This window comes from Podarcis vaucheri (assembly GCF_965113315.1).
Source record: "Podarcis vaucheri genome assembly, chromosome: 9".
In the NCBI taxonomy this organism is placed as follows: domain Eukaryota; kingdom Metazoa; phylum Chordata; class Lepidosauria; order Squamata; family Lacertidae; genus Podarcis; species Podarcis vaucheri.
Genome location: NC_138767.1, coordinates 42582762 through 42654850, shown reverse-complemented (window position 1 = coordinate 42654850; position 72089 = coordinate 42582762). Strand labels below are relative to the sequence as shown.

Here is a 72089-nt window from a genome sequence, read left to right as displayed (position 1 = left end):
GGGTAGTAAATGCTTCTGTGCTAAGGGAATCTAAGCTGGATAAGATGCAGGACTGCATTGCTTGTTAAGAGATATTGCTTATAAACCCCAAAGTAAAAGAAAAATCATCACGAACAACAGTTTTTCTTAAGCACCACCAGTCCCAAAGGGTGCGCCATTTAAAAAAACCTGAGTAAAACTGACAGGACTGTCATAAAAGTAGCTACTGCATGTATGACACTGGTGATTTGTTTTTACAAACGAGGCTCTCCCTACCAGAAGGATTTGTTCTCATGTTTTATGAGGTTATGATCATTTAAAGGAGATAAGCATCCATTATGATATTGACAAAAGTTATTTGGTAAACAGAATCTTGGCAATGGCAAGCAAATGCTGTAATCTGCAAATATATTTCCCAGCAGGGCCTGCCAGCAAATACAGCCTTTCAGGCATTTCTGGATAGCTGTATGAAAATCAGCTTTCCTGAAATCCAAACTGCACATTTCTCTGTGCCCATCTTTAGCTTTCCATAAGAGCATGAATTCTAGCATTATACCATGATTGCCCCCAAAAGTTCTAATACTCTAACTCTAACCTAATTTAATCTTCTTCTTATTTATTTATTATTATTACTTGTTTTTGTAATAAGGAATGGAAAACAGAAAACTGCTGATTTCAATAAGTTCTTTGTCAAACATAAGAACAAGCTAAGCTTTAAATGTGTTTTAAGAACTTGGCAAAAAATGTTCATGTGCTGGTAAATAATTTGTGATTAGAATATATGGCTTCAAATATTTTTCCTGTAAACCCAGGCCACTTTAGGACACACCTATATAAACCCTGTGCACAGAAGCTGGTGTGCAAGTAAGAGAGGTAGCTCCCAGTCTATATTTTCTTTGCACAGGGGAAAAAGCTGAGTTCAGAATTCAGCTTTCAAATAATTCCAGATTTCATTTTGTGTTTGTCTCTTAAGGCAAGCTCCCAGCCCTCACTACCGCAGATGTAAAATTGAAAATGTGTGGGTAATATCAGCCGGAATTCTGAAACCCAGAGATTTGCTTTTGGGAAAGGGGAAAGGTTTGCATAGCCAAGCGCTTGACCCTCCCCATGTGTCACAAAGCCAGATTCAATCATGGAAATTTTTTATTTTTTAAAAAAGTGAGCTAGTTTCTATAAAAATGGGGAAAATTAAGCAAACCTGAATGATTTGTACATAATTCAGCTTTCCTTGGTTCAGAATTAAGACAAATGTATTGTAAGGCACATCTTTTTTTACTTAGCATATCGTTTTAACACCACTTGCTAAAAAACTGTGAATATGGAAACAATCCAGCCAAAGGAAAGTGTTTTTAAAGATTATTTATTTCATTTTAAAGGACTTAAGCACATAGTTGTCTCTCAGTTTAATATCAAAGTAGTTTGCTTTGGCAGGATTGTGTCCATAAAAATTTAGCAGGTAAAACAAAAGAGAAGGGCATTGTGCTATATTTATGTTTAAAAACCAAAAACATAGATTACCAAGCATATTATGTACCACAGATACTTCATGGATGATCATATTCACTGTTCAGTTGAACACAGAATAAGATATAATACGATCACTTCAATCATGGTACACGCAGCAGCAAGAGTTAGACAAACTGCAATAACACTGATTAGCTGTCTCAGGAATCAGAGGAAGTGAGAGGAAGTATGAATTTCAGCTTTGTACTTCTCTTCTGAAGAGCTGGCTTTCTGATTTAGCTTTGCTAACACATCTCGCTGCCATGTCAGACTACGAACCATGCATCTTCAGCACCCATTTGCACACACAATTTTTCACCCAGTGGAGTAAGGGATATGACGTAGCTGTCAACATCTCCCTTTTTTAAAGGGAAATTCCTGTATTCCGAATAGGATTCCTCGCAAGAAAAGGGAAAAGTTGACAGCTATGGGATATGGGTTTTGAAGCCAACTTCAGCTCAAATATGCTCTCCCGTCTGTATTTGGTTGTATATATTTATTGCTTGAATTGTCAAAAAAGAGAGGAAGATATTCTTTCTCAGAATTAGTTTCATTACAATTACCACTAATCAAACATAAAGGAAAATCAAAGGCAGATTTGGGGATTCCTTGTCAAGCAAAACACTTGGGAGTTTTTTGCTGGAAGCTAAAACAAGAAACAAGAGATTTGACATACAAGTCTATGCTCTGGATGTATAAAGTCAAAGAGAAAGAGCAATGCTTGATAAATGAAAAATAGGGCAAGTATCAGAGACTTCCACACACCGTGCATCTGTTTCCCAATCTGGAAAATCCAATTAAAGAATCCAACTAAGTGCTAGTACAAATATAAGTATGTACCACCTGTATGCATGTAGCAGAAATTTGTAAATTTTAATGTGCCTCTACATCATTTACACTTACTGAAACAATACACTATCCCAAAACAAAGTTATCATTTGAAATCTGCACTTCTCTGAATTTTGCAGTGCAGTTCTTCAACCAAACAGTGTTATAAAAATGTGTATATTTCTTGAATGTATGCATAAGGACACGTGTATTCATGAAACTAGCATACAAAAATGATTAGGGGAAATTGCATATCAAAATATGGATGCTGGAGAAAATGCATTACTAAAAAGAAACTGAAATTGATGACTGGCAACTGAAAGTGTGAATTGACTCCATTGCGAAGAACTGAGTTTGAGCTGATGTGAAATGATAGGAAAGGTTTTTCTGGAGTGCTGGATCTGCAATCGTCCATTCATGCAGGTGAGAAATTAGTGGTTGTTGTTATAGGGGTAGAACATGCATGTATGAAAAGACTACTAGTTGTGATCTAGTTCTGCAAAATAGTCTGTCCTGATCTATCTTACAGGACTGTTGCTACAATAAATTACTGAGATAATAACCTCATTGGCTCCACAGAGCAGAAGCCTATCAGCATCTGCCAGCAGGTCTGTCAAAATCCCTTTTGCTCCACTCTTAAAAGGGAACCGGGGTGGAGAGCCTTGCAAAAGCCTTTGCAAACCTCCTGTCTTAAACATCAGAGCAAGATGGGGACTAAAAAGGGAAGGGGGTGCCTCCTCCCCCTTTGCCCTGAAGATTCTGAGACTGGAAAATTAGAAGGGAAAGGGAGGGTACTTGCAAGTGTCCCCCCCTTCCCTCTTAATGCCCCAATATTGTGCCAGTCTTGTGTTGAACTTAATGACTCACAAAAGCTTGCAAATGCTTTTCTATTACTACCATCATCAAGGAAACAAATCCAAGGATCTTTGACTTCTTCCAGCATATGACAAGTTAACCCAAACACTACTGACACATATTTTTAAATTAATAATTAATTACTTAAATTTGTTAGTCATTTTATCTTGCCCAATGCAACCCAAAGCAACTTACACCCAAACCAAAATAACCTAATCTATCAAGTATGAAAATCTATACCACAGATGTTGATCCTGGAATATATGAATAAACAAGTTCATAATAATCTAATATACAAGTAGCCAAGAGTCCGGTAAGTCGTTTTGGTGAACGTGGGGTTATATCAAGTAACTTCATTAAATTGAAAGCTGTAAGGTAGCACATCTTCCCAATTTGTGAGCATTATAACACAAGTTGAGGAGATCTATGACCTTGTTTATGTAAATTTAAGTATTGTCAGCATTCCTTGACAAATCTAAATGACAAGTATGAAAGTCAAATGTTTAGCAAGTATATGCTAACTACCTTAAGCAAAGTACAACACAAAATATTATTCATCCTTTCAGTAGAAAAGCAACTTGATTGGTATTTGCTTACCCACAGAAAGCTATTGCATTTCAAATTTAATTTTAGATACAGTATGATAGAATGAAAAATAGTACTAGAAGAGTATCTTGACTAAAGCTTAATTTTTACAGTAGAATGAAAGGGACATTTTTATGTAAATGAAGAGGCAGAGCACTGGGTTTAACTTGAACTGCCATTATTTTTACAATTTTACAGTCCACTCTGTAGTCCAAACACAAGGTGGTTAACATCTCCCTATCAAATTCATACTCAACTCTGTGGAACAGGTGAACTCTTCTTCCCATTTTGTTGCACCACATGAATTACCCAAGGTCTTGTATCCTATCCTAGGCATCTTGATCACTGCTGTATCCAGTTTTATTCCTCCCAGGACCTTGAGAGAATCATAGAAGAAGCAATGAGCCTTCTTCAGGTAGAATGCCATATTCCCTTCAGAGCAACACCCTGGTAGGCACATGCCAGTGGGTGGGTGGCGCTAGAGTCAAAACTGAGTTATGAAGGTGAATCTTCTTTATGTATAGGACACTACATTCCAGCCACACGCAACAAAGGCTTCTACACACACACACACACACACACACACACACACACACGGCAAGCAAGAGGCATTAAAGGACACATTCCAAATCATTCACAGAGGAGAATGGGGTTATGGCTTAGGACAGGCATAGGCCAACTCGGCCCTCCAGATGTTTTGGGACTACAATTCCCATCACCCATCACCCCTGACCACTGGTCCTGTTAGCTAGGGATCATGGGAGTTGTAGTCCCAAAACATCTGGAGGGTCGAGTTTGCCTATGCCTGGCTTAGGAAGAGTACAAGGGCCAGGTGACGAGACCACAAGAGCCACATTCAGCCACTGGGCATGAGACTTCCTACCTCCAGACTACAGGAAACAGGTAATGGGGCAAGATTTAACCACACACTCAGCAAGCATCCCTAAGGAGTGCAAGCTGTAGCTGGAGAATGGCATAGTTTTAGTTACATCCAATGAAATCATTTTGTGGCTGGAACAATGCCCACATACAGAACAGACATTCCTGTCCCTCTCCTCCCCCTACTCTCAAAAAAATCTGGTTTACGGTTTCTCCCGTAAGTTTGTAGGGCAGCAGTTGAAGAAGGAGCAAAAAGGGTTTTCTTGTGTGTGTGTTTCTTTCTGGCTGATTAGCTGTTTTCCCTGTGTAAAGGTCAGAGGGGGCAGGGTTTCTGTTGAGGCAGGGGATTAGCTGTGGGAGGAGCTTATCAGAGTTTGTAGGGCAGCAGTTGAAGAAGGAGCAAAAAGGGTTTTCTTGTGTGTGTGTGTTTCTTTCTGGCTGATTAGCTGTTTTCCCTGTGTAAAGGTCAGAGGGGGCAGGGTTTCTGTTGAGGCAGGGGATTAGCTGTGGGAGGAGCTTATCAGAGTTTGTAGGGCAGCAGTTGAAGAAGGACCTAGGTTTTTTTTGTGGGGGAAGTTATTTGTCCTGTCTTCAAGCTTTTTATGATGGAGGACCTCTGTAGCCACCCCCAACAACACGATCTCATGATGGAAGGGGAGGGAACAGCTGCAGTCGCCTGCGATTCCTGCGCAATGTTTGCCATCTTGCCAAAGGTTGCAGGCAGCTTTACCTGCAGCAATTGCATGTTGATTGCCCTTTTAAAAGACAAAGTCCAGCAACTGGAGGAACGTGTAGCTACGCTCCAAAGAATTAGAGAGCTGGAGCTCTTCTTGGAAGCAACAGAGCACACCGTCCCCACCAAGGAGGAGACAGGGGACTCCCCTGAGAAGGAGGCTTGTTCACCAACACAGGAGCCAGATATATGGAGAAACGTGACTCAAAGAAGTAGGAGGCCCAGGGTTCACTCTGATTGTTTAGAAATACACAATCGCTTTGAGGTCCTCTCCCCTAGCATGGAAGACGAAGAGCAGACTCCATTTGAGGATCTCTCCCTCATTACAGTCGATCAGGTATATGAAGATGAGCAGCAAAGTCAGTCCTCAGGGAATGTGCAGGTGACCTTGGAACGGACAGCTCACGGAAGAACCCCGACCAAACCCAAGAGGAGGCGTGTAGTGGTGATAGGGGATTCCCTACTGAGTGGAACAGAAGCAGTGATCTGTGGGCCTGACAAGATGTCTCGGGAAGTGTGCTGTCTCCCCGGGGCTAAGATCCAAGATGTAACTGAACGACTGCAAGGAATCATAAAACCCACTGACGAATACCCCTTCCTCTTGGTTCATGTGGGAACCAATGACACTGCAAGCAATAGCCTCCAGAAGATCAAAAGAGACTACGAGGCTCTCGGCAGGAAATTGAAGCAACTAAATGCACAAATTGTCATCTCGTCTGTCCTCCCAGTTGAACGACGTGGCCCAGGGAGAGAGGGGAAAATAGTGGAAGTGAACAGCTGGCTTCGCAAATGGTGTAAACAGGAACGGTTTGGATTCTTAGATCATGGACTGCAGTTTCTTGAAGATGGACTTCTGGCAAGTGATGGGCTGCACCTCACAACGGTTGGGAGAAATGTTTTTGCCAAAAATCTCAGAAACCTCATCAGGAGGGCTTTAAACTGACTAATGTGGGGGAGGGAGACAGTGCTCCTGAAGGTAGGAGTCTATCAATTAATGAAGATGATCATCCAAATGTCATAGACCAAATGGAGCAAACAGCACGCGGACCTAGTGGTGGGAGGAAAAAATCCTTAAATAAGAGACACGGGGGAATGATTAATGGACTTCAATGTCTCTACACTAATGCGCAAAGCATGGGAAATAAACAAGATGAGCTTGAGCTCTTGGTACAGCAAACTAAATATGACATAATAGGCATCACTGAAACCTGGTGGGATAAGTCCCACGATTGGAATGTAATAATGGGGGGATACAATCTATTTCAGAGAAACAGACCAGACAAGAAAGGAGGAGGAGTGGCGTTATATGTCAGGGATGTGTATACCTGTGAAGAGATCCAAGATTTAGAACCTCAAAGCCAAAGTGAGAGCATTTGGGTCAAAATTAAGGGAGAGAAGAATAACAGAGACCTCATTGTGGGAGTTTACTATAGATCCCCAAGCCAAACGGAGGACATAGATGATGCCTTCCTGGAACAGATGGCCAAGCATGCAAAAGGAAGGGAGATAGTAGTAATGGGGGACTTCAATTACCCGGATATTTGTTGGACGTCAAACTCAGCCAAGAGCATAAGGTCAAACAGATTCCTCACTGGCCTTGCAGACAACTTCATTGTCCAGAAAGTGGGAGAAGCAACAAGAGGAACAGCCATTTTAGATCTGGTCCTAACCAATGTTGATGACCTGGTTAGTGGGGTAGATGTGGAAGGATCATTAGGCGCGAGTGATCATGCTCTTCTGAAGTTTACTATACAGCGGAAAGGAGCAGCCAAGCATACTAGGACTCAATTTCTTGACTTTAAGAAAGCCGACTTCATAAAACTTAGGGAAGTGCTGGGTGAGATCCCATGGACAGCAATACTAAAAGGAAAGGGAGTTCATGATGGCTGGGAGTTTGTTAAGAGGGAGATAGTAAAAGCACAACGACAGGCAATACCAATGAGACGGAAACGTGGAAGGTGCCTAAAGAAGCCAGGGTGGCTATCTAAAGAACTTTTAACTGAATTAAGATTAAAAAAGGATGTGTACAAAAAATGGAAAAGGGGGGAAACCACCAAAGAGGAATTCAAACAAATAGCCAGCACGTGTAGACACAAAGTCAGAAAAGCTAAAGCACAGAATGAACTCAGGCTTGCTAGAGAGGTTAAAAGCAACAAAAAAGGCTTTTATGGGTATGTTCGTAGCAAAAGGAAGAACAAAGAAACAGTGGGGTCACTCAGAGGAGAAGATGGTGAAATGCAAACAGGGGACACAGAAAGGGCTGAACTCCTCAATGCCTTCTTTGCCTCAGTCTTCTCCGATAAAGAAAACAATGCCCGACCTGAAGAATTTGGAGCAAATGATTCAGCAAAGGAAACACAGCCCAGAATAACTAAGGAGATAGTACAAGAATATTTGGCTAGTTTAGATGTATTCAAGTCTCCAGGGCCAGATGAACTGCATCCAAGAGTATTAAAAGAACTGGCAGATGTGATCTCAGAACCACTGGCAGTCATCTTTGAGAATTCCTGGAGAACAGGCGAAGTCCCGGCAGACTGGAGGAGGGCAAATGTTGTCCCTATTTTCAAAAAGGGGAAAAGAGAGGACCCAAATAATTACCGCCCAGTCAGTCTGACATCAATACCAGGGAAGATTCTGGAACAGATCATTAAGCAAACAGTCTGTGAGCACCTAGAAAGGAATGCTGTGATCACCAATAGTCAGCATGGATTTCTGAAAAATAAGTCATGTCAGACTAACCTGATCTCGTTTTTTGACAGAATTACAAGCCTGGTAGATGAAGGGAACGCAGTGGATGTAGCCTACCTTGATTTCAGCAAGGCATTTGACAAGGTGCCCCATGATATTCTTGTAAAGAAGCTGGTAAAATGCGGTCTTGACTATGCTACCACTCAGTGGATTTGTAACTGGCTGACTGCCCGAACCCAAAGGGTGCTCATCAATGGTTCCTCTTCATCCTGGAGAAGAGTGACTAGTGGGGTGCCACAGGGTTCTGTCTTGGGCCCGGTCTTATTCAACATCTTTATCAACGACTTGGATGATGGACTCAAGGGCATCCTGATCAAATTTGCAGATGACACCAAACTGGGAGGGGTGGCTAACACCCCAGAGGACAGGATCACACTTCAAAACGACCTTGACAGATTAGAGAACTGGGCCAAAACAAACAAGATGAATTTTAACAGGGAGAAATGTAAAGTATTGCACTTGGGCAAAAAAAATGAGAGGCACAAATACAAGATGGGGGACACCTGGCTTGAGAGCAGTACATGTGAAAAGGATCTAGGAGTCTTGGTCGACCACAAACTGGACATGAGCCAACAGTGTGACGCGGCAGCTAAAAAAGCCAATGCAATTCTGGGCTGCATCAATAGGAGTATAGCATCTAGATCAAGGGAAGTAATAGTGCCACTGTATTCTGCTCTGGTCAGACCTCACCTGGAGTACTGTGTCCAGTTCTGGGCACCACAATTCAAGAAGGACACTGACAAACTGGAACGTGTCCAGAGGAGGGCAACCAAAATGGTCAAAGGCCTGGAAACGATGCCTTATGAGGAACGGCTAAGGGAGCTGGGCATGTTTAGCCTGGAGAAGAGGAGGTTAAGGGGTGATATGATAGCCATGTTCAAATATATAAAAGGATGTCACATAGAGGAGGGAGAAAGGTTGTTTTCTGCTGCTCCAGAGAAGCGGACACGGAGCAATGGATCCAAACTACAAGAAAGAAGATTCCACCTAAACATTCGGAAGAACTTCCTGACAGTAAGAGCTGTTCGACAGTGGAATTTGCTGCCAAGGAGTGTGGTGGAGTCTCCTACTTTGGAGGTCTTTAAGCAGAGGCTTGACAACCATATGTCAGGAGTGCTCTGATGGTGTTTCCTGCTTGGCAGGGGGTTGGACTCGATGGCCCTTGTGGTCTCTTCCAACTCTATGATTCTATGATTCTATGATTCTCCCAAGCCTCTGGGACAGATCTGAACCGAGGTGCACCGGGAGAGAAGAGGCAGATAGCAGAATGATTGCACTGGATTCAACTGGGGATGAACAAATTTTGATTCACTACATTTCTCCTTTTTTCAGTGTTAACGTCAGTTCTCCACAGTTCCATATCAATTTCTGATTATTATTAATTTTTTATAACAAATCCTCATGAAAATTTGTCAGCATCTTAATGCAGCTTTGTACATCGTTTTCAACTAATATATACATTTTTTGCAAACAGTACTCTCAGATATAATGCACGGTTTGTATGCAATTTCACTTGTTTATGCCTTTCTAGGCACATTTCCCACAAAATTATGCATTTTTGTACCTATTGTTTGGCTGGCTGGAGAACTGCAACACAAAATTTGGATGATGGTGAATTTTGAAGAATACCTGTACTTCAGTTCTCGTATTGGTTTGAGAAGTGTGAATTAATTCGTTTCTCATTAGAATACAAACAAAATTGAATTTCTTCCCCATCCCTTGTTTAACCTCATATTACTATGAAGTTGGCAGGGACCCTAGTGGCCACATCTCCAGCACACACCATAAGATGGCCATCTAGTCCCTGCTTAAATACCTCAACTTGATACTGCTTTCATTGTGCAGCAAATTTACACCTGTGAACTCTCCTTCATTGCGCTTGAGGAGGCTCATACAGTTACTTCTTGCCTAGGAATGCTCCTTATTCTAAAATTCGACAAACTCAGATGAATACATCTTGAAGAAGCAGCTTCGCTTTGATACAGATCCCTTAAATAACTTCCTTTGAAGTGGGAAGCTCGACATATATTATTTCCTATTAGGCTATAATTACAACCAAGTTAAAAGGAAACCTCTTTCAAAGGTGAATCATACAATTATTATTATTATTATTATTATTTTAAAAAGGTGTCATCTTTCCTCAAAGTTGTCAGTAACTAGGATGTCTGGCTCCTCTGGGAATTTAAATTAGCCAAGTGAATGACAGCAGGTGGGAGATTTGTTCTTTTCCCAATACAGACATTCTTTTTCCAGCAGGTCTGTCACTCACTGGGGGCCAACACACAAACACCTCAAGGGCTACAGCCTTTTATTTCATTTGCTAACAATAAATGGCTTCCATCTACTGCCTGAGAAGAACACTTAGCCAGTGTAAAGAGATAATGTCACCTATTTTGTATTGCTAGGTAACTAGCTTTTGGCCTCCTGTATTTACTGTAAAAATTCAGATTGTAAGCTTTAATCAGCTTGCTTAGGAGAGTAATCAATTAAGAGCACAATGCCTATTTATTCAGAAGTTAATTTTCACCATGCACAATGGATTGCAATCCTCAGCATGTTTACTTGGGAGTAAGTCTCATCAAGCTAAATACAACTTATTTCTGAGTAAACTTGCACTAGAGCATAGCTATAGCCGGCCCATCTGACGGGGCCAGCTGTATGGGTTATGATCACACTTGTTAATTTTTAAGCCACTTGGTTTGTCTTGTTTCTCTGAAACAGAAAATATAGAAGATAATGTGGGTTATTGCTTTGCTTGTTACTATGTTATATGTTTTCATATTTTTATATTGTAAACCACCCTGTGATCCTCAGATGAAGGGCAGTATAGAAATCAAATTAGATAAATACATAGATAATAGAAATAGAAATAGAAATATTTGGAGCCAGTGTGGTGTAGTGGTTAAGAGCGGTAGTCACGTAATCTGGGAAACCGGGTTCGCGTCTCCGCTCCTCCACATGCAGCTGCTGGGTGACCTTGGGCCAGTCACACTTCTGTGAAGTCTCTCAGCCCCACTCACCTCACAGAGTGTTTGTTGTGGGGGAGGAAGGGAAAGGAGAATGTTAGCCGCTTTGAGACTCCTGAAGGGGAGTGAAAGGCGGGATATCAAATCCAAACTCTTCTTCTTCTTCTTCAAATAAAAAAAATAGCCTTGACATGAAACGATGAAACAGTTAAAAGGTGTTACAGTTAACATGTCTACTCAGAACTCTATCCCATTTTGAGTGAAGTTTTCTATATGTCAGTATAGAAATGCACCCTAAAATCAGTCAACTTCTTATTGTTATTCTGCTGGCAGTTTTTGCTTAACATCAGTTCAGCTTATCTCACTTTTTATACATTTGCCATATGATCCGTTTAAATAATTTTTGACAGTCCTATTCAAATTTATGTATATTTATAAATAAATAAATGCAGGTGCCTTCTAAAAACACCAATTATTCTTCCTCTACATTGACACCCTACTCATAATGAGCCTGTGCCAGCCATGGATAAGCACTTTTAAATTACATGGATTTCAGTGGAAGAGATGAAATCATCCATGAATATCTCCCCCACTGTACTCAGAACTGAACTCAAAAGTGCTTAGCATTAGCTGGATCATGCCCAACATGCTTTATTATCATTTTGTGTGGGCCAAGCCAGCTGTTCTTATTAATCTTCATCCTCTTTCATATATGCTACCTGCAAGCACAATTACAGCTGCTGTTGCCTGCCCTGGAGAAAGAGGAAACCACCTTACGCATTTCATAAGGCACAGAAGGCACAGGAGGGCAATGCCTTGGTCACTCGGTCAAGGGCAAAAGGGAATTGCAATTATACTCCGCAGAGAGTAATAGCAAGAGACTGCTGAAGGGCAATGTGTAATCAGCAGAACGGCCAAAGGGATAAACTTATATAAACTCTCAGCAATTTGATTTTGCCCAGCGCTACATGCCACAATGAATCCTCCATAGTTTTTTTGCTTATCAAAAAGTACGCTGTGCATTTTGAAGCATCAAACAATATTTTGTCAGTTCCTATTGAATGACAGGCAGATGGTAGGAGTGGTGGGAATGAAGTCAGGGGAGCTTGAAGGGCGAGGTCCAGTTTAAATAGCTTCAGTCAAGTTGCACCCTGGCCTTTTGTGCATGGACTCAATTTACCTCATATTAAGGGTTCACGCTCTCCACCCTCACCTCTGTCAGCCTACTAGCTAGTGCTGCCTCCTTTCCTTCTTGTAAACTTACCAGAGAGCAACAAGGTCACTGAATGCCTGCCTCCCTCACGACGCTCAAAACCACAAGAAGCTCTGGTAAATGCAGTTCTCTGACATCCTTGAGCTCATACTATGGAGTTGGCACCCCTCGAGATCTCAGTTTCCAAATGCTGCTTACTCCCGGGTTCTGCTTAAGTTTTAAGTGCTTGGAAGAGGGAGGCAGAGGCTGTCACTCCATCAAAATGACAGGTTATTTACAAAAGAAAAAGAAAAAGGGAGTGGTGATGTGGGCAAGGGAAGTCATCATGGTAGGACAGTGCCACAGAGCCACTCTCTTGACAATGGTGTGGCTACTTACCTGTAAGGTGTGTGGCTGGGGATGCACAGGCACAATAGCAGAGCCAATTGGGCACTCCTGCCAATGTGACATCACAGTCCAATCTTGTTGCTGACTCAATCCACACCATCTAAGGAAGCTACAACAATGCCGCTCTTAGGAGAGTGGCTCCATGGCTCTACCCTACTACAGGCGCTACTCCTGAGAGCAGGGTCTGGATTTTTATCTGGATAGGCAAAAACTGAGGCCAGTCACTTCATCCATTCTTTTCTTTTTTGCAAGCCCACAAGGTTTTATTTTAAGGAATCACAACAATCACAAAAATGAGTGGAAACTGAGGGCAAGCTGGGTTCACATGCCATTAATATTTGGGGGCCAGGTTTCTGAAATGAACCCATCTCTAAGTAAATCTGGCAACTCTGGGCCTCATGCATTTTAACTTGATGGATGTACAATATCTAAATGCAGGGTTTTATTTTCTTCTGGTTGGGATCTCTAAGAAAACATTCAACATAGTACTGCTTTGTTTGACAGGGACATGGTGTCTCATTCATCAATGAGATTCTTGTGTCGATCTTGTGTCCCAAAATCAAATTCCACACAAACTTTGAAGGGAGATAAAGATATTTTAAGCTTTGATATATATTTCCCAGGGTTAAACCTGCCATTTCTGATGTCACAGGGCTGCTGCCCAATGTATGCACATGTCTAGTTTGCTGCCTCTTCTCCATAATGTCTACTGAAACATGTGACATGATGTCATTACACTCATGAGTTTCTTCATCATTGTCAATGACAACCAATGATGTAGATTGGGGTGTTCACAGCATAATGTCACAGCACTCATGGAGTTTCATTAGACATGATGGGGGAACTGAACAGAATTATACACGAGGACTTCATTTTTCAGATCATCTGTTATATCTTATTCCACTCTTGTGTCATAATTCTGTACATGTCTATGCATGAGTCCAATGGAACTTACTCCCAAGCATATGGTTACAGCCGTAGCATCTTCTGGAGACTAGCATGATGCCAAATTCAGTACCTCATCTTGAAAACAATATGGATATAAGCCAGGATACAGAGTGGCAATAAGGAATGCTAGCGCTTAGAGGCACCAGCTTCTCAGGATGATTGAGGGGGTCCGATACGACGTACTGACGTTGCACGACATCCTGACATTGCAAGTAGCCAGTAGGCAGAGCAGAATATCTTCTGAACATTGAGGGGGCCCAGGCCCCTAGAAAAAATAATCAAGGGTCAAAAGTGCTTTGGCCCTAAAGAGCCAGCGCCTATGCTATTGCTGAAATTTAATCTCCTGTTATCAATGCATGGAGAATGAACATTCATGGAGATACCTTGGATTTCTCCTTAAATTCTCATTGCTGATTAGGAAAAATGGACAAAATTAAAGTGAAATAATTTTAACCAGCAATAATCATTTGAGGGCCTGCTTCATGTGCCACTTCCATGGGATGTCTGGCAGTATGAGAACAGGCCATTTCAGTGATTGTGCACCACTTACGGAATGTTCTCCCAAGGGAGGCACACATGAAGGTGACGCATGGCCCTAATCAAAGTACAGTATATTGCCCAGCTGTGCATTTTAAAGGATCTCAGGGTTAATGTTTTCTCTCCCACACACTGTAATAAAAAATAATAATCCCAGGTTTTTGTTTGACCTTCCTTTGCGATGTATAACATCAGTTCCTCTTTCACAACACACAGTGAAAGAACGTTCATATTGATCTACACTCTTTCCCAGTTCAGTTAGACAGATCCTAGTGCCCTTCTTGGCTGGCATGCAAGGAATTCTCCTTAGGATAGTTGTTGGATATCTATGCTGATGTTGTCTAATGGGGCCAAATGCAAAGTATCACATTTACCCAGCTGAGGCAAAAAACAGCTGGTCCTTGTGCCAAAATGCAAATTGTTTTTCAAATAGCTTTCAGCTTTGAAACAACACTATATGTGCACTCGGGCTGCTTAACAAAAACAAGTGTAAAACAAATCCCCCTAGAAGCTCATTTCACAAGTTTCTAGATTCTGCCAAACTGAGAAAGATTTAACCCTCTGCAGCACACCAGCTGATAAGATGGGGTGTTAAATCCTGCTCCTTTGGGTTGGATACCTAATGGGTATGGATATGGCTTGTGGAAAATGGCCTCAGAGGCCAACTTGGATCCCCTGGACAGTGGATCCCCTGGCCAGGGGTTCTCCACACCCGAAACAGATAAATGAATGAAATGTCCACACAGTTTAAGACAGCCTACCCAATATTCTGTTGATAGGGACAAAAACATTGAATGTATTCTTAGCAATCAAATACTATTGTACAGTGACATGGGTGTCTTGGATGCAATCTAAATGGAAGCTTCAGTTTTCAGAACAGGGGGAAGCCCAGGGCTCGTGGTTTTAAAAGAACAAAGCTATCAGAAGGGCTACAAGCACCGTACACTTCAGGAAGTGATTTGACACAACCACAGCAAATTGAAGTACTGTTTGAAGGATATTACTCATACCACTCATGAGCTAGTTAAATCTGCAGTAACTCTACTGGCAATGAATTGTCTGATAGAAATCAATCTATACAAATCTCTAAGCTCTCGGGCATCAGATTCTTGCTTGACAGCAAAGAAGCCATTTTCTTGATTACACTAACCATTGTTCTGAAAGAAACCTGCTCTCATATGAGCCGTTTCTGTAGAGGTCAGGAGAAATAAATGCAAATGCTAATTGAGTGGCAATAAAATAACTTGGAACCACAGATTGCTGTAAGAGAATTAGCATAGTCAAAAATAATTTCTTTCAAGCATCTCTCATGGAGATGGACATCTCTGCGTCTGGCAAAGGCTCACACTTGTGGGGAGGAAAAGTTAAGGGATAGAAATCTGCAAAGCAAAGATAAGAATAACCCTGGAAACACTTAAATTAGGAGTATTTAGGAGCTAATTTTGAAGAGGGGATAAAACCCCTGACTTTATATTCCTCCCCATCTCTCTTATCACATAGATTGGAAATTTCAGTCTATTATTTCCTTTAAAAATACTAGCCGAGCTGTGCAAAAGTTTCCTGACACCAGCCTTTCTGAATACTGCATGATTTAAATAAACCACAGCCGTACTAATCCAAATCAAGAAATGTTAAGAAGCACATTTGCAACTAAGATATCAGAACTGCAAATAGTTTAAGCGTTACAGAAAATGCACTAATAGTGTGGAATCAACAGCATTTCATAGAATCATAGAATTGAAGACTTGGACACCAACGGTCATCTAGTACAACTCTCTGCAATTCAGGAATCTCAACTAAAGCATCCATGACAAATGGCCGTCAAACCTCTGCTTAAAAACTTCCAAGGAAGGAGAATATACAACCTCCTAAGGGAGTCCATTCCACTGTTGAATAGCTCTTACCATCAGAAAATTATTCCTGATATTTAGTTGGAATCATCTTTCTTTCAACTTGAAACCATTGGTTCAGGTCCTACCCTCTGGAGCAGGAGAAAACAAGCTTCCTTCATCTTCCATGTGATAGCCCTTTAGATATTTGAGGATGGCTATCATATCTCCTCTCAGCCTCCTCTTTTCCAGGCTAAACATACCCAACTCCTTCAACCATTCCTCATAAGGCTTGGTTTCTAGACCCTTGATTATCTTGTTTGTTCTCCTCTGCAAATGTACCAACTTGTCAATATCATCTAATGGTCCCGCAGGTCATTTTTCACTAGAGCCATGATTATAAGAATGAGACACGGCTACATGTAAGATCACTAGGACTGATTTCACGTAAATAAACGAAACTTACATTGGAATAAATAACTGATTTATTCCAGTGTTTCCTAATGGAATAACAAAGTTTCTTCAAATGCAATGTTTAATTGAGACAATCAATAGAGGGGAAAGGCAGTTCAAAGCTATAAGAGAAAATTTTCATCTGAAATGGATGTAGACCTTTATAAGACCATTCAGCAAACTGCAGAGCATCAGTAGAAAATAACACCATACTGACATAATCGGGTTTTACAATGTTGCAGTAAAATATTTTCACATGTCATAAACTTGAGTAATTAATGTATTTGGGGGTAGGATCCTTCCCCCCTACCATTAAAAAAATTATTCAGTAAGCACCTGGGTACAGTATGGAACATCTATAAATAGAAATGTGGGCTAGCATTGCTGACCAAGCATCCTTGACTTACAATAGTAGGGGAAACGCAATGTCCTATTAAACCAAATGTAGCATTATGTAATTGAAATTGGATCAGGTATGAAAGGTTGTAATGTAATAAAAACTGGCCATCACCATATCACTTCCATGAAATTTAAAGATGCAGCAACCGTGGGACCTTTAAGGAATAAGGCATCACAGTATATCAGCAGTTATGATGGGGCAAAATATGAACAGACCCTTAGAGGCAGGTGCTAAGCAATGAGGACAGCAAAGTCTATACCAAAATATGTCTTAATAGCAGGTGAACGGCTGAGAAAGCAGGGAGTTCTATGGATTCTGTGCCAGTTACCAGATTCGGGAGAAGGTTCTACTGTAGATTCCTGCATTGAGCAGGTTGAGGTAACCTCAAAATTTTCTTCCAGCTAGCTCTAAAATTCTAAGATTCCAGATCCATTTCAGAGGACCCCAGGCATGTCACTCTAAACAATGTCCATTCTAAATGCTTGGTACAGATTTCCATCTCATGACCAAGTGGAATTCCAAGAAAAATATGAAGGGCTCGGCAGCTCTCCTGCACAACACACAGCCAGCTAGTGCAGTTCTGGGTTCTGTTGCATATGAACCTTGTCATCTGTTCATCAGGGTGCATCCTGGGACCACACAATTGGGTTATATAGGCAAGACACACCCACAAATTTGATTACTGTGATTTAAATGAAAGTACATGAAATAAAGTTGGACTAAATCAAATCACAGAGCCTAGGGCTTGTGGATCAGAAGGTTGGCGGTTCGAATCCCTGTGATGGGGTGAGCTCCTGTTGTTTGGTCCCTGCTCCTGCCAACCTAGCAGTTCAAAAGCACATCAAAGTGCAAGTAGATAAATAGTTACTGCTCTGGTAAGGTAAACGGTGTTTCCGTGTGCTGCTCTGGTTCACCAGAAGCAGCTTAGTCATGCTGGCCACATGACCCGGAAGCTGTCTGCAGACAAACGCCGGCTCCCTCAGCCAAGTTGGAATAAATCAAATCACTGACATCAATTTCCTGAAAATGCAGAATTTATCCCTGAACATTTGAAATCTCAACTTTAATCTTAAAAAAGCACCAAATAAACTTGGAACCCAACATTCTATTACCCTCCAGGATCACACCAAGAATAGGATGCAGGAAAGGAGGGGAAGGACAATGCAGCTCAGAGTGACTTAGTTCACAATGAATCCTATTTAGTTCTATGGCACTAAATCAATACATTTAGCCCAGAAAGACTAAAACTTGAGCTCTTCTTCAGTCACTAGAAGAGGCAGAAGTAGCCCCACCCAGATATTCCACCCCCAGGTGCATCTCTTTGTCCATAGATGTGAATGGCTGCTGTTGAAACATTGCTTTTTTGAAGACAACATTACAGTGCTGTTCTGGCCACTGCAGCAGATGGAAAAGCTGATCCAGAACTCGGGCCCCTACCTCCCCCATCAACTCTGCTGGCATATCTGCCAATCATCCGGCATTGAGTGAGACATCCCAGATTGACAAAAGCCACCCTGGCTTCTGATGTCCATCCTGGATGTCCCACTTCATCTGCTGCTGCTCCCACTGCCACTGTGAGGCCTCCACTGAGGCACGCTGGGGCCCACTGTGGGCCCTGATGTACTTCAGGAAGCTGGGCTGCACTTCTGGAAATGCACTTCCAGAAGCATGGCACTGGCTTATGGAAGTATGGCAGAAGCCATGGTGGGCCTGGCAGAGGAGATCCTGGCTTCATGGTGACAGCAGCAATAAGCCAGCGAAGGTTAGGCAGAGGACAAGGGGAGGCACAGCAGGCTGAAGTGGCCTGGGTAGACAGAGCATGGTAGGGGTGTCTACAATTTGGTATGTGATGGGTATGGCAAATCTTTAATGGATTTAAACCAACACATCTTTATAAGTAATATAAGCAATCAGCATTATTTCATGCAGCACAGAATTTATCTTTTAATTACATCTGACTTGCAAGGTTAATGTAACATCAGAATTTACCCAGTAATTAAATATGTTTCCACGGTCCCAGTTTTAAACTAAATCAAAGGTGTGCAATTGATGGTGCTTTTAAATAGGGGTTGGGAAACACCCACAACTTTTCTTCCTGGAAGATAAGTCACTTGTATCTAATTAACTGTCTTTTAATACCACACAAAATGTCAAAGAGGTATTAGAGACAGCTGGAAAAAAGAGGCTAAAAATGCACAGTGCCTAGCTATTCACCAAGTACATTTGAGCATTGGAAGCAAATGGTGTTTGCCCATGCGGGTCATGATTTGGTGCCAGATACTGCCCTGATCACAGACAACAATAATAAAGCACCCCTAGCGCTCCCCATGTGCATCAAAGCTATTGGCTCATGGCCAGTGATGATAATACTGTTCTTGCCAGTATATGGTCTCTTGTCTCAATTATGACCGGCTTTCAGTCTTGCATGAAGACCCTCTTTATCCAGTACTCAAACCCTCGGGGAGTTAATCACAGCAAGCAAATTGCTATTCAAAACCAGGATCTCATCTTCAGTATGTGGCCAGATCACTGCAGCATCCCCATCCTCCATTACTCAAATACTCACCATCACATGTGAGCTTGACAAACCAACAGGTTGCATAGGGAAAGGGTTTTGAAGGCTAAAAGGTGGCAATAGGCTGGAGAAAGGCAATATGTTGCATAGAGAAAAAATCTGAAGGCTCACAATCTGGGGGCAATGCCCAGTGAATTTTAGTAGCTAAAGGGGTAGCTGAATAAGGGCTAGGCTAGACCTGATGTTGCTCACATGTTTAATGCTTATTAAATAAAAAATAAATAGCCAGTGTGGAATGGCAAGCTGGATTGGGATCATAGCTGGGAAGGAGAACTTTAATCCCTTAACCCTTCCATGATCCTGATATGAATTGGGGCACTCAACATCTGCTATTTACAGTAGAAGAAATGCTTCCATTGGCATATTGCCAATGCTCTTATGCAGAACTACTTGCATAACTGTCTTTTTATTTATCATCATAGGCCACTTTGGGAGCCTTTTGGGCTGGAGAGTGGAGTGAAATATGCCCAGCTGGAAAAGCAGCACAAAAGGAAACAGAGATTGCTTAAATAAATGATGCTGTAATGTGCTTTAGGTAAGCAGTCTTGAGCTTTGGAAAGGTGGGATTCAAGGGTTTTAAATAAATCCCTTTTCTAAATAAATCAGTCTGCATACATCAGTCATTAATTCCCCTCCATGGCTTCATATATATTTTTATTGAAAAAGTAAAGAAACGTTCAGTATTTACTGCTGCCAATAAACATTTACTTTTGAGCCATTTTTCAAAGAAGCCATTCATATTTTGTCTGAAAATATGTAAACTGCTACTATTGAACCTTAACAATACAGTCTGTTGCCTTGTATTCTAGAATAAAAATGATTTCCTTTCTCCTTGACCTTACCCAGCTATTGGGTTGGAGCCAGACCTGTACTCTTAAGCCTATATATGTTTTCTCTGTCCAGCTGTGTTCAATGGAGCCTACTCCCAGGAAACTGTGCACAGGATTAGCACCGAATTTAGCTGTGCTTAACAGTGCAGTCCTATACTTCTAACTCTTCTGAGTTTAAAAAGATGAAGTGTGTATTGGTTTGCAGCTTTAATCTCACTGAAATCAGCAGGAGAAATTGGTCACAACTCACTTTAAGCGCATTGCTTCCAATTGGAACTTAAAGGATTACTAACCCAACCTGGATTCAACTCACAGACTTTGAATGAATATAAAGGATGCAATCCATGGTGAACTCTCCTGCCCACCTCTCTTGATAACATAGGTGCTTCTGAGCATCTCCCATAAATGTGAATGGGATTCCTGCTGGAATGTACCCAATGGCTCTGGAATGAATGAATCAGTGTTCCCTTAGTCAGAATGTCACAGTGCAAAGATCCCTTCAGAGCTGTAAGCTTTGATTTAAAATTGTAATGCTCAACCTTTTCTCACACTAACACATTCTGACTTGTAGGATCTCACATATATCACTTCCACACTGAAACTACCATAGGAAAAATAACCATTTACTTTTATAACACTGTTATTGCACAATGTAGGGAAATCCTCCACAGGGACAGGAATGATATGCCCACACTGGAAAAAATATCTATCCCCATGCAATAACTGATATGCCATTTGGGATTTTATGGAATACCAGGAAAATACAATGCACATTCAATGGACATTCGGTTCCTGGTAGAATATAAGAAATTGTGGACAATAGCCTACTTGTGATAGAAAAGATTTTCGAATTTAAGTCACTTACGTCCATGGATTTCAGTGGGTGTGCTATGAAACGTTGGATATCACCCTATGCTTCAGAAATTATTAATTATAATAAGGGCTGTAACTCAGCTAAAGAAATGTTAACAGCACAATCCTTATCAGGTCTACTCAGAAGTGACCCCCATTGAATAAAATGGGACTCACCCCCTTATAAATGGGATTAGTATTGCAGCCATGGGCTGCATTCACACAGCAAATTATTACACTTTTGTGTTAATTTCTGCATCATATTTGAGCCTTCACAGAATGTAAAAGCCACTTCCAGAAATACAGTGGAATACAGTGCAAGTATTGTGCTCATTTCTATTTAATACAAGTTTAAGGCTCATTATTTGCAAGCGGGTTTTTTTCTGGAAGCAAATAACAAAGAAATGCATGCTAAACTTCTGCTGTATTCCAATACAGTTCCACAAGTGGCTTTTATGTCCTGTGAAAGCTCAAATTATAATGTGGAAATTATAACAGTCAGGGAAACATCGGGGGGAATAAAATAACCTGCCGTGCGAATGCAGCCATAGTTTGTTAGTCATGATTAAGTCGATTAATTCATCAATCAAATCTGCATTACTTTGCCTAGAGAAAAAAAAATCTAAAGAGGGGGAGACATATTTTATTTCTCATTTATATGATTGCAGGGGTCCAGAAGTGATACACTGCAAGATGGCAGGTGGGCGTGGGAGAGAGTGATAGCAGCAGCAAAAATGCGCAGAGAGGAAGACAGGGAGGAAAGAGTGTCTGGCAAGCTCACAGCAGTAAATGAGAGATAAGGAGCAGAGAGGGAGAGTAACCTCTGTCCCAGCAAAAACACGGAGCCGAATACTAATTGAAAGTGGGAGAAAAGGAAAACTGTGGAGGGAGAGGAGCAGAGTGAGACAGCTGTGAGGGGAACAGCTGTGAAAGAGTTACAAAAGTGATAGCCTGAGGTTGCAAGCTTAGTGGTGAGGCGAAACGTAGTAGTGAACCACTACAGGTCTATGCCACACAAGGAATCATAGAAATGTAGTGTTGTAGAGTTGATAGGGACCACGGGGTCATCTAGTCCAACCCTCTGCAATGCAGGAATCTTTTGGCCCAATGTGGAGTGCACAGGAGGTGGTTTGTGGGTTCACATTTGAGAAGCAAGGATGAAAAGCCTCATTTTATTGAAGTGAACAATCCCGTTCAAGAAAACTGTGTAGCTATTGGTTTATGCCGTGAATCAGTGTGCAAATTCTCCCATCAATCCTTGCCCATTTCATCAGTGGTAAGCTAAACCCTGACTTTTTAATAATGAAAAGTTTCTGCTCACATGTATATCTTTTAAAAGTGTGGTTTAATGCTTAATTGTTTAGGCAGGGACGCGGGTGGCACTGTGAGTTAAACCACAGAGCCTAGGGCTTGCCGATCAGAAGGTCGGCAGTTCGAATCTCCGTGTCTGAGTGAGCTCCCGTTGCTTGGTCCCTGCTCCTGCCAACCTAGCAGTTTGAAAGATCATCAAAGTGCAAGTAGATAAATAGATACCGCTCTGGCGGGAAGCTAAACAGCATTTCCGTGCGCTGCTCTGGTTCGCCAGAAGCGACTTAGTCATGCTGGTCACATGACCTGGAAGCTGTCTGAGGACAAACGGCGGTTCCCTCAAATATAAAGCGAGAGGAGCACCACAACCCCAGAGTCGTCCGCAACTGGACTTAACAGTCAGGGGTCCCTTTACCTTTACCTAATTGTTTAGGCAGTCATAAAAGACCAACTCAATATAGTCAATGCTGCATATAGTAAATACCTCAATCACTTTGCATCAGGGGTGCAAACTTGAATAAAGTATTATGGGGGCCCAGGTAAGCCCCCCCCTGCATAATCGATCATATGACGCAGTGCACACAGACCACTTGAATGGGAATGGCCATCAACTTTGTGGCGGCCTGGCTCCCTCAAATATTTTTTTGTGGGGGCCGAAGCCCCCATGGCCCTAAGCAGTTTGCTCCTATGCTTTGCATGTTAACTACCAAAAATAGTTAGGCAGCTGAGCCAACCAGAAATGGTATGTGCACATTTCATGAGTCAGTTCTCCCCACTGCAAAACTTAACTCTTCTGCGCGATTTTCCCCTATCGCTTTGTGAACAGATGCAAAATGTTCATAAAGGGCAGATATCAGGGCAAAGAGAACATGGAGAGCACAAGGTCTATGGCTTATTATTTACTGACCCCTACATACGTTGATTCTCATTATTGTTCTTTCATTTTTCATGTCGTTTTAGGCCGATTCCTTAATCCCACTTTAAAGCACATTGCAAATACATAATCTCTCGACACATGCCTGAGCATGTGTATTCCACGCATACAATGTACAGTAAGCAAACATTTTTGCCTACAGGTTTGTACTGTCACGTCGTAGGTCTCACTTGCTGATAGAGAAGAGACCGAGTGACTAAATTAGAGCTACCTTCCTATCACTAGGAGCACTCTGCCATCTGCTGGACGCCTCCTTTGCCTGCAGTCTTGTGAATGGGCTCTTCCGATGGAAGCAAGTCCGAAGTCCATCTGAACTCAATGGGAATTGTTGTCAGGACAGTATGTATAGAACTGATGTGTCTAAAATACACAGATGGGTTGTAAAAAGGTAGCACTGTCTTAATATGAAGCCTTTGCCAAGTACATCATTTCTCCCCCTTAATATGACAATTACATTACCACTTTCATCTTAGATAATTTTAGACAGTATGTTTCCTAGCACAATTCAGAGTGTTGGTGCTAACCTTTAAAGCCCTAAACGGCCTCGGCCCAGTATACCTGAAGGAGCGTCTCCACCCCCATCGTTCAGCCCTGAGGTCCACGCTGAGGCCCTTCTGACCGTAAAAAGTGAGGTTACGGGGAGCCAGGCAGAGGGCCTTCTTGGTAGTGGCGCCTGCCCTGTGGAACGCCCTCCCATCAGGTGTCAAGGAAATAAACAACTATCTGACTTTTAGAAGACATCTGAAGGCAGCCCTGTTTAGGGAGGTTTTTAATGTCTGGTGTTTTATTGTATTTCTAATATTTTGTTGGAAGCCGCCCAGAGTGGCTGGGGAAACCCAGCCAGATGGGCGGGGTATAAATAATAAATTACTATTATTATTATTTTATTATTATCTTTGGGGGGGGGCAAGTTTTAGTAATGACACTTGTAAGCATGGATGTTTCCATATGACAGGGAGATAATTGGGAAGACATAAACATTAAATACGAACTCAAGCCAGCTTGTAGGTGTCACATACAGTGAAATGCCTAAGTATCACTGCATGTCAGTTACCAAACACTGTCATGTACTAACTCTAAGCAGCCTCTCTAAGGCTTTCCAGCTGCCCAAGTTCCATAATATCTTCATGGTGCCAAATCTACTTTCCTCAGAGTCTATCTTTTCATGAGATCTTTGACTTCTCCTTTTTAAACTTCGTTCTTAATCATAACCAAAATTCGGAAGCATTTTAAGTAGTTTTAGCTACTTCTATATATTCTGTTTTGTTGACGGGCAACACACACACACAATTTCCTGCAGGCTCTTTTATAAAAGCCTGCTGAGGCAACCACCTGCTAATAAAGCTCTGTCCTCAAACATGAGGAAAAGATTTCAAAGGATGAGAAAATGACCAGGAAAAGTCCCAAGATCCTATTACAAGCCTTGTAGTCCAACCCTAAATGTGCTTATTGAAAAGTAAGTCCCACTTAGTTCAGTGGAACCTGCTTCCTAGTAAGCATGCTTAGAAGTGCAGTCTTAACTGAAGTCTGGCTTTGAAGAAATATCATTAGCACAACCTATTCATTCAAAGCTATCTTAGAATCCTTTTCACCAGAGACTCAAGGGTGGTTTCCATGTACATGTTTATGAGGACTGTGCCATCAAGTAATGACTTAGAATCATAGAATCATAGAATCATAGAATCATAGAGTTGGAAGAGACCACAAGGGCCATCGAGTCCAACCCCCTGCCAAGCAGGAAACACCATCAGAGCACTCCTGACATATGGTTGTCAAGCCTCTGCTTAAAGACCTCCAAAGTAGGAGACTCCACCACACTCCTTGGCAGCAAATTCCACTGTCGAACAGCTCTTACTGTCAGGAAGTTCTTCCTAATGTTTAGGTGGAATCTTCTTTCTTGTAGTTTGGATCCATTGCTCCGTGTCCGCATGCGTACATGCCACCAGGTGTCATCGCAGATGCCTTGCTTTTCAGTAGCATCAGTTCATACGATTAGAAGGGTGCATAATCAAGTCTAGAGACATCAAGCGGCATACATTTGCGAACTAGACCTAAGAGAATGCCTTTTTAGGAGGGAGTCAGTTTTAGAAAAGCTTTGACTATAATTTTAGACTGGTTCCTATTTACATATTTGTTTGTTTGTTAATGATAGTACTAACCAAGACATAATCTGAAACCATTTTAAGTAAGCGCACTTAATTATCTACTATAGGCATGGGGAACATTTGACGCTCCAGATATTGCTGAACTGCAACTCCCATCATCCCTTGCCATTGGCCACACCTCCAGGGGCTGGTGGGAATTTTAATTCAGCAACATTTGCAGGGCTCCCTGCACCTGATCTACAGCAGAACATGGTTAGAATTCTGTCCTCTGATCTGCTTTTACTCCAGTCAAAAAGTAACACTAGTTCTAAAGCGTCTGTTAGTCATTGTTACCTGGAGGCCCCTCCTAGTCCTAGGGTGCTACTGTAAAAGCTCTGGTTAAGATATTGAGATAAAAATCAGAGCCAATGATTTCACCTGTTTCTGGGAAGCATACACCAGCAAAATTTTTTGCATCTCTTCAGCTATGTAATTCTACTTGAATTCTAGTTGGACAAATACTCGATTACTCATTCCAACAAAATTTATAATGTGTGTGTTTGTAGCAGGGATAGCTAGTATCTGAGGGTTAACATGACAGGAAATAAAAGTTCCATAAATGGTGAACAGGTCTTCAGTTAGGTATCACCACTAGACATACTAAATATGATATTAACATCAGGTTATTAATATTAAAATGTAATAAATTTCAACCCAAGTTTTCCTGCTCTAAATATAACATAGCACTGACATATATTATATTATATTATATTATATTATTATATTATATTATTATATTATATTATATTATATTATATTATATTATATTATATTATATTATATTATATTATATTATATTATATTATATTATATTAATATTATATGTGATTTAGAATATCCAGATTAGTTATCAGTCAATTGCCACCGAAATGTTCCAGGAGCAGGTGAGGAAACCACTTGTAGGCCAAGGAGCAAATCAGGAACCTGCTGCTCCAGAACCGACCCAGGCTAGTGTAATCAGTTTGTCGATTGCAGGCCAAGCAGCATTAGGTTGGTGAACATATAAATACAAAAACAGTATTCTGAAAATTCAGAATCTAAACCAAGAATGCCAAGATGAAATATAACAGGGAAAGCTTTCCCATTAATAAATGATCTCACAATCTAATTAACAGTGCTGAGGGATTTTTTGAAATTCAGTTTCTTGAAAAATATAGTGTACAGCACTGCAAGTCAGTGTACCTCCTTCCTTTTGTGTGTGAGGGTGGTTCCTCCATTGAAGTAAAGAAGGAATGTCTTGAAGGCTCTGTATTTGCATCATGACTGCTGCACCACATCTCAGATTCCGACACTGAATTCCAGTCCCTTCCCAATGCCATCACAAATGCCTAACCTTTAAAGGGCTCCATAACCTTTTCCCAAACTGTCTCCGCATCCATCTTTCCCAATACGTCTCTTCCTATGACCTCAAACATTACCACTGTCGGCCACTTCTTCCCTTGTTGTCTCGTATCCCAGAATACCTAAATGGCTGCCAAACATTTTTACTTCCTTCCTCGAAACCATCTTTCGTTTGAGGTTCTTTCCTAAACTGAACATCCAGTGGCAACTGCAATGAAGCCTAAGTATTTGTAACTCCATTGACCACACTGATTTAATTATTGGTCTAATATTTCCCCACCTCCCTTTCCTCTTTGCCCTCTGTTTTCCTCATTGTCAAACTTCAGACTGGGAGCCCATTGGGGATGGGACCTGGCTTTTTCTTATGTGCTAAAGCATCATGTACATTGATGGTGCTGCAAAAAATAAATAAAAGAGATTACTGAATTAGGCCAATGGGTCATTTTATAAAACATGCTTGACTATATTTACAAGTGCGTTTTCTCTAAACTGTCCACCAAATTCAGATTTTAAAACAAAGGTGGGGCTTCCAGGTGTTGTTGCTGGCAGCTGGGATAGCTCAGTCGGTAGAGCATGAGACTCTTAATCTCAAGGTCATGAGTTTGAGCCCCGCATTGGGCAAAAGATTCCTGAATTGCAGGGGGTTGGACTAGATAACCTTCATGGTACTTCCAACACTACAGTTCTACCATAATCATTGTTGATGTTGGGTGGACCTGTTGGGAGCTGGAGTCCAACCACTTCTGGAGAATCACTGGTTCCCCACCCCTTTTAAAAACACCCACCATCACATGAAGTGACAGCTGTGCTTCCCCCCCATAACATATCCTGTCTCTGTTTTCGTAAAGATTTCTTTTTTTTAAAAAAAGTGGTTTGTACTAGCTTTCTATTTCCTAATATTGCAGACCAATGTCCCCTTATTATCTGAGTGACATGGATTATTCAGATTCTCAATTTGCTCTATTTCTAGGAAAAAGACAGCAGTGGTAATTCCTTCCTGGAAATCCCTTTGTCTGCCTTGAAAGGCCTCATCCTTAACAAGAGAAGTATGGGAGTGAGGAACATGCACTCTGCATGCATTCCAAAGTCTTCTCTCCTTTGAATCATGTCCACATGCTCAAGCGTTATGCTTCAGAACACAGGTTCTGAAACCAGCCTTGCATGCTACAGTTAACAACAGTTAGCAGAATCAATAGGATTCTCCCCAGATCAATTAGACATTTTAAACAGCCTTTCTATGTAACCGTTGTTGACCAGGCAAAATGAAGCAAAATGTCAGTTGCCAAACCTGTTCCCTGTTCCATCTGTGCAGCTGTCCTCTTGAAGTCTCTTTCTACACGATCAACCAAGAGCCCTTAAAAACTACCCATTTGACTCTTCCATATGCTTTCCAAGGCAGCAGCCTGCTTCATCAGGTGAAAGTTAATGAATAGGGTGAAAAGGGATGTTGCTTGCAAAAGCTTATGCCACAACAGAATAGTTCGTTTCTACGATGCCACAGGAGCAATGGTTGACCCTGCTATAACACAGCTCTCCTTTAGGAATGCTCATTTTCATTGCAGGAAGCTGCATTTGGCAATCAACTCTCTAATCTTTTGAATGTGTGGGGTGTGCTTTGGGGCCATGTGGGCACACCCCTGTTCTTGTTCTCACCCTTCTTCAAGTTCTTGGCTTTAAAACCCTTGGCATCGCCCTCTTAGAAAATGCCTGTATCAACTGGGGACAGAATGGAACACATTCCTTTAAAGACAGTATGACAAATTGCAATTCTAATCATCTTAGCTGGCAGCGATTTTTCTGCTCAGGCTATCACTTCATTCAGTCTCCTCCTCCCCTGCTCAGCTTTCAATTTTTAGGATATTGTACCTTTATTCTTACATTCGTGTGTTGTGAGGTATCTGTTTGTTCTTAATTTAATACGAGCGCAAACTGACAGAATTACATTTCTCTTGCAGTTACATTGCATTGCATGGGAGCAACGATTCAGACCTTAATGTTAACTAAGCCCCATTCAGTTACTGTTTTTACCACCAGTATAGCAAAGGGGCAGCATCATAGGAGACTCTACTGAACCGAACAAAAATCTAATCAAGGAACCCTCCCATTACCTGGATGATTTAAACAAAAAATGAAATAATTTCATAGCTGTCGTTTTGGTAGTGCCAGGGACAACTGTTCTTTGTTCCATCAAATATATCCCCTAAGGAGATGTACATTCCAGCTGAGGAACTTCATGAAAAACAGAGCATTTTCAGATTTGATTTTATCGTGGTATTATTTTTGCTACTTGACCCTTGCAATAGCTACATTGTGCCTATTACTGAAGCCTTCTAGAAAACCCTCTGAGCCTTACAAAAGAGAAATATCAAGATGATGCCAAGTGAGAGACGGAAGGATGGTCACATGTGCATACTGTATATACTAAAAATTCATCTGAATCTATGTCATAGGAGACTGCTGTTCCAGAAAAGCAATGTTCCCTGTAGCAGGCTTATCACACAGGCAAGAGCCATTTCTACCCCCAAATACAGGACTCATTCTGTGCTCACTTTTCAGTTGCTTTACTCCCCCCAAATCAAGGAAATGTTCCTGAGAGTGCTGTGATTTATTGAGAAAGGGATGGGGCAGAGTAATTCTAATATGGAGAATTGCAAAAAGGAAAATGGCTGATCGGTAGCTCTTGCAGCTATTGCTGCTCAGAATCAAAAATCCACTTGCAGCTTTTTTGCTGCTTCCCCAATCATCCTCTTGCTATGCACCCTTTCCTACACCAAGAGAGGCCTTGGGGGTTGAAACATCCCTCAAGAATCTATCTCTTTTTTTTAAGCATAAGGCATATGCCAGAATATGGACTTCTGAATTACTGAGGCAGCCTTTACAAGGCAGTGAACAGGCTTGGGATATATGGTCCCGTGCCATGTGCAACCACGCACAAGGATGCTATCTTGCCACCCCTCCCAGTTTGCCCACTCCTTCTCCTCCTGCATATGTGTAGCAACTCTGCCCAGTGAGACAACAGGCTGCTTCTGGACACTGCTTTTAGAAGAGTAGGCAGAGGAACCTGGTGACAAATGTCTTTCCCCCTATTATGGAAAGATGGTGTGCTGAATATTCATCTTCCCAGTATACTCTGCTGTGGGAAGGTGAAAATATACACTATGTCTAGCAGTGGACAGGATTAAACAGCTGGTGCCCCTGAACCTGCAGAAAAAGGCAGGAAGAAAGCCCCAAATGCCGCTGTCCTGCAAGCTCTTGTCCCCACATTCTCTCCCTGCATCTCTAAAGCATTTCTTCAGGGAAGAAAGACCCGCCTTCAACAAAGCAAATACCCATGCAGAAAAGGTTGACATGACATTCAGTCACAATGCATGCAGAGGTAAATAAGAGCACACCCCACATAGGCAGGGCCCATGGGGGCTTCCATTATGGAGCAGGGTGGGGTTCTGCCTACACCACAATCAGTCATGACTGCAGCCAACCTTATGTAATACATTGAAAGCACAAGAGAGAGATCCTTGGAAGTCTCTAGCCAAAATGCAAAGCAGATGGTACGATCTGGTCTGAAGGGGGTCAAGTGGCAGGACAGGAGTAGAGCAGGACTACCCTGAGCAGGCAATGGTGCACCATGTTCCAGCGGGAAATTTAGCTGGATGGATGGGTGCATTCTCCATAGTTTAATCGCCTCACGCCCTGCCCCACGAGCCCTCCCAGGCTCTCTGGAGCAGCTGAATGCCAAAGTCATGATTCCCACCCCACTCTCACACACACTTGCTTAATGCACAAGAGCACCTGCTGCCCTAACTCCACCAACACAGGAGCAAAGGGTTTCTGGGGAGGGGAGGGGAGGATTTGAATGAACTGAACATTCATGACTCACAAGCGTTGGTGACAGCGAAGCTGTTGGCCACCTCCAGATTGTCGATGTGGGGCGACAGTCGGAACTCTGAAGTGGAAAATTGAACCATCCCTACCCGAAATGCACTGTATTCCTGATCAGCTCCCCTGGGGAAGAGCCCCCCTGTAGGATGACAAACACACATAAAGACAGAACAAGAGAGACACACAGAGAGGACATCAGTGCTGCAGGCTCGGCAGTAGCGCTGCCAGACTCACAAAGAGAAAGAGACCTTCCTTTATTTGCCATGGGACTTGCCTCAGATTGCCAGTTTCACTGACCTTAGGGATGATCTATATCCTAAAATCTCAGCCATCTCTCTCCCCTTCAGGGTCCGGATACCCAAACTGAGCTGGCAGGGGAAGGGGGGCAATATCTGGAAAGCACATGGTGTGCTGCCTTCCTCACATGAAGGGTGCAATCCAGATCCATTCAGAGCAATGAAAGGTAGGAGGTTTTGGCTTCCCCATCCTGATTTCAGTGGGATGTGGATTGCACCTTCCCAAATGTCACCAGTGAAGTGTTTAGTTTTAAGCCATGAACTGGCTTGGGGTAAGGAGTTGCTTCTAGTGGGATGGGATTCGAGAAGATGGGTAACCTTTGGATTTAAGAATTGGGGGGGGGCACAGGAGTTGATCTAAAATGAAGGCACTTTTTCTTTTTTTGGCAAGCATCCACTCCAGCAAGAAAAAGCTGGATTTAAGGGTGCATGCCATGAATACGGCAATTGGACCTGAGTGGTGACCGTGTGCCAGTATCTCATCTAACACTCTCTCTCTCTCTCTCTATATATATATATATATATGGGATCCTCTCTGACGGGGCCACTCACCTATTTGTATGCCGTTGGAGTAGACCCCCCAGATGAGTCCCCAAACCAAAGGAGCCAGGAAGAGAGCAATCTGCCGGATCTTTTGCATTGCCATGAAAAGTAGAGCATCCACAAAGCCACAGAATATTCCTTTGCTGCAGCCGCCGCTGCCTTCTCCTCCCTTGCCCGTTTGTCGCTCAGCAAATTAGATCCTCTGCATCTTGGGCGAGCAGATGAACGACCCGAGCTGGAAATGAGCCCTCAGCGGGAGAAGAAGAAGAGGAGGAGGAAGAGGAAGAGGAGGAAGGGGGTGGATAGAGAAGCAGCCTTGGCCCGCTGCTGCAGTGCTCCCGAGGCCAGCCCGGGGAAGGAAAGAGGCGCCTGGGATGCCGTTTTCAACGCTGCTCTTGCGCTGCCGTCGCCTCGGTACATCCAGCTCCTTCGCCGGCGAGCACACGCATTCGCCCAGCTCTGCCTCTCTCGCCCTCACACACACGCACTCACACACTCACACGCGCGCACACACCGCACACTCGCGCACAGCCAGGCAAAGCGAGCGAAGGGAAGAGGCGGCGTGCGCGTGCGCCGCCGGAGAGAGAGCCTCCTTATACCCCCCCTCTCCGTACGCCCCCTCCCCGCGTAGGCCTGGACGCGCGCGCGAGCTCGGCTGCTGCTGCTGCTTTTGGGGGCGGCTGGGCTCGCCAAGGGGCTGGTCCTTTTCAGCACCACGGACAGCGCTGCGGAAGACAGCCGGGGACAGCCAGGCTTCGGTCCAAAGCAGCCCCTTCCGCGCCCCCTACGGCTGCAGCGAAGAGCTCTCTCTCTCGTTCTCTCTCGTTTCACCGGACATTCGCGGTTTCTGTCACCCCCGCCCTCCCCACCTATTGCGAGCGATCAGGCTTCCGATCCAGAGAAGCAGAATGGTGTGGGTTGTGCCAAAGCGTAACTTAGAAACGGCCTGCTTTCCAGAGCTGCTTGCTTTCCCCTCCCCCGCTTCCCCAAATCGGACGGTTCAAGGAGCATCTTGGTCGGAGGAGGAGCTGCTCGCTCGCTTTCTGCATGCTAATCGCTTAAAAAAAAATCAGACGCGTTGGCGGGCAGGAGAATGCCGTCTTAAAAAGAAGCGAAAGGAGATCAGCGCCCACCAGCTAGAGCTGGTCTGCCTGAATTTTTCACTCTTCCACTGAGGCCAAGTTCTTGCTCTGAAAGGTGGGGAAACCGAGTCAAAAAGTAGGAATAGGGTTCAGCTACATTCTCTTTCCCAGAAACAGCTGTCTGGAGTTCCATGAGCTTCAAAGGAAAGCCAGTGCAAATATTGATCTCTTCAGCACACATTCTTACGCATTTGATTACATGTGCCCATTGCATACACGCCCACGTTTAGCTGTGACATTTTGTACATTCAGGAAAGGTGCCACAATGGTCATATGAATACAGACCCACAGGCGCACGCCACTATTTGTTCATCTTGCTGTGGGCCACCAGACTAGTAGTAGATTAATATACATTAGGTTTAACCTGCAGGCAATTGGAAAGAGGCCCCCATCTGTCTATAATGGAAGTTTATTGTATTTTTGTCTGTTTTATTATTTGGTTACTGTAGTTTAATATCATATAGTGTACTGGGGAATTGTAATAGTGATATATCACCTTTAAGTATAAATGAATAAATATTGTGAGCTTGTAGCTTCAGATTGAGGTGAGAGACATCCATAGCCAAACACATAACTTAAAATTAGTAGCAGAACATAATTACTGAGCTTCTGCCTACTTGTGAAAAACTTTACTGAAGAGAAGGAAGGTGCAAAATTGGAAACTGGGTTCCAGAGTATATTACAACCCACTATCAGTCTCCTAAAGTGTTGTCATGTTGTTCAGGGCTGCAGTGAAATTGCATACATTGGATGTTTCATTCCATTCATTTTAAAGCACAAATTCTCTCTTGCCTTGCTAAAGCTTACCAGAGGCTTTGCCTTCTTCTCAGATGAAAAAAATATTGGCCAGGTGTGGGGTTGTCTACTGAATCAGGCACCTGGCAAAGGCCAGAGGAGGGATCCTCCCTCCTACTGGTTAGAGATACCCACTAGGGAAAAATAAAGCAGCAAGTGCCACTGTGTTTTCTTCCCAGAAAATCAGGTAGGGAACTGTGGCCAGAGAAGTGTAAGGGGAACCACAGTTATAATATTGTCCACTGGCTTGCCCCTAAGTCTGTGTCCTTCCCAATGGAAGGATGCATCTCATAAAGCAAAAACAACAAAACCCACTTCTACTTTAGTGTGATGGAGGAATGGTACAGCTCTTATCTTGCTGGAGCACACAACCCACCACCTGTGTTGTTGTTGTTTAGTCGTTTAGTCGTGTCCGACTCTTCGTGACTCCATGGACTAGAGCATGCCAGGCACTCCTGTCTTCCACTGCCTCCCGCAGTTTGGTCAGACTCATGTTTGTAGCTTCGAGAACAGTGTCCAACCATCTCGTCCTCTGTTGTCCCCTTCTCCTTGTGCCTTCAATCTTTCCCAACATCAGGGTCTTTTCCAGGGAGTCTTCTCTTCTCATGAGGTGGCCAAAGTATTGGAGCCTCAGCTTCACGATCTGTCCTTCCAGTGAGCACTGGCTGATTTCCTTAAGAATGGATACGTTTGATCTTCTTGCAGTCCATGGGACTCTCAAGAGTCTCCTCCAGCACCATAATTCAAAAGCATCAATTATTCTGCAATCAACCTTCTTTATGGTCCAGCTCTCACTTCCATACATCACTACTGGGAAAACCATGGCTTTAACTATACGGACCTTTGTTGGCAAGGTGATGTCTCTGCTTTTTAAGATGTTGTATAGGTTTGCCATCGCCTTTCTCCCAAGGAGCAGGCATCTTTTAATTTCGTGACGGCTGTCACCATCTGCAGTGATCATGGAGCCCAAGAAAGTAAAATCTCTCACTGCCTCCATTTCTTCCCCTTCTATTTGCCAGGAGGTGATGGGCCCAGTGGCCATGATCTTCATTTTTTTGATGTTGAGCTTCAGACCATATTTTGTGCTCTCCTCTTTCACCCTCATTAAAAGGTTCTTTAATTCCTCCTACTTTCTGCCATCAAGGTTGTGTCATCTGCATATCTGAGGTTGTTGATATTTCTTCCGGCGATCTTAATTCCGGCTTGGGATTCATCCAGCCTTTCGCATGATGAATTCTGCATATAAGCAGGGAGACAATATACAGCTTTGCCGTACTCCTTTCCCAATTTTGAACCAATCAGTTGTTCCATATCCAGTTCTAACTGTAGCTTCTTGTCCCACATAGAGATTTCTCAGGAGACCTGTGTTACAGATGGGCAAATTGTGGCCTAAGCTGGTGAAGCCCTTGCTCTAATTTCATGTGCCAAGGAGGGGAAAATGGGCAGAGGAGAGAGAAGTGGCAGCAGTAGAGGACGAGAAAAAGGGAATGTCAGAAAGAGAAAGCAATAAGTGGTGATATAAAGAGGGTGGCCTCATCCATCTTTGGCTTCAGCCCCACCCACATTTGGCCCTACCCAGGGCTTTTTTCAGCTGGAACTCACTGGAACTCAGTTTTTTTTTAATTAAAGATTTTCTTGTTTTACAAAAGTGTTTGCAATGTCTCTCTTGTATTTTTTCCCCCATGTAACATTTTTACAAATCAGTTTCATTTGTTGAGACATTGGGAAGAAAAGGGGGAAAGAGGTGGGGGGGAGGAGATGGGTGGGGCCGAGCGACGATATTACCATTTTACTTACTATATGGAGGGTTTGGTGTCAGCATTGTTTGTGTAGGTTCTTTGTTGTTCGCTTGTGTCCCTTTGGTGGTGAGAGAGGTTGGGGTTGGTCTAGGGTGTGGTTGTTCATTTGTGGTTGGCAGTGGTGATCTTGGTTTTCATGTGTGAGTGGGGTGGGTGGCTGTTTTGGATCAGGTTAGCCATATTGATTTATATGTTGTTGGTGGGTTTTTGTCGTTGTCTTGTTGGGCTGTGTATGTGATAAAGGGGAGCCATACCGGGGTGAAGGTGTCTTCTTCTGTTTGTCCCTGTGTCAGTTTCAGTTTATTGGTTAATTTTTCTAGTAAGGCTGTTTCCCATACTATTTGGTACCATTGGTCCATGCTTACTCCTGACAGGTTTCTCCAGTGTCTGGCTATGATGCTTCTGGCTCCTGAAAGTAGGTGGGTTATGAGTTCTTTGTGGTGTAAGTGGGCATTATTGTCTTGGAAGATGTTTAGTAAGGTCAATTCTGGGGTGATTTCTAATACTTGCTTGGTTATTTTGTTTATTTCTTGTATGGTTGTTGTCCAGAATAGTTGGATTTTGGCACTGGAACTCAGTTCTGGCACCTCTCAGGTGAGCACCATTGCCATTATCAGAGAAAAAAGAGAGGTGTTTAAAGCAACAGCTCATTCTGAGTTCCAGCACCTCTTTTCCTAGAAAAATAAAACTGGCCCTACCAACATTGCCAGTATGTGGCCCCTGACAGATTATTTCTGAGAAAATGTAGTCTTTGGGAGAATGTAGACTTGGAGAAAAATAAGATTTGCCCAGTCCTAAGCTAAAATATGCCCATAGATTTGCAGAGCAAACATTGGTGGAGTTGAGTTTACTTCCAGGGTAAGCATGCAAGGAAAAAGGTTGATCCTACAGGAGAAGCTCCTCCATTATTGGTTGAACCACTGAGCCCCCCCCTCCATGACAACAATAAAATGCAATTGAAGAGATTTATTTTAACAAACAAAGGTATTTCCCCCACCATTGCTGGGCCATCTCTCTTTGAAAGAGGTAGGAGATTTAAAGTGTACCATCATCCCACTAACCAATCACTAACCTTCTCATAGCTGTCCTCTTAGGGACAAGGGAAGCTTAGAGATCCCAGAGAAAATCACATAACAAGATGTCTTGCTTCCTTATATTCTCATATTCTGTCTTTGGAATCAGGGCTGGGTTGAGAGACAAGAGTCTGTGGTGGTGGAATCAGGGCAACAATGCAGAGGAAGGAAAGATGCAACACCACCCCTCAACTGCTCATCCTTTTTGTTCTGGAAACCCATCCTCAACCCCCCACTTTATACAGAAATGGAGAAGGCACATGAACTGCAACCATTGCTGCTCCTGCCATTTCTAGTGGGGCCCTGAATTAAGAGAATAGATGGAATAGTTGTACCACTTCATGACAGCCCTTGACTAATTAGTGCAGACAAGCTTTGCAACAGCAGATATATTATGGAAGTTTGATAAATTTTCAGGAGAGCATGCCAGCTGACAGCAACAACTTGCCTTTTATAAAACCCTGATGTGCCATATTTCAGCCAGCATGATTCCTAAGCCTTCTGTTATGGGAAAAAAAGAACAATACATTCCAAAGATAAAATTTGTGATTTCCACTTTCTGTTAAGCTTAGGCTGCATAAACACCATTCATATAAAACCCATTATTCCCGCCCCACAAAGAATCCTGGGAAATCTAGTTTGTTAAAGTTGCTGGGAATTGTGAAGAGTAGACTACAGTTCCCAGGCTTCTTTCGGGTGTGTGTTTGCTTTAAATGGATGAGCCTGGAGTCAATGTTCTCTGACTGCCAGTGCAAAGGCTGTTGTGAAGCGTAAGGGCAAAAATAAAGGCTATGCAATATGAAAAGCAGCACAGCAGTTCTGCTGGTGGAAGCTTGTTGCACAGCCGTTTGTGCAACAAGAAGTATCAGCAATCTGAAGGGCAACTAGCCATGAGAACAATGCTGGCTTCCTGTGCTTTCTCATGAACAAGGCATTCCGCCAGGATAATGAATACACTACTACATGAGTGTGAAATTAAATTCCTCCTATGTTGTTTTAAATGTGCTACAAATGTAGGGTGTGTGCACAGATATATCAGGTCCTTTGAGAGATTTCAAGCACATGTTTAGCTTCTTACACTTCTCGTTTCCCCTGGAGATGTTATTAAGAAATGTGGTACAGGATCAACCCATCACTTGTGCTACACCATTTTATTCCTGGGTTGTTCTCTCAGTAAGCATTTTTGAATTGCAGCTTTACTATTCAGGATTTTTTCAGTCTTCTCTAATATAGTATAATTTGCTTTCTTATGCTGTCTGTTCATTGTCAATTCAAATCAAAGATAGGGTAAATATTTTATGAGATACAGAGAAAGGCCCACCTCCAATGGATGAGTTTGGCATGAAATTAAATGATTTTCACATTCTTTCTACTCTTACCATTTTCTGTGGTTTTCTTAATATAGTTTTGAATATTGACAAGAGTGTTGTTGTGATTGTTTCTTTTAAAAGTATATAGCCTTTTCCTCCATCCAAAATAGTTTAGCCCAATTTGTCAATTCTCATCAGATTCTCAGCGGGAAGCTTCCTTGCATAAATTGATTCTATTCCAGCTATTTTTAGTTTATTGTGTAGAGAAGCAATCGTATTTTTCTACCATCTATTTTGCATCTTGAAAAATCCCCCCCCCAAACAACCTTGTTGTGAAAAATCTTTTAATTAAACTGTATTGTTCATCATCTGCCCCCTTTTTGTATTACTCTTTAAAATAAACTGGAGAGTGTAGATCAGTGTTTTACATAGATTTAATGCTGGAGAAGGTATGATGTGGTATGATATGATTCAATGAACAAAGCAATACAATGGGACCACAAGAAAAATGATGCAATATATAGCTTCTGGCTGAGATGAGCACTTTGTGTTCCACTTGATAATCTCATTGGATTGCATTATAGTATTGCACAGAACAGTATAGGATTAGATTGCTTATTAGGATTATACTACAGTAATGGTGCAGAAAACGACGTCGATCCCATTGTAAACGGCGGTGTTTGAGAGCGCCAATACAGATTGTCACCATTTGTTTATAATAAAGTCTCTCCCAAGGCTTTTTTGGGGGCACAACCATGACATTGCAAAGGCAATGGGCCAGTTCCAACAAAGACATGTTGGTTTCTTGATTGCCTGCATCCAAACTAATGGACAAAAAATGTACACGGGTATGAAATAGGAATGGCATACTGAAGGGAATGGGGCAATGGTGGGTGTCACAACCAGAGCCACAAAGGAGCTAACAGCAATAGAAGGAGCTTGCAAATGGCAGCATGTTAGCAGATGGGTTACAAATAAAGCTGTAGAAGTGCATCAATAGGGATTCCAGTGAGGTCTTTATGGCTGCTTTAGCAGATTCCCATCCAGGCCTAGATTATTTTTTGTGTGAGGGAGGGGTCTGAACTGGGCTGACACAGCTGAAGATAATCTCTGCCCCCCTTGCTCCTTGTATCTCATTTCTTCAGTGCAAGGAAACATACTATTGGGAGATACCTTGTATATGTCTTGAATGGTCACTGAAGCTATGAATGAATGTCGGAATGAAAGCACTTTAAAATATTATGGGTATATATAATGCAATGTTTAAACCTCATGTGTTATTCATGTGTAATTGTCGTAGCAAATATCCACAGGGTTGATATGCATGGAAAGGATGGCAGCATTTATGCCTAGAATCAGTCAGAACAGGGCTTTAGGCAGCTGATCATGCAGGAACTGAAAGACCTAGGATGGCAAACAGTATTAGATGGAGTACTGGGCCAGTATGGTAAATCTGCAGGAAGTCAGGGGCAACCCAGAGGCTGAGCTGAAAAGCCTACCTAGAAGGATGCTAGAACAAGAATAGGCTGGCTACTTACATATCACCATAAAAAAGACAATGCATTATCCTGCTTCAGGCACTGAAACTACTCTGGTTGGTGACATTTGTCAAGAGAGAGATAAGTTCAACCTTGCTCAAAGTCCTTGATCTCTTAGTGACTTTTACTACTATTTGGCATGCTATCATTCTGGACCAGCTCCAGGAGGTGATGATTGGGCCACTGTATTACAGTGGCTCTGTTCCTGCTTTCAAGGTTGTTTTCAGAAAGCAGTTATGGGGGGCTATTGCATCTTGTCTCTCATGCTATTGAACATCTATTTGAAGCCGCTGGAAGCTATTGCCAAGAGATGTGGAGTGAGGTGTTATCCATCTGCAGGTGTCCTGTTTTCTCTCTCCATTCTACCTCAATCAGGAGAGGCAGCTCAGATGCTAGAATGGTTCTTGGAAGCAGTGATTGACTGGATCCTGAGAAGACAGAAATGTTATGTGTTCTCCAGTCCCGGAGGTGGGGAGATGGCCTGTTCTGAACAGACTTGCACTCCCCTGGAAGGTCTGTAGCCTGTGGTACTCCTGGATTCAACATTGCCACTGGAAGATCAGGTGGCCTCAGTGGCTAGGAGTGCCCATTCCCAGCTATACAGCTGGTTTACCAACTACATATAGCCCCTTTTGGACAGATGTGATTTTGCCTCCATGCTCTGATACCTTTCAGATCAGATTGTTGTAACATGTTCTGTGTGAAGCTGCCCTGGAAGATGTCTCAGAAACTTCTTCAACTGGTCTAAAATGCATTTCTCAAATAGGACAGAGTGGGGTGTTTGGAAAGGAGTTTTGTGCTGCTTTTGCCTGTCTTCTGTTTTATGGCTGAATTGGAGGCCTGTGGGCAGAAAAGCAGGCAGAAATGGAATACTTTTATAAATAAATCACATGGGCCAATTGTATTTGGTCTCATTCTGTTGACCTAGGGATGGAAGGACATGAAACAGGCAAGGTTTTAGCCAACTGCTGAAAAAAGAATGTGCTAGGTTATCTGAAATTCTGAAGACACCTGTGTGTCAAAACATCTATTTTGAGCAATCTAAACCCATCACTTAACCACGGGAATCAGGAGATATGAAATGTCTTGGTGCCACTCTTGGTGGCTTGCAGTTGAAGAAGTGTAAGAATAAGAAGCAGTCTGACAAATCATGGTACTGATTTAAAAGATCCTTTTGAATTTCTTCTTCTCTCCTCACTGAAGTGAGAGGGAAATGGTTGCAGTGGGATACAGTTCATGACCTTGCAAAACAAAACATGATTGTCCTCCTCATGTACTCTGCTTCCCAGCCCTTGCCAGTGATACCACTTCAGACCTGTATTACCAAGCATATCACAGCACACAGTTCTCATGTATCCTCTTGTGTGAGTTTAGTAGAAAAAATAATTATTACATTATTGATTAAATGCTTTTTGATAAACACAACGGCCATCAAGAAGGCACAAGAGCAAAGAGGAACAGAAATTAATTTGAAAAGTAAATCCATATGGAAAGACGGTAAAGTTAAAATGTAGGCAATAATTACAGAAAAGTCATTTTGCTAATAAGGAGAATATACTTCAAAGGGGTTTGCAGCACAAGGTAATTATTTTCCCTCTAGAATCTGGAGAAGCAGTGAGTTGAAGGGAGATGAATCTATGTGTGTGTATCCTGTCATGTGTGTGGCATGCACTAACTGCTCAAATCTGGCCATGCAATCCAACATGATTCAGTTCGTAAGAAAGTGTTGTGCATGAACAGTGAAAGGGAATGCACATCCAAAGAGAACCATCCCATGTAATTCCAATTCAACTGCAGGATGGAGACGTAAAAGCCCTATCTCATTCATACCCTGAAGTGTAAATGGGGATTGCATATAATGCCTCACTGATTAAGCTGGATGTGCATAATTCTTCCATGTATGAACTCAGTTCTTAAAATCCAGCAAGAACACCATACACTGTTTCAACCTGTGAATGTCCCCTGATAGATCAGGACCAAGAATTATTTCTCCAGTTCTTTCCACTTTAAACAGTAATGGCTTCCCCCAAAGACTCCTCGTATCAGCAGCTTGCTACGTGAACTCATTTCCATGTGGCAACATTATAAGCTGCTGTTGCTGTCTGCATGTATGAAATGAGCTAAACACTGTATCTCTCTAATAAAAAAACAACAACTTTGAAATGTCCCATATGTAAAATAATATTTTTTTAAATTTATGTTTAATTATTAGAGTACTTCTATCTCACCCTCTTAGTGCAAACCACTTAGAGGTCTAACTATAATCAAGAGGTATATAAATTTTGTTAAACAAACAAACAAACAAACTCCTCAAGCACATTTTCCCTCCCCCCGCATAGCGTCGTCCCCCCCATGGCATTTGAGGCCTGATGAATCTTCAATAATTGCAAACAAACAAAGTCAAATTCTCATTCTGTTTGCCCAAGTATACTGCCAATAGGAAATACATGGTTCTGTTCGTGAAATAAACAACTCAAATGCAATTCCATGCTAAGCAAGACTGAATCAGTGTCAGCTGACAAAGCTTTGTAACTTGATTCTCCTCCAGGGGCCTCAAACATCTGTAATCTTAATTAAGACACTGTACCCTGAATGTTCAGATACACAAACCCCATTTCTTTGCTCTTCACTATGGCAGTCTCGGCTGGATAAATTTCATCTCCGTTGTGTGATAGCTATTTCTTTATTTGGTTGGGTGAAATTACAGACCTCAAGAAGACAGTGCAAGTCAAAGCTTTCTTCCAAGCAGTGTCTCACTTGCTCTCGTTACCAAACTTAGGTGTGGAGATTTGATGTGAGGAAAACAATGTGGGCTGTTTGTTTTATGGCGATTTTAATTGCTAGGATCTTACCGCAGAAAGATATTTTTGTGGATTTGGGGGTTAGGATAGGGCTCTTGCATTCCAGATTATATGGTTGGAAGCAACACTAAATAGGGACATTAAAACTGTATGCTAAACTTTGAGATTATAGGCTGTAATCCATGACAGATGGCTAGGGCCGAGCACTGGATTTGGCTGAACCCCAAAGCCTAAACTGAACTGGGTGATGAGAAGGGATCTGGGCTTTTCCTGAGTCGTGGACAGCCCTGGATTGCTCTAGGTTGCGCTGGGTGTCCCAATCGATCCAGGACTGTCAGTGGGAAGCAAAGGAAGAAAGTCCAACCCGTTGCAGACCAGGGACACAGGGTTTTTCCTGTGATCAACTTCAAGGTAGGGGAGCAAATTAGAAAATGCCCACCCACCCACATCATCACAAGAGAACACTGGATGTTGCCCATATAACCCTCCTGTGGGTCTCGAGCCTTTGTCCCAGGAAGACTGCAAGTGCTATCTGCAGGTATCCTTCTCAGGTGTGGCTGCCGTGTTGTGCATCTTCTACTTGCAAGTGTTGTGCTTAGGCTGCAAGGAGCCTAAGGGGATTCAAGCCCTTACCTGAGAGATGCCTGTCAGCTGCAGGGCAGCATGTTGCCATCTTGCTTATTGTGTGTATGGTGACAGAGGGTTTTGTGCTGGGGGGGGGGCTGTATCTCTATCACTGTGAGTTCCTTGGCTACCTCTGGGTGTAAATAACCTGTAGGTGTCATCTCTGACACAGTATGTGATTGGTGGTGCTGGCAGCATTTCCACAGATGCTGTATCTGAATTTTTTTATACTATTTTTGTACGTTCTGGTTCCGTACTTGATCCTTCCCTTCCCAGGCTGAGCATCTAATAGAAACAGCAGCATTCTACTAGTGTAGTAGCTGCAAGTCTCCATCCCCGGTGTAATGAGTATGTAGGACTTCACTGTAAATGAACTTATAGATAGGACAGAACTCTTTAGCCCTGGGCTTCTTCAAAGTCTGTTGCACTGAGCCAGTCTCCATCCACTATGTCTGGCAGCACGCTAGGCTCATGCTGAAACACATGGTGCAATTTTAAATAAATGATCTGATTTTGCAAAACTAGTAATTCTCTGATCTTTATTTTTCCACATAGACAAGATCAGCTTAAGATATACTTGGCCCACTTACAAAGTCTACATGATTTGAATTACAACATCAGCTTGTTCTTCCACAGTGCCATTTAACTTTATACAAGAACAAGATGGGTCTTGGCTTTGAGAGTCATAAGGAGAACTTTTAAATACTACATATACTAGAATATTGATCTTACTGGTAATCAGCGTGCACATCGGTTTCATTATCAGAAACACTTTGACTCTTGGTTATGTTCATAGGGAGTGTTGTCCAGCTTCAATAATGTAGTATGCGTTGTCCTTCGTATATTCCTAAAGCAGGATGTACGCTGTACATTTATATACAACAGTTGGTTCAAGCACAGACATTGCGGTGTCATGCTTTCATTCAAAACCAGGATGCCCCTTTCTCTCCCCACCCCCCAATTACAGTCACATAGGGCATCTAATATGCAATATATTGCTTTGCAAATGCAAAATAATTGTTGCAGACCGGCCTTCATGATGGAATGGAATGGCATATATTGCACACACTTCTTTATTCCTCCAAAAATAAAAAGGTCTATCATAAATATACGGACCAATATATGACGTTGAAGAAAAGGAAGCAAAATGGAAACAGCGCCCTTGCATACAGATCGATCCGCTTGGCGGCTGATGGGATGACAGGCTTGGGGGGAGGGGGCTTCTTGTTGTTCTTTGCCTGAGACTTCCCAAGCCCACTGTTCACTTCGATGGGCTTCCCGTAACAGTCATAGTTTGACAGTTCAAAATCCCTTGGCAAGCTTCCAACAATACTGAAATCATTGGATCTCAGGTCAGATTTCGAAGTACAAACTTTTTTGCATCGGGTCTCCCCAACCTAGGGAAACAAACAAACAGCATTTTGGAAGCCATGAATTACTCTAGTGTTTCAATAGCAAGCACACAACCACATTAGCTAACCTATTCTATATGGGTTGAGCTGCAACTTGAGACTCATGACTAAGGCTGCAGTGCTAACCCCACTTACCTGGGAGTAAACCCCCTGAATTCTTCTGAGTAGATGTGGTTAGGACTGCACTGTAATTTTAGATGGGCCCCTAAATCGACTGGACTCTGCAGCTATTCCAGTTGTTCCTTTGCTCTGTTAATTACATGCAAGTATCAGATTTGTATCAGAAGCAAGGGACAGGAGATTTCTCGTTAGAGGTTTTAAAAGATACACAAGCAATATACATATTTCTCTTTTAGGAGTGATTGCCTACATTTTCATCACCTTCAGAAATATATTCATCACATGCATGATGCCAAAGTCATTATTTTAAGCCAATGCATATTTATTAGATGGGAGCGCAGTATCTTTAAACGGGCAGGATGAAAATGTGATATTTCAAAACTTGAGGGACTGGGGAACCCAAAGCAAGAATCAACTTCCCTACAAGGAAAGACTGGAATATTTGGGCCTTAAAAAAGCACACCCTCTCACATTAATTTTTCACGTTATCTTCAGAAATAGTGAGAGAAAAATGAATGTATGCCTTTAAAGGAAGTGTTAAAAGGGACCTTCTTTGAAACAACCATAGAATCAGGTAATTCATAGAACTGGAAGGGACCATCAGGATCATCTAGTCCAAGTCCCTGCGCTGCAGGAATCTTTCACCCAACATGGGGCTTGAACCCACAACTCTGAGTCTTATGCTCTACTGACAGAGCTAGCACTGTCATACGTATGTTCAAAAGCACAAACTGAAAACGGATAGAGCTGTGGGATCAACTGGAAGAGACCACAGTGGCAACATATGAATGGACAGCTTATAGACACAGACTTTCTTTGGATAAGTACAATGATATTTTGAATGGGTTTACACAGAATATATTAGGTTATTGAAAAGTATATGTATATTAGGATAATGAGAATATGCATTTCTGTATATTAATGAATGGCAAGTATTGTTTCTTTTTTCAATCTCAGCCACTTTTTCTTGCTTTCTTTTTTCTCATTCTATCTTCTTATAAATGAAACATTATTGATAATTTTTTTGTTTTTAAAAAAACAAACACTGGAAGAGACCACAATAATTTCATACAATTTTAACTAAGGGACTCCTTTCACTGATTGGCACAGGAGCACGGTATGTGTGAATTCTCAAATTGAACTGAACTATTAAGCGCCCACCCCCCACTGCTTCACTAAGAAACATAGCCTACTACATATGTGCAAAAAGAATTTGTTACAAATGATGATGATGCCGCAAAGAGTCACTAGAGGGTGCAAGATGGTAATTTGTTTCTTGGTAGGCAGGTTCTGGCACCAGGGAACAAACTCTGCTGTGTTTTCCTACTGTTCAGAGGGGAAGCTAAGCTGCACATTTCCCCATGACTGTCAGCTGGAATTAAGCAATAGCAATGCATCTATGCATCTTCTGCATAATTGATCTAGTTTTGCGCAATCATTCTGATGCTCAACTGTAGCCACGAAAATACCGTCTGAGTTAATTGATGAGACAATAAATGCATTCTGTTATGCAGCTCCATCACTGGCCCTGGAGGTCCATTTAATCTGGAGGGACGGAGGCAGGAGCACACACACACAATCTCTCTCTCTCTCTCTCTCTCTCTCTCTCACACACACACACACATATACAACTAGCCTTACTTAATATAGGCACACAGACCTCTCACACACTGTCCTGACACTGTCACACATTTTTTGCTCTCTCTAACCTGGCGCACCCTGCATGTGTGTCTCACACACCAAAGGTAAGGGTTAGGATGGGGAAAGAGTAAAGCTGGAGGGTGTGAGAGAGAGCATTTCTGTGCTCCATGGTGAGAAAGGATGCTCTCCTTTGCTTCCTCTGTTATGAGACTGCAGCAATTCAGCCTGATCTTTTATTTCCCTTCTCTTCCCTCCCCCTCCCCTTTTATGAAGATCACCCACTCTGAGACCCCACAGCTAATTCTCCCCTGGCCTCCTTGCTGGCCAAGTAGGACCAGCTAGCCCTGGGGATTATCTAATTGATTTTTGATTTTTATTCATGGTTTTTATACTGTATTTTATGCTGCTTTTATAATTAAGTGTTTTAAAGTGTTTTAAATTTGTTGTTAGCAGCCTTGAGTCCGGTTTTTGAACTGGGAAGGGCGGGGTATAAATAAAAAATGTATTATTATTATTATTATTATTATTATTATTATTATTATTAGTGCCTCTTGGTGAGAAAGGCAAGTGCAGCTGTAATTACCCTCCCCATTCCCAAGGAATTGCAATTTCGTTCCTTTTTTTAAAGGGTTAATCAATTATGTCCATGGAACAGGATCACAGCATTTAACACAAGGCATGACATTTTGTCTTATGATGGACAGCAATAGAAAATTTCCTGAGGTCAAAGACTTGATTCATTTAAAGAGCTAAAAGACTAATCCAACTTATGGCTAAAGCATCTTCCTAGTACAAGGTGTGGTGGTGGTCCTTCGAGAATACCTAATACTACATTATACTGCCACGGCAATGTTGTGCAGCCTCTAAGAAAACAGGGCTGTTCTGAATGGCACCCCTTAGGATTTGATGCAAAGGACCACGGTTGCACATCTCTTGTTCTCAGGGCCCTCCCATGACATTTTGGAACAGCAAATGATGCCTCTCCCCACAAGCCATGGCACATATTACCCTAAGGCTAGTCAAGAAAATCCCACAAGTGCTTTTCCCCCTCCCTTGCAGTAAAAATAAAACAATAAATCGGATACCTAACCAATTGCTGCCATGACACCCCAAATCAGCTCCCTGAGGCAGGTAACTCCCTCTGGCTAAAGGCAGGGACAAGTCTGGGTTTTTTTTACCCTTCTTTGTGTGCCTACTTCAGAAGCTCTTTCAGCAAGCATCTTAAACTTTCAAAAATGCTTCCCCGCAGCATCACAATCAAATACAATGAACTGCTTAGGCAAAAACCCTCCAATCGAGCATCTACACAGCATTGCCCCCTATGCTTAAAAAAACAAACAACCGAAAATTGAGCAAGCTAGCGAAAGTAAAGACACAATAAGGGCACTTACCTGTAAAGTGCTGATGTGCACAGGGGTGCCTGTGCCATTCACAGTATTCTTCTTAGCGGCATTTCCGCCTTTCCCTTCTGCTTGCTCTGCTTTGGCCATTTTGGCTTTTTCAACTTCGATTCGCTTTGGGTTGTTCAGCATAACCTGAACCACGGCATACTCAACCAGCGAAGCAAACCCAAAGAGAAGGCAGGCAATCAGCCACACGTCTAAGGCCTTCACATAAGACACTTTGGGGAGTTCGGCAGCAAGCGTGGTACATTCTGAGGCCAAGCTGAGCACTGAAAAGATACCTAAAGTGGAGTGGGAAAGATCCAAGAATGTAATAGAAGCTTTCCTGCCCTACTAGCCCTTTTCCCTCTTTGCTGCCTCTTCCCATGTTTATGCTGCCGGTTCCTAAAGGATGACATTTCCTAAAAAGGAACAGGACTTGCTGATGCACCACATATGCTTTGCAGGAGATGAAAATGAATGTACAAGGTGAATTATGGATTCCAGTGCATGCACTGATCACATAATAATTCTGAACACATATATAAGCAATGATGGCTACAAACGGTTTTTATTGTTGCTAACTGCTCTATTTATCTTGGCACAACTATGTCTTTCCCCCTTATCAGTGCTAGTTCCTACCACCAATCAAATGGTGTTTTAGATGTCACAAAATGATGGAGTAATATTGAAACCGAGTGCCTTGACTGGTGGCTGTCTCTGCTCCTGAGTTTCCCTGCAGGGAATGTAGCAATCAAAGTGGTTGTCTATATGGGTACTAATTTTATACATCTCAAAACAGTCTGAAGCGTCCATCCTGTTGTTATGTTGCTACTTTGAAAAATGTGTGTTGAATTTAACAACTCTCTACCTTTGACAGCAAAGAGCCAAGGATATTCATCTTTGCAGAGCTACATTCTATAGTCCTTCAAATACCTTGTACTTCACAGCCATTTAAAGTTTGAAAACTAACCTCAGTCAATGGATTTCAGATTTTAGAAAAAGAGTTCAGCTTGTCCTTTCATTGCATTGTTCAACAGGGCAGCGGAGGTCACTGTGGCCTGCTGCTACTTTCCATTTGCCTTGAATCTGAGGGTGAAAAGTTCAGCCTCAGAGAGATGGAAAAGAATAAGATCTTACTCTATTTCAAAGGAAATGTGTAATCTGGCTGAAGGGGGTGGAAGAAAGATTTCTATCAAGTAGCCACTTTGCTCTGAAACCAACAGTATTATGGCTTCAGAAAATGTCAGAGAAGGGCTTCTGAACATGTTGGAATTTGAAGGCTCTGGGGCCTAGCCAACAGGAGGACAACAGGTTGTATAGACCATAGGCTGGGTGAGAGACCACAGACCAGGTGGGAAAATGCGCCCCACCAGACCTCTCTATCTAGCGCTTGCAACTCTCCCCCCCCCTTGGCCACACCCCTTGCCAGCCCTCCTTCATGCCACAATTCAGAGTTTTTGCTTGCTTGGAATGCTTCACCCTCTTTTGCCTCTGGCATGTGGTCTAAAAAGGATTCCCTACTGCGGGAAGCAGTGGAAGACAGGCGTGCCCGACGTGCTCTGGTCCATGGGGTCATGAAGAGTCGGACACAACTAAACGACTAAACAACAACAACTTTTGATTTAGAGGAGCCTGTCCTGTCCTCGTTCTTATGCAGAGAGAACTAAATACAGTGACACGCCATCTTCCCTCCTGCTAAAGTGACTTAGGACCACCCCACAAACTGAATAAATGTGGGGGCCCCTTTCAGTGAGGACTGTACCTGTGCAGCCTTTTCCCTTTGGCTGGTGACAGCTTGTCTTGTCTCACTTTTCTATTTGCAAGGTTCATAGTTAAGTCTGAAACTTATTTGTGCGATACCATCAGCACTACCATCTTCAAGTTTCCTTGAAGGGGGCAACAGCATCACGTGGTATCTTTGGAAAAGTGCTAGGGCCTCAGGGCCCACCAACACAGATGCATGCTCAGGGCAGCTTAAGCTTACTTTTTTTGGGGAAAGGGTAGTCTGGGAACTGGTGTTCAAAGGACTGCTGGGTGCAGACTATTTCCAACTCCTCCAGTGCCCTGGATGTGGCATCACTCTTGAAACAATTGAACATCAAGGTCATTTTAGGAAATGAACATGGCAGCCACTAGGATGCTTAAAGAGCCGCTATTGCTGTCTACCTCATGGCTATTTTGGTACTTGGCACTTGTGGTACAACATCTGACAGCTGCTTAGAGCCACCATTACTCACTTTCCACCATTAGGTAAGCTTGAGGGGCACTGCGGGTGCATACTAGAATTCACTAGGGCCCATTGAGAAACCAGCTTACACTAAACCCAGGCTAGTGCTTGGATGGCTCCTAAGTTGGTTTGCTGGGGGGTGCCCTCAAACCTATTGGTGATGAAACAAAAATAGGAATCCAAGTTCTCTGGGCTGTTGCTGAAATGCTCACTTGAGAGTGAGACTCACTCTCAGCCGAAATCCACAGATGAAATTGGGTATCATAGCATTTCATCATCCCACGTTCCATATGTTCAACAAATGTTGGTGAAGCCCCATATACTCCCCCTGGCTAAGGTTTAAAGATCCAGGTTCTGTTATTCTACCCCTGCACCCCAAAGCTGATAATGCTTCTGAAGTTCTACTCACAGTTGCACTCATACACGCCGCAGTGGTGATTTAGTGAGCAGAGACAGGAGCAACCTGTTTATAGGCTACAGATCTTGTCTTTTAAAAAGTGGAGACATGTATGGGACTGAAAAAGAGAAGATTGGGATGAGAGTGAAGAGCATGCCATGAGAGTTGAGTTGCCTCCAGTAATCCAATGAAATCTGCTACTGAAGCAACCACAGAACAGACATTGGGTGACACTGGGTGGTTCTGACAGCAGATGAAACTCAGGTTACCCAGAGGCACTCTTGCAGCACTTGCATCAGGATTGATCCAAAACGAGAGCCACGACAGGACGACAATGAGCAGCGTGGGAGCATAAACGCCCATCATGTAAAAGCCAACTTGTCTTCTTAAAGTGAAGATCACTTCTACACAGGTGTAGTAACCTTTGGAGAAAGAATAGACACGTTTAGGTATCCATGTTTCTAGAAGCCCCTGGTCTCAGATACGGATGCTTTAAAATCACCCAGCCCCCTGCTCCACATTTTGTGGGTTCTTCATATGATTTCAAAGGAAGCTGTCCTGAACTTTGAGCTTGCCCTAATTCAGGTTTAAATACTTTGTGGGTGGGGGGAGATTGAACAAAGAAAATATCTGCTTTCAGCAGCACTGTGTCAGTTGACAGGAGAAAAATAAAAGCAAGAAGAAGGCTTGGTGAATGTAAGAGGTTTCTCACACTCACATATGTGCACATATACATACAGCATCCTCCTCTGCCTATAGTGACAAAAAGGGCAGGTCTGTTTCCATAAGAGGATTACATCTTCTTGTATATAAAACATAAGCAGATATTATGCCATAGCCAATATGGCAGTATTCCACTTCCTATTTTTTGTGGGAAATGAAACCTATGTAATGAAATTTCATTGTGTGACAGTGCAAATCTCCTCTTGTAAAATACAAAAATGATGTTTGGATGAATTTTCTCAATGATTTTGAGTGACACATGAGTGCAGAGCTTCAGACACAGGACTGACCACTCTCTAGCCAACCTCTTTACACAACAAATCTAAGTACGAACATTCATAATAAAACATAAAGTTTGCTGCTAATCATTTAAAAAGTCCAGGACAAAATACAACTAAATAAAACATGAAGAGCAAAATTGTCTAATTAATGTATTGAACATGTACTGGTTATTTGATCCTCTCCTCTTTTATGATCTTCAGCTAGTGGAATGCTTTCTATGCCATTTATAAACGGATTCCACAGATTGTCAAATTCTTATTTCATTTTCCATACTATATATGACTTTTATGTGTTCAGCTGTTTGTGTTAGGTCAGAAATTCACTCCTGCTCTGACTAAAAGCCCTTATATTATATTACAATAGAAAGCATAACATTCCTAGTCACCGAGATGAACAATGTAAATTTCACATTAAGGGAGGCCAGCTGGCAGTTTCATTATAATAATAATTCAATAGTCAAAACTGAACACAAGAGATATCTTGAAACTTCCTAATTGTGCTGTTTCTATCCATGTTTGCTCCCACACACTAACAGTGCAATCCTAACTCCTATCCCCTGTTGAGGGTGGCGTTTATGAAGCAGTGACACCACAGTGGTCACAGAAGGTGGAGGAGGGCCAGGGCAATCAGGGCCAATCCCAGCACCAAGCTGGTGCAACAATTGGGTTTGGATGAGGCCACAGCAGGTGATGGCTACAAGACTGGCTCAGTATCCCTTTGTCTCAGCCCTGCCCTTGTAACAGCAGAGCCAAGCAAAGTGACTGCAACAACTCAATCCAACTCTCCTCTCTGCCTGGCATAGAAACTTGCTGGATTGCTCTTTAGCATACGTTTAGTAGTGTTAAGTGCTACCAGGATTCCAATTCCTCTAAAAGTAAGCACATAACTGGGAGAACAATTAATCCCCATGCTGTAGCTGCCAATACACACATTGCATCTCAGTTTTGCAGAATTACAATCTGATTCAAAATCCAGTCAAAGAATATGCAGCTGTACAAACCAGCCTGGGGCAACAACGAGAGTTAGTTTGGTAGCTGGGCTTTGGCAATCACTGCTTAATAGAGAAATGAAATGAAATAGGGAAGAAACAGTGATATAACTGAATAAAATATATGATGCCATTTGTTTCTGAATGCAATTACCTTGTAATTGGATTATGTTCTCCTACAATCTTCAGGATATGATGAGATACTGCCCCATAAAATGGCGGCAGACTACGAATTTCTTCTTCTTGCTACTACAGTTAGACCCACACACAAAAATCTAGCATTTGTACTGAAGCCATTAACTAATTTTGAATCTATGAAATTAATTAATTAATGGACTGATGTCAGGCAAAAATAAAGCTCTAATGCAAATGAGTCAGCAATCCACCCCCTCCACTGATCACTTTGATGAGGGTCTGATTATTTCCCCCTCTTACATACCTCATCATAATGCTCCCATGCTGATTATAGTGTCAACTAGTATGACTCACTAGGCTAATCATCTAGTAATTACCAAGGCCAGTTAGTACAATCATAGTTAGCAAGAAATATCTGCAGCTACCTAGCGGCAATCTGCATAAACCAGGTATCAAAGATCAGGTTTCAGGAACTAAGGTTTAATGCAGTAGCTTCAGTGGTGAAACCAGTCCTTTTTTTCAGGGGGTACTCTATGGTACGCAATATCAGCACCTCTCTTCATTGTTGTTAAAAAGTGTGGTACAACTTCATAATGAGTACTAATCTGTTCACCTGTTCACGTAATAAGCTTGGCTTGTTAACCACTTAACAGACCTAGTATTTGGTTGAACATCAAGCCATCAGAAGTATTAGAGTAGAAGAGCCAGTATCTGAAAATACATGTCATTAAGTACAAAGGATACCTAGACAGCTTACAAAAGTCATGGCATTTCCAACACTACCCATCTCATGAGCAACTGCTGGGTCACTTGACAGATGGAAGCCCTGCCAAAACTGCTTCCAGGAACCAACAATTACATCATAAGGTACATGGATGAAACAAGTTGTAACTGTTGGTACATCGTGCATGTAATTTCAGACATCTAACCTGACTGACTTTGTTGGAATTTACTCCCTTTCTGACCTCTCCAAAATAGGATAATGGAGACCATTAATTCCATCACAAGGTATATGGCACCACCAGGGTAGAAATTATTTTTTGCATCATAAAATATCCATTCTGACTCTTCTTTCTATATGGGGCCAATCCCAAATCAGACCATTTAATATAGTCCAGGCCATTAAGCCCAAGGTCTAAAATTATCTGGCTACATCACCAAGAGCTCTACTTGGAATGCATCGCTTGAACAAACCCTATTTTAGTGCACTTGCTGAATTTCAGATCAGGCAACCCCCTCAAGCAAATGTTACAGGTCTGTTGCTGCTTAGGCTCTAGCTCCATGTTTTAGGACAGTCAGTGAAAAACCTATTCTTCTGACAGACCCAGTGAATTAAGTAGCTCAGTCCCCCTCTCCTTGGAGTTCTTGCCTATATGGTTAATTTTCTTCAGTGTAACAAGGAACAGAGCAATCCCATCCCCAGATCTGTTGACTGGAGGAGGCTAGGACTGAGCAGAGGTGCCTCTCCACTGGTGCTGGCAGGAAGGGTCATGTCCTCTGGAGAGGTTGTCCAAACCTGCAAGTTCCACTGGCATAGAGCTGATTCCACCAGTTGTTGGTGGTGTCAGGTTTCATATGTGTGGTAGAAGCAGTCTTGGATCTGCTACAGCCAAAGCCCCTCTGTTTCCCCACAACTGGGCCCCTTACTTGTACCAGCCTGAAGATCGCCTGAGTAATTTGCCCACCTTTGGTTTCAATGAGAAGGAGGGAGGAAGAATGCTGGGGGAGAAAATTGAAAATGCACCACTTTTCACTCTGGTTGGGCTCTGGAAGTGGTGAATCATCAACTGCTTCACTCACATCCAGAGTAATTGACATATTATATTTCTGTTTACGGTTTCTGGCACCATTCAGAAATATAGGTGCATTTTCTCATACATGTTCTATCTCACAAATAAGCATACCATTCATAGGGTTGAGTGCTATCTATATCCTGCATCAGGGTAGACAATGTGGTGCTCTCAAGATGTTGTTGGATTCCAACTTCCATCTGCCCCAGTCAACACAGCAAATAGTCAAGGGTGATAGGAACTGTAGACCAGCAACATCTAAAGGGTACAATATTGGCTGCTGCTGTTCTCCCTGGATAGCCCATTAGAAATATCAAGATATTTTGAATGATAAGACAGATATTGGGACTGCATAAACTGCTGCAAAACAAAACATGACTTCCCCTCCATTCTGATATCTTAATTTAGTGAGAGCATTTCCCCCAATCAATTTGTGGTTAATATGTCAATGATCTTCTAAACATTAATCCAAACAATTTTATTTTATAAGTCAGAATTTGACAGATTATCGCCAACCAATGTCCAAAGTCCATTTCAGGGGCCTAATCCAGCCTGCTGGTCCCTGTGGCAGTTTATTTCCTGGGGTGCAATCCTAAAAAAGCTCAACAACTTTGGTCTTTGGTTGGCCCTTCACTTCATCAAATCTGGCCCTCTTTGAAAAGTTTGGACACCACTGCTATAGGTGATCAGAGTCTGATCATGCCATGAAATTCATCAATGTTCAATAGTACATACCAGTTCCTTTGTAGTATTTGGTGCAGTTGCCATATTCAATATCTTCTTTCCTAATGTCAAATTGTGGCAAAGCAATTTTCTCCAGTTGAACAGGATCACCAGATTGCCAGATAAATCGTAAATCATCGGTAGTGTAACCAACTAGGTGTTTGGGAAAAAAGGATTAAGAGACAAAAATAACAAATGCAATAGCCAAATTATATTCCTTCATAGCAGGGGGTTGGGCTAGATGTCCCTTGTTGTCCCTTCCACCTCTACAATTCTCAATCATACTGTGCCCTAGATTATTTGGCAGCCTCATTACTTCATGGGTATTCTTTATGCTGGTCTTATTTCACTGCTGCTGAAACATCTTCCCTGATTTCCGGTTTGTTTTCAGACACAATTCAGCATGCCATTATTTGACTCGAGAAGCCCTATATGGGTCTGGTTTCAGGCTATCTGAAGGACCACCTTTTCTTTGAAGAACCTTTCATTTGGTTAAGACTGTCCTCTGAAACTATGCTGCAGGTGCCTCCTTCAAAGTTGAGTTATGTCTCTACAGAGGATTGGGCTTTCTCCCTTTTGATATCCAGCCTGTGAATCTTTTCCCCATGCAACCCCATTGCTACCCCACCCCACCCCAATCCAGGCAAGGAGCAGGGAGGTAGGTCCACAGGTCTTTCCTCCCTATCACATACATTACTTTGGCATGGTTCCACCCACCCACATCACCCTTCCTGTGATACAGAATCCCTGAAGTTGATAAGCATCCCTGCTAAAACTACGCCATGATCCTAACAGCATTTGACAGATATAAATTTCAGTGAAAACCAGTTGGGCTTCCAAGCAAATTATTTTAAGATCAGGCCTATGGAGCACAATTATATGTACTTTAACTCAGACATAACTCCCACTGAGTTCAGTGGGACTTATTCCCAGGTACTTTGATGCATAGGATCAAAGTACCACAGCTATGGGTTGAATTATAAAAGACAGAGACCAATGAACATGATTTTTTGAAACCATTGTACAAGTCCACATTCAAACAGCATTGTGCACTGTGTATCCTTTCTTCAGTTTATATAGGCACAACAGGAAGCGGTAGCTATTTTTATGCACAATCTGATTTACATACAGCTCTCCAACTGCATCTTGCAACGCTGTGTATCCATAGGAAACAAGGCCAAGTCCAACGGGCAGGAAAGCGTAACGGATAATCTGGAAATATAAACCGAAAGCTTGTGAGCAATTCAAAGCAACCTTCAAGTTAAAAGGGGAGGTGGTGGCTGTTGTTTGCTTTCATGTTAGCAAACGTAGCAGATCAGTATGCAATGTATTCATATAAAGATGCACTTATTTTTCTACTCTAGGGGAGTTTCATTGCAACATTTTCAGCACGTAGGAAACACATGCTTCATTACAGCATACAGCACAGAGACATGATCAAGCTCTCGTGGATTTATCTGTATAGTGTCCATGTGGAGTTGTGAATGTGAGAAATTGTCAGTGGAAGAGAATGATCCCTGTGCTTGTCTTATTCTTATGTTACACTGAATATAGGTATAAGCTGTCTCTACATTGTATGAAGGATTTGATGTTTTCTACAGTTCAGCTATTGTGTATGCAAGTATACAGACTACACTCATTCAACGTTATAAAGCTGCATGAATGTATAGCTCAATTATTTGCACACACAGGTACTCATTGTACACTTGTTGAATGCAACATGTGAACACCCTTCTAACTTCCCAAATCCAGAGGTTTATGTCCTCAGAAAGACTGCAGAGAGCCATACCATTTCAGATCAACAGCCATTCTAACTCACAATTTTCAAGCAAGCATTCAGGCTGACTGACCATATAGTAGCTCCACTTTATTTCTCAAAATTATCGTGTACTTCTTAATTTTATTTATTTATTTTTTAAAATCCCAAATCTGTGCCTCAGTTAATCAAGCAGTGACTTTCATTTGCTCAAAGTCTATAATAAAACTTTGCAGTTTAAAAGAAAAAGTACCTCATGCTGACCAGTACGTCTCCATTACGGAATATAAAGAGAAGAATGTTTTCTTGTGTGACGTCATGGAAGTTGGCATTTTTTTCATTTGCAAAGAACAGATCTGGCTTCCACAGACATTTAAACATGGTGGGATCTACAGTTAAAGAGTCAGACCCCTTCCAGTCAGTGGGCAGTTTAAGTCGAGGGTCATTCCATTTTTGTCTTAGGAAGATATTCACTCTGTAGTCCTATTGGAAACGTATTATAGAATGCATCAGACAGGCAAGAAAATGGCAACATACGAAGCCTAAATCTAGAATCATGTCTACACACTCTATTTTGGTTTCATGGAAAGTAGACTATAAATTATGTTAATAAACCCACAAGCAGATATCCAAGAAACAGCAGCCTTACCATAGTTGTCTCTTGTATTGATCCAAAACTGTTAATGAAAATGTTGACTGCTACATCAACTGGAATTCCTAAAAGAGAGAGAGAGAGAATAAGTCTCATAGTTTTCAAAAATAAAAATAAACACTCTCTTCCCCACATTTAAAAAACCTTTATAACAAAAAGAATTGGGATAGTTCTGTTTCAAGACTCATGCAGTGGGTAGGGAGGCTGAGGAACTGGGAGAGAAAAAAGGATAGAGATATATTAATAGGGCTGCCAAAGTTGTTGAGCAATGTAGTGCTACTCAGAACAGACCCACTGAAATTAATGGACATCACTAACTTAGGCCTATAAATTTGAATTGGCCAACTTGAAATATAGCTTAGTTGGATACAACCCCAGATGTACATGTAACAGCAAGGCAATAATCCCTGGTAAAGTAGCACATTTCAAATTTCACAACAGCATTAGGGAAATAAAAAAACATTTTTCAAATAGTGAAGCCAAAAAAAATGGGTCACCTGATGTCACTGTGACATCATGTGATTGACAGGTGGGTATCACCACCCCCATGTCACAATCTGGCTCGGTAAGAGGAGAAATAAGGATCTGGTTCACTGCATCTACTTAACCACCTCTGCTCTACAATCCCCCTGATGCAGATGGGCAGAAATGAACCACCTTCCAAGGAGAAGGTTGCCTGTTGCCTCTCTGCCTGAGTCACGTATCTGGGCCTGGCCTCCTTCCAAACCAAGGACACAAGAGCAGCCTTCGGAGGCAGGTAAGATGAATAAGGCACAACCCCCCACAGGAGTTTTTAATAATGGAATTAATTTGGTTTTGAGTCTCTATTCTGGTTCCATTTTGCCCATCACTTTACCTGATACTTCCTAGCCATTGCCCCGAGTTCTACTCAGAAGTATTCTCAGTAAGCATGCACAGGATTGTAGCCTAAGTGATTACCGAATTTTTTGCTCTATAAGACTCACTTTTTCCCTCCTAAAAAGTAAGGGGAAATGTGTGTGCGTCTTATGGAGCGAATGCAGGCTGCGCAGCTGTCACAGAAGCCAGAACAGCAAGAGGGATTGCTGCTTTCGCTGCGCAGCGATCCCTCTTGCTGTTCTGGCTTCTGAGATTCAGAATATTATTTTTTCTTGTTTTCCTCCTCCAAAAACTAGGTGCGTCTTGTGGTCTGGTGCGTCTTATAGAGCAAAAAATACGGTAATTGATTTTCTCTTTTAACTTCACAAGCCAGGCTAAGATTAAAGGGCTCAGTTACCTCTCTGTTTACTGTAGACTGGAATCTCATCAGTCCATTCCATAGGATTAAGGGAGTAAAATGTAATTGGTTGTTGGTACACACACACACACACACACACACACACACAATTTTTAAGTAGCTTCAACAGCTAAACTGAGGTTATTGTACATTAACCAACCTTTGAAATTTGGTCTTATCCTGGGATCGTAAGTAACCAGAAGTCTATTCAAGATGTTGCTGGTAGAATTTGCAGGCACCCTTGCAAGATCTTCAGCTGACTGCTGTCTGTTAAAAATAATGTACACTGTTTATTTGTGTTAGAATTAGACAGTTGATCTTAGTATATTTGATTCAAGCTCCAAAAATTAAACAAAAACAGTGCAGAAGATAAATTTGTAATGTATTTGAACGAAAGAGCCACACTTTTTCTGAAAAACCTGGATCTATTTTTTGTTTATTTTTTGTTTTGTTTTGGACCCCTGGACAGTTAAGTCCAGTCAAAGGTGACTATGGGGTTGCAGTGCTCATCTCGCTTTCAGGCCGAGGGAGACGGTGTTTGTCCAATACAGTGGTACCCCGGGTTAAGAACTTGATTCGTTCTGCAGGTCTGTTCTTAACCTGAAACTGTTCTTAACCTGAAGTCCCACATTAGCTAATGGGGCCTCCTGCTGCCACCATGCCGCCGCTGCACAATTTCTGTTCTCATCCTGAAGCAAAGTTCTTAACCTGAGGTACTATTTCTGGGTTAGCAGAGTCTGTAACCTGAAGCGTCTGTAAGCTGAAGCATCTGTAACCCGAGGTACCACTGTCTGCACATTGAAAGCTAAAAATGTAAAAATAAATAAATAATAAAATCCACCACCACCCCGTTAACAGAAAAGCAGATGTGCCGATACAAAGTTCACACAAACCAGTCTTCCTTTCCTTTGGTTTTGAATCAGGCTCAGCCAGACTATACAGAGTTGCCGTGATTCTCTGTATTCATAACAGGCATTTTAAAATGGTATCTGTCTTCTTCCATTTCTGTCTTCAAAATCAAAGTGATTAGAAACAAAAGTAGATGTAAATGTCTCTGTGAATGTCAAGCGCATATGTCACTGTGAGCAAAATGTCATCTGTCTTCATTATCCAGCAAAAGTTGGCAACCCCCTGGAAAAGCTGTAACAGCATGGTGCATGATCTCGCCCTGGGGTCCCCAATGTGGCACTCATGGTGCCCCTGACATTCTCAGACATCCCTTTGGTGTCCGCCAAGGGTCCCTGCCCCTCCTTGTTTTTTATTTTTTAAAAGCAAACAAACTCAGCTTTTAGGGGGAGGGCTGTTGGGTTAAGGGGGACATTCTGAACATTGCCAATTTTTGAGGTTTTCAAATGAGCCCCATGACCCCAAACTATTGGGAGGGCTCTTACTTATCCATTATGCATATTGGTCAGGACATGCCCTATGAGATAAGGAGCATAGCCATGGTGAGCGCAGGGCATCACATAGTGTGTGGTTGAGATGTAAGGAGTTGCACATACAACTGGAGGTGGTAGGTCTCCAAACCATATTGTGGTGGCTTTGGGTAAGTCTGGGAATGGGGTTGGGTTCATCAACATACACTGGCCCTCTGAACAATGTATACCTGCTTGACCCATTTATGGAAGTGCATTGAATGCAGGGCATCGAATGGGATGCAGGGTCTGAGTGTCTGGAGAGCTCTTGCTATTAATATGCTGGCATTGCTGTTTTCTAAAAACCTAGTTACAATTCCTAAGCTGTCCTTAGGTCATGGTGATCTTAAGATTTCATCCTTTCACAATGGCAAAGTGCAGCAAAAACTCCAATATGAAATGCATGCTTAAATAACATGCCTCAGTAACTGAGTCATGTTTTGTGCTCATAATCAGTTAAAGAGTTCGTTCATAAAATGCCAGGAAGTCAGGCATTGGAGGATGCTGGTGACGAAAAGGGTGCTCAGCCAACCAGCAAGCTAGCACCCGTGCAACCATTGTTGAAGCAGCAGCACGAGCACTTTGAAGGCACCCCAAATGCCAGTCAAATGCCCTCAAATGAAAATGGCAGGCATTCCCAATATTGTGAAGAAGCCTTAAGTTCAATACATACTGATGGGATATGTTGGGTTCAGTCAGTAGCAAAAAAAAAGGGGGGGGCTTTAGCTTGGAGATCTTTTATAAGTTGACCAAATTATAACAGAAATGGCATACAGTAGATGTTCTAATAGGGGTTTTATGGCAAGGCTTAAATAACCATAACCTTCTACATAATAGTAAACTGTGAGGTTGGAATGCTGCCATGTGGCCAGAAGGCCTCAACACTGCAGCTCTGGAGTGGAAGCTTTCTCTGCTTGGGCCTCTCTGCTTATGCCAGGCTTACTCAACAAATGCCATGATGAAGCATCTGCTGTCAGCTCAGATGGCAAGAAGAAAAAGCTAAGAAAACCAGAAGTGGCAGGAACAGCTATCAGTGTGGCTGAGCCCACAGAGAAAGCTGATGCCCACAATTAGAGCCTCCTACTCATAAACAATACTGTATTGGAAAATCCTAGCCTGCCTCGTGAGAACCAAAAACGTTACAGATATATCAGCAGAGCATCTCTAACCTTAGTGCATCTCATAAAATGACATATGCCACCTTTAGGCATTAAACATGTGAAGGAGAGCTGTGGGAATGAATGCACTACCTTTTCTCCATTCCACATCACTGTTCCAGTTTCCCTCCAACTTGCAAATGGCACCTGTTTGCAATGGGGAACCTTCTGTATTTGTGCTGGGCTCCCAACACATTTTGGAACCCTGGAAAAATCAGGGTTCTAGAAGCCCTAGAAAATTAGGGTTCCAAAAACTGTAGAGAGCCTCCATGAGTACAGGAGGGCCACTTCTTTTCACATCTGCCGTCCAACTGCCATCCCAAGTCTGGGAAATGGTGGGAAATATAATGGAAAGGAGGGGACATGAGCTAGTGCACTTGCGTCATGGACTGGTTGGACAAAGAGGAATGGTGGGAGGAACCGGCTGGGGAACCACCAGGGGCTCAGAGCCTGAGGAGTGGTGGGACAACAGTGAGTGGTCTGAAGGACAACAAGTATAAGTCTGGGAAGAGGCGGTGTTGGAAGCTGAAGAGGTCACAGGGCCTAGTGAGCTGGGAGAGTGTGGGGCAGAGAGAAGTCCACAATCAGATGCAGAAGTTGAAGCAGGAGAGTGGGAGGAGGGAGGACAAAAGGTAGAGATGAGTCAGGCTAGTGAAGAGTCATGAGTCTCCCCCCCTCCTGCTGCAAAAAGCTCCCCTTCCTCCATTCTCCCAGAACCAGAAGAGGCATGAAAAGAGCAGAGATGCTGGCTGCACAAAGCCACAGTCTCTGATTGCTTAGAGAAAGCCTGGAAAGAAGGAGATGGGGAATTTCTGTCTTGACAACGGATTTTTATGGAGTAAGACCACTGGGAATGAGCTACTCTGCTCATTAGGCCAGGAACTCAACCAAATCTGTAAAGATTGTAGTTTTGCTAATAAAGAGTTACCTCCTACTTTGAACCATGTGATTACTGACTGGCATGTTCCTGTGACAACTTGTCTCTTTAGGACACTTCTCACACATTCACTTAAAAACTAACCCGAATGCCTCATAAGGGCTGCAGGTATGATCATAAAGTCTAAAGACACAAGGCCATTAGAAAATAGAGGTGGGTAAGCTTGCTCCCACTTGCTACGATTAATGATTTCCCCCAGAATGGTTATTTTCTCACCTAATCCAAGGTTTATAAGTTACTCATCCACTCACCCAACTCCCCTAGATGCCACCCATTCACCCTGACCCCTACAATCCTCTTCCTTCTCTCCCAGCACAAATTACCTATTGGAGGCAATGGCATTTCACACATGGTATAAGAATAACAAAGGCTGCCCTGGATAACTAAGTTGTGCTGAAAGAGAATAGGGAGGGGGCTGTGGGAATGGGGACAGGTAGGAGTGAGTGGTTATGGGGTGGGAGTGGTCTTCTCTCCCTTGAATTTTAATCTTGTATGGCCTCCAGCAAAACACCTTTTCCTGCTTCCTGGTAGTTCAGTTTGGAGTACATTGTTTTAAAACCAGTACAAAGTGAAACTTTGCATAGCTATTTGAAAAATGCATTACACATACTGTAGTAGCCATCCATGTAGAGGTTGTAGTTCCCATAAGGTCCAAAGCCCTGACTGACAGATAAGGTGCTTGTCCATCACCAGCAAAAGAATTGCTATGGATTGCCTGTGGCAGTGACTCTGTCCCCTCCGCTCATTCAGGCAGATTCAAGCAAGAAGCTAGCGATGACACAAGGCTAGCAGATAGGAAATCACATGGTAGCGAACATATTCACAGAACAGGATAATGTATGGCAGTGATTAGTCAGCAAGTCATTGCAGAATACAGGCAAACAAAGCAACAAATATCTTCTCTGCCTTTCACTTTTCTGCTGAGAAGCAGGATCACAGCACTCCTTGATGCAGTGCTGCCTAATAGCAGCCACATGAATTCAAACAAATACTTTCATGGTAGATTGGATTCTTGTAGAAAAGCCTGCTCCAGCAGAGCCAATCTATGAATTCTATAGCTTGCTAGTTTTGCAAGCTAGACATGAGCAACAACAATTCAGAGTTTTAAGCACTACAAATCCCATGCTGCTATGTAACACTGATGAAACACACCTGTGCGATCATAAATCTATTTAATTATATAATATATATATAAATGCCAGGAGAAATTTGTTCCCTTGTTTGTGAGCTGTAGAATTACCCCTGTGGTACTTTCTACGGCTTATGCTACCATGGGGATCTTTCCCCCCTATGCTTCTCCAGTGCAGAAAACTCCTCAAACCCTTAGGCAAGCTGCTACTGCAGATTAAGGGCCCTTACTCCCAGTGTTAGCATGTCCCTGCCTACATCCAATGGAATCACTTGTTTCTGTTCAAAAAGTGAAATTTTATTAGGGTAGGCTAAGCTCCGCTTCCCGCCAGCCCACATGTACAAAGACCAGGTACAAAGGATGATTAAGTTGACACTAGGATAACACATTTTGCCCTACTTCAATTCAAATTCCACTGATAGCCAGAGACACAGCACAGGACAACACCTGCAGGAAGGGAGGGAAATCATTCTCCCCGTCTTTCTCGTTCTTCTCCTGGCCTATCTATCTGTTCTGTTTAGTGCTAACCCAGCTGGGCTATACGTCCAGATTCTAACAGGAGGCATGAAAGGGCCTACAAGTAGCAGACAGCAGAAATTTGTGTTCCAGTCACTGTAGTGAAAGACGCTGGATCAGCATTTCTGATTAATGAGCTCATGCTTTTAATCTGTTACCAAACCATTAATCGACTAAACATCCTGATTAATTCAGTAATGCCTTCAGGTTCAGTAAAGAGGATTTTGTCTTTGGCTACATAGCCTGGAATTTAAAATAAAATGACTCTAATATTTACATTATTTTTTAAATCTCCTATAGATTATTAAAATGACTACTACTGCCTTTGCAATGCATACAGGCTTCCCCTTCTCCCCTCTCAGTCTAGATTTGAATGCATGAGGCCATGAGCCCAAATTGCTGTTCTGCAGACAGTAAGTCAAGTGTGTGCAGAGGTATTTTGCTGTAGTGGTTAACATGTTGGACTATGACAGCAAAAATCAGTTACAAACTGGGATCTTACTTTTATGGACTGTTGTATATTATATGGTAATGCACATATTTCTGGTTTGTTCATCCCACAACAAATGACAAACATCTCTCCATACTATAGAACAGATACACCAGCCTCTTTTTCCAAATGTATCAGAAGAAACATGGAAACAGGAAATGTGGTCCATTCATGTTTCCCGTTTCTGTGGTTGTTAGGAACATACAGAAGCTCTCTTGCCAAGCTACCCTGTTTCACAGGGTTGAAGGTTAAACTACAGTCAAGGAAAATCACAAAACAGAATGCTTGCATCCATCACTGAAACACTGCAGCCTTTCACACTTCCTATTCTGGACAACACATTGAGTCTTAAGGCACTGAATCTTAACCCATCAGTGGGTACAGGGCAAGGCCAGACAGCAAAGTGGGTGGGAGCAAATCAATACATACAAACACTCACCTTAACACATTTGCACAGATGCACACAGTTGCATGCACAAACACAAAGCTATTTCCCATGGAAGCAGAGTCATAGTTATTATTCTTAGTAACTCCAGTCGAGTGTCACCTTCCATTTTCCCAACACCCTTTATCTGTCCTGAATGTTCAAAAGGCAAACTCAGAACTTCCAGCATAAGAATGGAAATAATATCAATTCACAATGCAATATCTGCCTTACAGCTATTCAAGTCCACAAACTTCAAAACAGCATCCTGAAGATTGCAGGGATGCTCTGCATGTTTGCAAGGAATAGGAATCATAGAATTGTAAAGTTGGAAGGGACCATGAGACTCATCTAGTCCAACCTCATCAATGCAGGAATCTTTTGCTCAACATGGGGCTCAAACCTATGACCCTGAGATTAAGAGCCTCAAGCTCTACCAACTGAGCTATCCCAGCACTACAAAGAGCCTACCTATTTGCTAGGATACTTTCTCCTCTGCTTTGATCTTCTTGCAAAAGATATTCCTTGTAGAAGTAGCTGCACTTGCATCATCAACATGAAAGTCCTTTTCAGTCTTAGCCCCTGGCCACAGGAACAGCTGATATGTGAGGTGGGGCATGAAAGGGCTAGAATGCAACACAGTTCTGGGGTGAATCTGCTTCATGGGCAGGAGGTTGCCCATCCCTGTCTTACATTATCAGACACTGGGCCTAACCTGAAGCATGGCATACCAGATTTCACCCAAAACTTGTATTAACTGCATATATCAGAAATATACACCCACTTTCTTGTAATAAGCAACAGGAACCATGGTACTCACTTAAGTCCTTCTGCATTACATTATGTAAACAGTATCCTAAGAGTTGTGGTGCTGGCAAATAAATACTTACAGTGGGATTCCCCAATTACTGAACCAACGCTATGTTATAATTTATGCCGTCTTCCAGCAGTGGACATAGAAATAATGGCAGGCACAGAGCACTGATGAAAGTTTTGCATCCATTGTGGTTCAACCTAAGTCAATGGGACCCACTCTAATCTTTCTATTAAACAAAAGCAACATATACCAAAAGTGAATTTTGTATCAACCTATCTTACACAAGGAGTGGTTAAGCAAGCTTATACTTAAGCAGATAATACATGAAAGACATTCCTTAAAAGGCAGAACCCCACAAAAACATGAACTATACAATATCAATTTGATGACTCCTTTATGGTTATGCTATATAAAGTGCAACTGTTGAAACAAGCTGGCTGAGATCTAAACAGACAGAAGAAAAGCCTCTCAAACCAGTCAATAATTACATAACTAGAGCTAAACAGAAGCATGAGTAATCATGGCAAGAATTCTCCTATTTGGAAAATGGAAGAGCATTTCTAGTAAATATTTGCCTGCAATATAATAATTAACTTCTTTTCCCATGCAGATTCTCATCCCTGCAGTCCCATCTGTTGACTTCATATTGCTACTAGCCAACTTAACACTAGAATATGGCACCTGGCTAACAGCCTGCCCTGAGGGAACAGCACTGATACATTTTGTAAAATACTGAATTTTACCTGCACAGCACCCAGAACCCTACCAGCCCAAGAACACTTAATTATAAGCACTTGCCCAGAGATGTATTGCATTGCCAAATTGCCCACTGTAACACTCTGTCCTTAAGCAGACACATTATAAACCTGGACTGTACATAAATCTCTTGCAGTACACTAGCTAAATTATTGTAGCTACCTATAAAATGTTTGTGTCATGAAAATGTTCTCTGCACAGTACTTTCCAGAAATAGAAAACACCAACATCCTCCTTATAATTCATCTTCAGTTCACTGAGCAATTGAGTGTTGTTTTATTTTTATTAGACAAGCTACTATTTTAAGTGTGGGGAAAACTTTCAAGCTACTTGAAAGAAAGGTGGAACATAAACATAACATTAAAAAAATAAGTTATGCAGAATGTTTCTTCAAGCCTATGTATTCATGACAAAATATAGGCAAAGATAGAGGTGGTTAATACTTAGTGTACTTTCTATTAAGCCGTGGTTGATAGAGAGAAGCACTTACCACGTGATAATTTACCAAAGTGTGCATTTCTTAAGCAAGTTGTCTATATTCAAGTAGTGAGGAGAATCTTATTGCTGTCCGGCTGCCTCACATTTTGATTACTTCTCACTTCTTGGTTAGACCATGTAGAATCTGCATTGTAGTTCAGGGGTTAGAAAATGGCAGGCTGTGGACCAGGTCATCCTATTGGATCCAGGAGGTCATTTTGGGCAAGCCATACCCATCTGCCCAGGCAAGGGTGTGGTCAATAATGGGTTTTGTGGGCTAAGTACTTTGAACAACACTTCCCAAAAGCCTGATAATCAGATGGTTGTCAGGCATCTGGGAAGCACACAGGGCTAACAAGCTCTTTGAACTATGGGGCAGATCAAGTTCTGGCTCACTTCCCCATCTCTGTTGCATACCAATGGCTTACCAAGTTATTATATAGACTCAATAGTAGACAGCCACTTAATAAACAGTTGCCTCCTCCCTTCATGCTAACAACCGAACAAGCCAAGATTCAGGACCTAACCATTGTTTCCTGTTACGTATGAACCCAGAAGCAATAGTTAAATAGCTTCAAAACTACCCAGGATACTGAGCCATATATTGTCTTGCTTTGAAGTCACTAACCATAGTTTTGAGGTTTGGGGACAAGCTTGTTCAACTGCTCACACAATGGGCAGAGGAAAGCATCTGAAAAGGAGGTCTGGGAATATCATGGGTTTTTGGTTTAGAATTGCCTGTGAAAATATTCAGCATGTAAATTAACTGGAAACCAGGCACTCATTATCAAAGCTGTAATTGATCAATTCAAATCAACAAGGGCGTTGCTGATGTTCCACCCCCTCTTTGGATCTCACTTCATCCTTGGTCTTTGGAGCACCTGTTTCCAAAAACCCATTTACCTATCCATGAGGTTTTCCCTGGTTCTATTTACCCCTTTAACCTTCTTTTCCTCCACATTTTTCTATTTGTCCCATCTTCAAGCATTCAAATCCCAGCTTCTCAGCCCATTGCCTTCAACAATCTTTCCTTTGGGCCACTAGCCCTGTAAACATCAGCTGTACCGATCCCCTTCCCCTTTCCCACTTTCCAAGCCCACATTTCCTTGTCACTCCTTCTTGCCAACTTTTTATGGCTTCTTTATCCACAGGTCATGTGCTGAAGTTTCTTCCATGCAACCTGATCCTTTGCTTCTCTCAAAAATGTTGAACCATCCATCAGTTTTCTATTACTGACATCCCTTTACATTGAGCACATAACATATCTATATACATACATGATTGATGGTTAAACCTTGTTGAGAAGCTGCTGGCAGTTTCAACTAACAAAACACCTGACTAGCTACTATTGGTCATGAATAAACATAGCTCCCACAATTCCAATAATCTGATAATAAATAAATAAATAAAATGAATACATTATTGTGCATTATAGTGTGAGTGGGCATCCACTCAAGAGGGCTTCTTCATCCTCTCCTCCGCCTGCAATCCCTTTCGACACACACTTTCGAAAGCTGCTATGGAGGATTAGGGGGTCACAGATTGTGGGGATGCACAGGGAGATGGACTGGGGGGAGGAGAAAACTAGAGATCCTGTGGCACAAGTGGATTTCCTTTGCACAAGTGGGTGGACATCACTGGATGTCACCCTTAGTTCATTAATAATGTTTATTTGAACTCTAGCATTTCATAAGAAAACTATAAACGTGCACTTTATCACACTGTCATTATACACAATTAAAAATATATATGTAAAGGACATACGAAGGGCAGAGATACTGCTTCTTTTTCCCTTTTCCTTTCTTTGAAGATTTCTCTTTGGAGTAGACTTCTTCAATGCATAAGAAGAAGAAAACAAACCCAAGAATCGCCAGGGAAAACTTCATTGTGGGGACTTTTAAGTCCAGAACAAAAGTTGACCTGTGATAAACAAGAGGGAAAAAAGTCATATATTAATGAAGTTGAATGTGAAAAATAGGAAAAACTTCCTACCAAGGAAGTAAATCATTGTAAACACTAAATCATTCCAATGACAAACTACTGGACAAAGGCTGCAATGCTATTACTGCTTACTTTGGAGTAAGTCCCATTGAACTCAGGGCTTTTATTTCCGAATACCTAAGTATAGGATTGCCCTGATAATTTATGTGGATTTCTCATTAATTAGAAATGCTTGTGTGAATAATTTAGATAGATTTATTGGCTACAATCTAGAATAGTGTTGGGCATGCTTAAACCCAGTAAACGCACTCTGTCTTGGATCATGACCATTGTGTTCTAATAGAACATGCATTCATTATGAAAATTATTTGAGGGGGAAAGGCAAGTAAGAGTAGGGAGAAATGACAAAGCTATGCGAATTGTGCATAGTGTGGAGAAAATAGGTAGGGATATCTTTTTCTCCCTCTTGTATATTACTAGAACCAGAAGTCATCCAATGAAGCTGAATGTTGAAAGATCTAGGACAGACAAAAGGATGTACTTCTTCACAGCATGCCTATTTAAACTGTGGAATTTGTTGCCGTAACATGTAGTGATGACAGTCAACTTGGATTCAGACAAATTCATGGAGGATAAAGCTGTCAATGTCAATAAGGCTACTAATGATGGCTACTACCTCCAGCATCACAGGAAGTAGCTGGGGATCTTGATGGGCAGAGTGCTGTTTCACTCATGTCCTACTTCTGGGGGTCCATAGAGATATCATTGGCCTCTATGTGAACAAAATGCTGAACTAGATAGGCCTTTGGCCTGACTGAGCAGGATTATTCTTAGGTTCCTAAATGAGCAGCTGCCTAATAGTTGGTAATTTATACCTACAGACCTGGTGTTGATATGTTTGCGGAACAAACTTACATCTTCCAGAGGAAGCAACCTAAATGGAAATCCACCTAGATGAGCGTCCCAAGAACTAAAACTTACAATATGTATGCTGGCATACACATATTTATAACATTTCAACAACAAAAAACTTGCAATTATTGAGCAAATACAAGACATACAGATCCAGGCCTTGTCCATCCAACCCATATTTTCACTACTAGTTCCATTAATATCAGTGGGAAGTTTTAGTAATGAGTGCTAATTAAGATATCCCACTGAACCATGTGTCTTTGCTAACAATGAATCACCTCTCTTATCATTAGTCTTGCATTTACTGCCCCATTCACAAAGTGAAACAAATTGCATGTGTTGCTTGCATCACTGAGAGCATTTACTATCACACTATATTTGCACAGCATAGTTCTTATTGAATATTTCTTATCGGCATAAAGAATAACAAACACATTTCCAACAGGGCTAAGTGTTCATGTTCAGTACCAAATACTGCTTGCCTGCTCCTAGCTGCACTGACTGAAGGAGGGAAAAAATCTCTGCATTTTATTATCTCCGCACTATATGCCGTGGGGGCGGGGGGGGGAGGGAATTGTCCGGGCTTCACTCTCTAGAGCAAGTGCCTGAATCTTATAACGGTGGCTGCATTTTTCTACATCTCCATTCATCTTTTTCTAGATGCAGCCACATTTCCCCCCTCCCTTAAAAGCAGAAAGATATTTATATCCCTTCAGTCACAGCAACAGAAGACATTCTTGTCTTCCTTCCAAGAGTAACAGAAGAAGCATCTCCTTATGCCCAGAGCAACAGCAGCCGGGGCTCCCAGCCAAATTGCAAGACATGGGACTTTCCATTCCCACAGCCAAGGTATGATCACAATGGCGGTTCTTCCCTGCCGCAGCACTGGGGGAAGCGGTGGTGGTGGTGGTGCTTCCCCTGTCCCTCCAGTACCACAGTACCAGGTCTCCCAGCAACCCTTCCCCACCCTCCCTACCAGGGGACTTTTGTGACCTCTTCCCCCACTGTATTCTAAAGGTCAGCAGAAAGCACTGGAGCACTAAGAATTGCAAGCGGCAAAAGTCCAATGAAGAGGGAAAAGGCACAAAGCACATTTTTCACCAGAAGATGAGTCTTGAAAGCCAATTTGAAACCAGTCGGTGTTTTTCTTTGTCGTCTTCTAACAGTTGCCTATGCAACCTTGGCAACAGGTGTTCACACAAACCTCCAGCCTTGCAGGACCTTGCTTGCCCTCCCCACTCCCACATTTGAGCGACAAGGCCTCTGTGCACCATGGATCTCTGACCAAAGCCACTTTCTTGCCTGCTTCACGCACAAATCAAGATAGCGGTGCCTGGAGACCTCCCTAGATTTTACCCACTTCCATTGCCTCCAATTCCCAGGCAAAAGCAAAATATTCCCTCTTGGACCTACTGGAGTTTCCCGCCTCTACAGTCGAGTGCAGGCTCCCTGGCTGGCTCCTTCCTCAACCAGCACAGCGCCAAGGAGGCCCCCAGATACCTCCCCAACCTCGGGAAGGGCCGGCCATGCAGAATGAGCCACTAAGCGCAACAGCAACACCCCGCCAGGAGCTGCAAAGGTGCTGGCCGAGGTCCTGAAAGAAGGAAGCAAGGCAGGAGCTGCTGCAGAGGGAGAGGGCGGCTTGGAGATGGCCACCTCTGCAGGGGGACGCAGCCAGGCAGGGCTCGACGCGCACGGAGCGCACAGAGCGCCCGTTGCCTTGGCACGGCCAATCGCCCGGCCTCTCCCCGCGGCCACCCGAAGCCTTGCCATTCCTCCAAGCGGGCGCGGATGGAGAATCCCCTCCGAAGCCCAGCGACGCGGCCCTTTCCGCCAACGTCCAGGACTTACCACAAGCCAGGGAAGAGAGAGAGAAAGAGAAAAAGAGAGAGACGGCCGGAATGCCACCGGCGCCCCGTCCACCCGCTGGATTACAGCCGGAGATGGCTGAGCAGCCTGCAGCGCGCCATCGCCCAGCCGAGGTCCTGCAGCCGGCTCGAGGGGGAAGCGATTGCTCGGCGGCCGCCTCGGCGCTACCAAAATGAACCCTGCATCAGAAAAGCGTCCATCTTGCTACTGAGCATGTGCACACTGCCCGAGGAGAGGCGGCCAGGGAGCATGTGCGGCCCCTTTGCACATGGGCAGTGGGGACGTGAAGCCTCGGAGAAGCTGCTGCCCTTGCTCGGTTCTGCCCTCACCCTCAGTCACCGCCTCGTTGGCTTGCAGTGCGCGGGAATGCGAGGGCTGTGGCAACGGGAAAGGGCTCTGCAAGCGCGCGTTCGCCCAGCCTTCTCGCTCCCTTTCTCCTGGAGCATCGGGGCTGCGGTGTAGGAATAATGGCAACAGAAGGGTTCTACAGGGAGAATTTAATCTCAATCTAATCGTAGTCATCTGGCGTTGGAACACAGGCACCCTTTGCTGACCTACACGAAGGTGGCAGTCTGGCAGAGGGCATGTTCCAAAAGCAAACAGAGCCCGACCTGCCTGTCCCTTGGAATGGCGCTCTTCTTTTAATTGACAAGGCTGCTTTTTGTTTGTTTTTTACTGTAGCAACACGTGGGGACAAAATATGATCCTGCAGTATGGTGGCTTTCCCCCATCCAAACAAGCAATGCCAAGTAGGTAGCTTTACTGGTGTGCAGCAGAGGATTAAATAAAATGGCCATATGATCCTTCCCAACCCTATGATTCTGTGGAAAATCATAATAAAATGTTTCGGGCCAGACTCAGCTTTCCAATGCAAGGAGAACTTGGGAAGAATGAACTGGATCTCACCACGCTTGCCAGTCAAGATTTAAAAAATAAGAGCTAATGAACATGATATTTTAGGAGAGGTTCGAAATTAGAAAGAAATAACAAAATAGGATGAGTGATGGTGCTTCCAGATAACTTGTTTACTGAGGATTTGTTCTGATTTGTTTGTAATTTATTCATGGTTGGATGGCATTGGCTATTTATTGACTTTCTTTCAATGGCAACTAAGCCCAGGTAAGCACTGGAAATTC

The 72089-nt window shown here is 42.6% G+C and overlaps 2 protein-coding genes across 10 annotated transcripts in view; both read right to left on the bottom strand.

The window, feature by feature from the left end:
• Nucleotides 1-32152, bottom strand: part of GRIA2 (glutamate ionotropic receptor AMPA type subunit 2) — a 78096-nt gene extending 45944 nt beyond the window's left edge. For 4 of the 6 annotated variants that reach the window (XR_014223230.1, XM_082237199.1, XM_082237201.1 and 1 more), the window contains exons 1-2: nucleotides 31555-32152; nucleotides 30705-30845 (exon numbers count right to left, since the gene is read on the bottom strand). Coding sequence is in view for 5 of the 6 variants with exons in the window: in XM_082237199.1 (XP_082093325.1) it covers nucleotides 30705-30845; nucleotides 31555-31648 (235 nt within the window). In the remaining variant the exon portion in view is untranslated. The remainder of the gene's footprint in view (nucleotides 1-30704; nucleotides 30846-31554) is intronic. The other 2 variants (XM_082237198.1, XM_082237200.1) reach the window with 1 other exon arrangement.
• An 11000-nt stretch (nucleotides 32153-43152) lies between these two features.
• Nucleotides 43153-71211, bottom strand: GLRB (glycine receptor beta). 4 transcript variants are annotated; one of them, XR_014223239.1, is made up of 11 exons: nucleotides 70936-71211; nucleotides 67996-68151; nucleotides 58274-58380; nucleotides 56856-56923; nucleotides 56460-56689; nucleotides 55580-55662; nucleotides 54463-54603; nucleotides 50079-50231; nucleotides 49822-49927; nucleotides 48156-48271; nucleotides 47352-47484 (listed from the first exon to the last, which is right to left on the bottom strand). XR_014223239.1 is itself a non-coding variant. In XM_082237241.1 (10 exons), exons 2-10 carry the CDS (start codon nucleotides 68115-68117, stop codon nucleotides 43728-43730), a joined length of 1494 nt encoding a protein of 497 aa, XP_082093367.1. In that variant the 5' UTR covers nucleotides 68118-68151; nucleotides 70936-71199; the 3' UTR covers nucleotides 43153-43727. The 4 variants fall into 4 exon arrangements, 1 of the variants encoding a protein (XP_082093367.1); XM_082237241.1 differs by lacking the exons at nucleotides 48156-48271; nucleotides 49822-49927 and adding an exon at nucleotides 43153-44024 and having other exon boundaries at nucleotides 47192-47484; nucleotides 70936-71199; XR_014223238.1 differs by lacking the exon at nucleotides 48156-48271 and having other exon boundaries at nucleotides 47351-47484.
• Nucleotides 71212-72089: the final 878 nt, after the last annotated feature.

Excerpts from the sequence above, each read along its gene's own strand:
- GLRB (XM_082237241.1), bottom strand. The coding sequence starts at position 68,117 with ATGAAGTTTTCCCTGGCGATTCTTGGGTTTGTTTTCTTCTTCTTATGC. Across the intron at positions 58,381-67,995 it reads AAGCAGTATCTCTGCCCTTC|ACAGCAGTCAGCTGAAGATC; the intron begins GTATGTCCTTTA and ends TATTTTTAACAG. Across the intron at positions 50,232-54,462 it reads CAAATACTACAAAGGAACTG|GTTACTACACCTGTGTAGAA; the intron begins GTATGTACTATT and ends CTTTCTCCAAAG.